This window comes from Ricinus communis, chromosome 6 (assembly GCF_019578655.1).
Source record: "Ricinus communis isolate WT05 ecotype wild-type chromosome 6, ASM1957865v1, whole genome shotgun sequence".
Lineage (NCBI taxonomy): Eukaryota > Viridiplantae > Streptophyta > Magnoliopsida > Malpighiales > Euphorbiaceae > Ricinus > Ricinus communis.
This window is the reverse complement of record NC_063261.1, coordinates 13,352,520-13,424,608: the sequence shown is the minus strand read 5'-3', so window position 1 is coordinate 13,424,608 and position 72,089 is coordinate 13,352,520. Positions and strand designations below refer to the sequence as shown.

General features: G+C 33.6%; 4 protein-coding genes and 1 long non-coding RNA gene across 9 annotated transcripts; 2 read left to right on the top strand and 3 right to left on the bottom strand.

Annotated features, from left to right (window-relative positions):
* Positions 1 to 19,036: 19,036 nt before the first annotated feature.
* On the bottom strand, positions 19,037 to 35,323 carry LOC8259313 (protein SEMI-ROLLED LEAF 2). Of its 4 annotated transcripts, none has more exons than XM_015718395.3 (19): positions 34,850 to 35,320; positions 33,773 to 33,847; positions 32,604 to 32,719; positions 31,249 to 31,363; positions 30,982 to 31,110; positions 29,676 to 29,723; positions 29,020 to 29,186; positions 28,685 to 28,881; positions 28,255 to 28,547; positions 26,582 to 26,731; positions 26,038 to 26,466; positions 25,766 to 25,912; positions 23,409 to 23,481; positions 22,418 to 22,545; positions 22,070 to 22,270; positions 21,846 to 21,980; positions 21,615 to 21,758; positions 20,474 to 20,695; positions 19,037 to 19,806 (listed from the first exon to the last, which is right to left on the bottom strand). In XM_015718395.3, exons 1-19 carry the CDS (start codon positions 34,982 to 34,984, stop codon positions 19,645 to 19,647), a joined length of 3,066 nt encoding a protein of 1,021 aa, XP_015573881.1. In that variant the 5' UTR covers positions 34,985 to 35,320; the 3' UTR covers positions 19,037 to 19,644. The 4 variants fall into 4 exon arrangements, with proteins under 4 accessions (XP_015573881.1, XP_015573882.1, XP_015573884.1 ...); XM_015718396.3 differs by having other exon boundaries at positions 21,846 to 21,977; positions 34,850 to 35,318; XM_015718398.3 differs by having other exon boundaries at positions 34,679 to 34,992.
* A 16,542-nt stretch (positions 35,324 to 51,865) lies between these two features.
* On the top strand, positions 51,866 to 59,060 carry LOC8259314. 2 transcript variants are annotated; one of them, XM_015718400.3, is made up of 13 exons: positions 51,866 to 52,025; positions 52,183 to 52,564; positions 52,946 to 53,123; positions 53,201 to 53,250; positions 53,564 to 53,656; positions 53,736 to 53,824; positions 54,335 to 54,413; positions 54,652 to 54,734; positions 55,536 to 55,614; positions 55,771 to 56,485; positions 57,283 to 57,363; positions 57,491 to 58,097; positions 58,430 to 59,060. In XM_015718400.3, exons 1-13 carry the CDS (start codon positions 51,994 to 51,996, stop codon positions 58,572 to 58,574), a joined length of 2,613 nt encoding a protein of 870 aa, XP_015573886.1. In that variant the 5' UTR covers positions 51,866 to 51,993; the 3' UTR covers positions 58,575 to 59,060. The 2 variants fall into 2 exon arrangements, with proteins under 2 accessions (XP_015573886.1, XP_048231583.1); XM_048375626.1 differs by lacking the exon at positions 51,866 to 52,025 and having other exon boundaries at positions 52,045 to 52,364; positions 52,438 to 52,564.
* Positions 59,061 to 60,836: 1,776 nt separating this feature from the next.
* LOC8259315 (DNA-directed RNA polymerases II, IV and V subunit 11) lies at positions 60,837 to 62,748 on the top strand. The gene is made up of 5 exons (XM_015718380.2): positions 60,837 to 60,997; positions 61,085 to 61,174; positions 61,291 to 61,369; positions 61,472 to 61,567; positions 62,536 to 62,748. The coding sequence occupies exons 1-5, from the start codon at positions 60,945 to 60,947 to the stop codon at positions 62,566 to 62,568; spliced, it is 351 nt and encodes a 116-aa protein (XP_015573866.1). The 5' UTR covers positions 60,837 to 60,944; the 3' UTR covers positions 62,569 to 62,748.
* Positions 62,749 to 63,537: 789 nt separating this feature from the next.
* LOC8259316 (cation/H(+) antiporter 28) lies at positions 63,538 to 66,931 on the bottom strand. The gene is made up of 4 exons (XM_002517767.3): positions 66,619 to 66,931; positions 65,203 to 66,198; positions 64,414 to 65,004; positions 63,538 to 64,284 (listed from the first exon to the last, which is right to left on the bottom strand). Exons 1-4 carry the CDS (start codon positions 66,808 to 66,810, stop codon positions 63,670 to 63,672), a joined length of 2,394 nt encoding a protein of 797 aa, XP_002517813.1. The 5' UTR covers positions 66,811 to 66,931; the 3' UTR covers positions 63,538 to 63,669.
* Positions 66,932 to 68,008: 1,077 nt separating this feature from the next.
* LOC125370443 lies at positions 68,009 to 69,374 on the bottom strand. The gene is made up of 3 exons (XR_007216416.1): positions 68,865 to 69,374; positions 68,536 to 68,750; positions 68,009 to 68,466 (listed from the first exon to the last, which is right to left on the bottom strand). It is a non-coding gene; the product is annotated as an uncharacterized LOC125370443 (long non-coding RNA).
* Positions 69,375 to 72,089: the final 2,715 nt, after the last annotated feature.

The following is a 72,089-nucleotide window of genomic DNA, read 5'->3' as shown; positions in this document are numbered from 1 at the left end:
ACCAAAACCTCACAGGGTCATCCCCATATGTCTCGCCATGTCAGTTAATTCTATGAAGCTGCTCCTCCTAGACTGAACCAAGGAGACAAACTCTAGACAGAGTTCTGAAATGTACATGCTGTTATTATACTCTTCGGTCCCCACAGCATAGGGCGCATACCTACTCAACTATACAAATTTTCCGGTGTATTCTGCCACTGACTGGTCTTCCTTAAGTAGCCTTTCAAATCTCTCTTTATACTCCTGCCTTACACTAAGAGGGATGAAATACTCTTCAAACCTGTCTCTAAACTGCCTCCACGATAATCCATCTAGAAAGGGACGGATATAGTCTCTGAACCATTAAGATGCTAACCCCTTCAAAGAAAATCTGGCCATCTTAATGATTCCTGATACTGGACCTACTAGCACGGCTTCTTGAACCCTGGGCAGCCTGCTACTGCTGGAAGACTAATAACAGCTCTAAGGCCCTCTGTATCCCAGTCATACCAGTTACAAATGCCTCCACTGGGATTCCACCAGCACCATGAACCTCTTGAGCCTCGCCCTGATCTGGTTGGGCTGCTACTCGAGGCTTACCTCGCCTCCAAGTACCATGGGCTGGGGCCGGAGGGGCCGTCTGAGCAGAAAACTCATCTTGGCCTTCTTGGGCTGATGCTGCAGCTGTAGTCGCTCAAGTTCTCGGCATGGCAAGAGCTGAAAAATGAACAACAAGCTATTAAACCCAACAGACTCTCTAACGTATAGTGCAGATACTAGAATTAACGAAACACGCAAGGACATACTCGATTTCCAAATTTCCGCGGTAGTTAAGGAAGCTAACTTAGGTCGAAGGAAAACTAAATCCAAGCTCTGATACCAATTTTGTCACGACCCAATCTGTGGGTCCGTGACCAGCACTAGGGAATGGGTAGGCTTAAGGTTACTGAATCCCGTAGTAAGCCTTACTCACCAATAATTCATATAAAATGCTAATAAAATATCATTAATCATGACTGACATGCCATAAATTATTCTAACTGGTCTTTATAACATTCCACGTCCATCATGGACCAGAATAATCACAACAAATTAAAAGTACTCTACTGAGGAAGGTCCAGATAAAAAATAACTAAAAATATAAAAGTATAGATTATTTACAATAAGTCTGATAAAGAAGAAGTTGGACTATCACAATGTAGGACGACGAAGAACTCTAATTGTCACTTGAAAAATAAAACTGAGACTGTCAGTCTCGGGAGTGAGTTGAAATCAAATAATCCTGTAACTATTGGAGTCTTCTCAGTAAAATAATATTTATTATCTCAGTATAACATGTCATTATACATCAAATACAAATCATACCATAATTTAAAAATAAAATACATTTTAAGACTCATGAGACGAGTGGCTCAGTAGAACCCTAATCCCAAATACTGGCGCCCAGTGAGCGAAGCTCGACCAGGGTTCTTACATCGTGCCTGAACACTTGATTCCTAACTAAGCCGGCGCCCAGAGAGCATTACTCGACTAGGGACCTTTCTCCAGCAATCAACTTTCACAGCCCAGAGAGTTATACTCGACCAAGGCAAAATTTTAGTGCGCACGCGGTCCTAATGTAACCCATCAGGTAGCATTTCTACTATAGCCTCATCCCAATATTACAATCAATACATATATATTAATCATAGTCTAACATAATCATTTAAAACATATCGAAATAAAAATTTAGAAATTCGAAAAAAGCAAACATGCCATTTGTATGTAGAAATAATAATAATAATAATAATTATATTAATATAACATTAAGTATGATATCAAAATAACGAAATAATATCACTGATAACAATATTAAAATTATTCTTAGTAATTAATAATTGAATGAAATTATTTATATTGCGATACTGATAATCATATTAAACATAGATTTTTAAAGCATCATATTAAATTTAGACTTGACAATATTGCAGAGATTATGTGACTTTAAATCACAGTTTTGACGCGCTCCGCAGTTCGCTCCTATGCCTCGGGTGAAGCTAGCGGGAAGGATTGATTATCTATTCACGAAAACACTCCATTAACAAACAATCTTGAATTTTTCCTAGGCCTAGACCCTTAGATTAGATTGCCTAAAATTAATTTAGACTTGAGAAATCTGTCGAAAATTCGGCAGAACTTTCTCTAAATTACGGATATTTACCCCCCTATAAAACGGGTCAAGAACTTGCCAAAGACACATCAAATAGACTATGATTAAATAACAGGAGTCGGGCCACCAGAATTGCATTATTTTTCCCGACTCCGCAACACACCACAACACAATTAATTTTTAAATTATCCATCACATGTAATTAATAGCCATAATATTTTTCTAAAATTACAACATAATTTTTAGAGTCTAAATAAAATTATACCGAGTCGAAATTGTAATATTTCGCGCGTTCGGGAAACACCGGGGTCCGAAAGCTGATCCTACCTACTGTGTTCGGATCACCAATAGGACGCCAGCAGGAGGCCGAACCGACGATGGTAGCCTTCTCCACTCTTGACAGTGCCGGTAGGAAGGAGGGAGGGGGAGAGGGAGTTGTTGGACAACGGCGGCGAGGTGGGCGGCACAGTAACTTTTGAGGAGGAAGTAGATGAGAACTATAGATGCTAATTTTCATAATGTTACCATGTTTGATATTGAGGAGGTGCCTTTTGATCAACCTCATTGTAGGGACAAGGTTTTCATACCCCATTGTAAAGGCTTCTAGATCAAGTGAAGTGCTAGACACCCTTAAGTTTTTCTTTGGTCTTTTCATATCTCTATCTCATGTTATTGATTTTCGTCTTTGTATCGCTTTGTCAAGTACTACTACTTTTTCCAGAGCTATTATGCCTAGCCTACTATTAGGGTAAAGGTATGCCTTTATAATAATTAAGGTTGGTAAAAGAGGCTCGAGTGGCACAATGCCCTTACATCCACCATTAGGTTTAAATCTTATTGATGGAGCAGACAAACACAATCGAGATTTTAAATAATACCACCTTTAATAGTTCTTTTATTATGATTTTTGTGTCACCTTTGTAACTATGTGACACTTTGTATTTTATGTGGTAGTTGGTGACGTCATGAATGCTTATGGTAGCTCCTTTAATAAGTTCGTCATTGCAAATTTTAATGAGGTCGATGCTACCTTGAAAGAGTTTATGGGGGCTATTATTTGAGCGATGGGCATGACATACTAAAAAGCTTTTGCAAAGTCCATGGATACATTTAAGACTCTTTTATTACCAAGATTGTTAATGTTCTTTCTTCAGCAATGAGGAAGCTAGCCTATTTCTTATTGCGAATGGAGCAGGTAGCAAGCTATCTTACCAAGACCTCGTCGTCTTGAAGGATGTATTTGATAGCTTCAAATATATGGTTTTGATGTTAACTACTTTACCACATTCTTAGAGGATCTAAATGTATGTCTTACTCAAAAGGCTGATTACCTCATGGCCATGCTTAAGAGGACTTGTTGATGATGGCTAGCTTAGAGTCATATTAGGGTGATTAGCTTATGGCTAGACCTTAACAACACTTTAAATCATAAATGCGAGCACTCGAAATACAAGGCAATTAGAGATATTATTATCATTTCATTGAAGTAACTTTGATAAGATCTTTTAAATCAGTATCTCTTATTATCTAGATATAAAAGGTTATCATTTTTGTCACGACCTATGATCGGCGCTAGGAAATGGGTAGGCATAAGGCCACCGAAACTCGTAGCAAGTCTGACTAATCAATAACTCAAATAAAATATAATATTATCCAACATATCAATATTTCATTCCTAATATTCAATCACACAAATATTATACAATTAAAGCGGTCCATCAGTACCATTAACTAATGCCTAATCAATAAATTTAATATGCCAAAATAAAAAAATAAGTTTAAAATCACTATAGCAGAGAATCTAGATTTTTTTAACAATCAGATATACTAATAGAATTCAATTACATTAAGCCTGAAGAAGGAGGAAGTTAGGTTGCCAAGGAAAAGAACTGCGGAAGACCTAGCTGACACCTTAAAAATTAAATTGAGACTGTCAGTATCGAGAGTGAACTAAAATCATATAGTTTGAAATAAAAATAACCATCTATATAAAATAATTATTTAAATAATATAGAATATTACAGAATAATAAAACTTGTGTCAAATTATAATTTAGAAAAATGCAATTTTAACATATACGGGACGAGTATCTTAGTAGAATCGTAAACTCTAATTCTATCACCCTTTCAGCTTTCTTATTTCAATAAGAATGGTGCCTAGAGAGCAAAGCTCGACCAGCGTCCTTAAATCCAGTTTGGTCACTTAATTACCAATACAGCCAGCGCCTATAGAGCAATTCTCGACCAAGGACCTTTCCTCCGGCAATTCAAAATTTCTATAAGCCTGGAGAGCTATGCTCGACCAGGGCACATCACTTGAATATTTTCCTATTACCTGTATCTTATTTATACGGGTGCCCACACGGTCTTGATGCAATCCATCAGGTGGCATGTTCTACCAGTGTCTCATCCCGAGCCACGTTACATATTTAGCATCAATAATATTAAAAGTAACAACATGATACACAAACAATCATAATATTCTATTTAACATTAAATACTAAAATTAAATAACAACAGTTATAACGGGTATTAAATTAATAATACAATATTTATAATAATAATAATAATAATAATAAATTTAATGGAAAAATAATAATAATAATAATATGGATAATAATGGAAATAAAATTTAATTATAATAACAATACTAATAATAATTATCATAATTATTAATTAAATAAAATTGCATTTAAATTTGAATATGACATGTGCAATTGATTATATGACTTTAACTCACAGTTTTCTCGAATTTCCTCTAGCTGCTCCTACGCCTCCGGCGGAGCTAGCTGAATCATCGGATTATCTATTCACGAAAATAACTAAATTAATAAAATATTTCATAATTAATCATAGGCCTAGATTCCTAAAATTATATTGCTAAAAATTTCGACTTGAAAATTCTACCGAAAATTCGATAAAACCTCCCCTAAAATACTGATATTACCCCCGTATAACGGTTCTAGAACCTGCTAAAAATACTTATAATATTTATCAAATATTAACAGGAGTCGGGTCACCCATAGCTCATTATCTTTTCCGACTCTATAACACAACTCAAATTACAAGTATTAAATAACAGTGCAGCATAAATATTTATTCTACAACCAATTCATAAATAATTTATTAATATTTAATTTAATTATTTATAGCTATAATTATCACCAAACCGAATAATAATTAATCACACTAATTAATTCATAATATTTATAATTAAAATATCAATTAATTAAATTAATTATTTATAATTAACAATTAATAGAGATAATATTTTCTAAAATTTTTAAATAATTTATCGAGTCCAAATATATTTTTACCGGGCAAAAAATTTAAAATTCTGCACATTCAGAAAACACCGGAACTCGAAAGGCAGCGAATGATGTTAAAATTCAGATCGGTTGAGTCCAAAAATACCAAAATAACACCCTAACTCTTGCCGAAAAATGCCAGATCATGGAGGAAAGATTTCTGCTTCGGCGAGGTATTATCACCAGTTGCCGACGAGAGAAATGGCAAGGAAGGGCTGGTTCAAGGGTTTTTGATGGTGGGGAGTTAGAATCTAGCATCGGTTTGCCTAAAGGACGCCGGCAAGGCAATGATCTGATGATGACAGCAAGGACGACAGCTCCTCCTCTAATTTCTTTCGATTTTCCGAGGAGAATGGTAGGAAAAGGGCGACGACGGCAGAAAGAAGGGAAGGGAAGGGAGGTTGGTGGTTAGGTGGAGGTAAAGGCGGTTGAAATAGAGGTAAGGGGGAGGAAGAAATGGTGCAACGAGGAAGAAGGAGAAGGAGGAGGGAGAAGGTGAGCACATGGGCATTTTTGCAATTATCTAAAGTTCCGAAAACATAAGCTTAGGCCCCCCCTTAAAAAGTCAGCTACTGTAAACCCCATATTTTTATTTTAATATATATATACGTTTAATGATATACTAAATAATTCAACCCTAGTCTAATACTTAATAAAAATCACTAATACCATTAGTAACATAAATTAGGTCCCCTTATAATTTAAGAATAAACATTCGTATCAATACCAATTAAAATAAAATTTGACTTGTTTAATATTATAAAATAATATTTTAATTTCATCAAAAAATTAATTTATTATATTATTGGATAATATTAAATTAAATGATACTCATATTATTCGATTATGAAAATAATTTTTAGATGCTTAATTTATCATGGAAATAAACTAAATTATCAAATTACTCTAAAAAATAATGAAATTAAAATTTAAAAATTACAAATATTATAATTTCTAAGCTACTTTAGGCCATCTCATGGCCGTTTTCAATATATGGAACTTCTTGAGGTACTAAAAGTTAATAAGGCTTATGACTATTCTAGCCTTTAGACTCAGCAACTTGTAATATCAATTGGCATATGCCCCTAGCACCACGGAAGGGCCCTCCTAACTTGAGGGTAAAGATACCATGCCTTGCATGCTCGATGGTCTTCAACATTATTCACCTTCTTGAAGGCTCTCCTTTTTACTAGCTTGTCGTAGGCCTTACTAAACTTTGTATTAGGCCTTACTAAACTTTGTATTATACCTATTGAACATGTCCTTGATTACATTTCTCTTCTCATTTAAGGCTTTTATATCGAAAGCTCTTACTTTGTCATGCTCACCTATATTGAATGCCATTCTTATTGAGGAAATAAAGATTTTAGTGAGCATGATAGCCTTTAATTCGTACACCAAAGAGAAAGGTTTAGTGTCTGTGGGAATTCGCCTGGTGGTCTATACCTATAAGGTGATGGAAGTGTTATATGCCAAGCTTTAGGATTATAATGGACCATTTAGCCTAGTATCTTTAATAGTAGTTTGACTTGCCTAGTTTATTTCGAAGAATATGGCTTGGACTTGCATGATGAATGTCGTAATTGTTAGGTTGAAACCTTAGGGTGAAAATCATCACTAATAAATCCAAAGTCAATCATGTATAATCACTAAGAATTAATAAATTAATATATAATGTGGAAGCGTATCTGAATTCATAGTGATTAATTGCTCTCTAGAGGTGTGTGGTTAGCCTTCCATATCAACACGTATTTCAGTAGAGAGCCCTTTAATTTTCTTTGTATTTTCTAACTGATAATGAGATTTCAGTTTAGAATAAAACCCTACGTATGACCTAAGGACCATAACCACTATATATACAGAGATAACAAAACCCTAATTTTATCTTTAGGTATTTCTATTTTAGCTTATCATAAAAATAGAAATTACCCTTAAGTCTTTATATATTAAAGGCCCACATCCTATCAGACAATTAGAGCTCAAATTACCTAAACCTTATTGATCACTTTTAATTGGGCTCAACCTTATATGACAACATGCAATACATAATTATTGACATATAAGCCCAACGTTGGATTAAGGATCCAACAGTTATAGGCTAAAAGTTGTTTATAAAGGTGTTCCTATTATTAGAGAAGATACATTTTAGGGATTCCAAACCAATACATAATTTTCTTTTATGAATTGAATGATGGTTTGAGCATTATCCTTCTTGAGCAACATCACCTCCATCCACTTAAAGAATATATTCAGTGCCGTTAAAATCTAGATGTGCCTGTTCGAAGGCAAATTAATAGGACTAATAAGATCAAGTACCCAATTATGAAATGACCATGGGGTATCAATATTTTAAAGTTGGATGAAATAAGCATATATAGCATTAGTAAACAACTAGTAAGGTATGCGATTCTTGGCGAGATCAAAGGTTAGTACTACCCTATGTCTATCAACTATTAATAGAGCTTCATTTCTCCTTTGTGTTCCTTACATAGTCTAGCATGAACGTTTTTCAAAACAGTGATGGACTCTTTTTTAGACACACTTGAAGGCTTCCCTTGAAAGGAGATTCAAAATAGCCCTATAACATTGTAGAAAAACTTGGCCAAGTTCTTCATTAGCACATTAAATCATTAGACCGCTCGAGAGAATATATTGATTAAAAAAAAGCAAAAGTAAGAGCTATGCTAATCTTCCCTTTAGTTTATAAAGTTGTGTTCAACGAGGTATAAGGGAATCCAACATTTCTCATAGTTCTTTACACCATCACTTAATCTAGTGCCATAGAAGGCTAGTAGTATCTAGCTTGTTGCAAACAACATAAGCAATGATATAAAGGTGGGGTCTCTTCATCTTACCATTGTTGGTGTCTCCCTTATTTTGAAGCTACCTTCCTCAAGTGACACATATTGCAAGAATACTCTCGATGGCCCAGTTGTATAATACCTCGTCCACCATAAGGTATTGATAAAGGATATAATTAAGGGAAGGAGGAGGGGGGTTGGCCATCTCAATCCTAATGAGACCCCTCTGATCGTATTTGGAGGCAAGCTAGTCTTTAATCATTTTATAATTATGCTTACTACTGCTGTTTAAATAATCAAGATAGTTGAGTGCTCTTTCCTCAAAAGGGAGCTTAGTAGTTAAGGTAGCAAAGGCATTAACATACTAGTTGTACTTCTTAGAGTGTGGAAAAGCTTCACTTGCTCAAACTTATAGAAGGGCTTTTGAATGTATACTCTCCATTTGCCTATTTAATCATATAAGTCTAGAATCCTAATAAAGGCCTTTGAAAAGTCCAGAATCATTATAAACATGCTCAAACTTCTCGAAGAGATTGTGAGCATACTCTCTGTTTCTGTATATAATAAGTTTGGAATCACCATGAACACAGTAGGCATTTTACAAGGTGTTTAGCCGCTATGAGACCTAACACTAATGCTTTTATCTAGCTTCATTGTTGGTACAGTTAAAGCCTAACCTATACACCAATAAGATAGGGAACTCCAATAAGAAGTCAACATTATGCCATTTCCTACCATATTGCTAATGGAGGGCCATTCAAAAGAATTTGTTGCTTCTTTTTATCTTCTCATTATGCTTTCCAATAATAAAGGACTCAAGGAAGGCCTCTCAAGGTCAGGTTCTATTGCCTCCTCCTATTGAAAAGTAAGGAATTGAGCTAAAAGGCCAGACAAAATTTGCAATTTTATCGCTTTAAGATGAACAATGGTAATCTTGAATTTTGCAAAGAGGAGGAGCCCCAATCTACAATCCTCCCTGACAAGACTGGTTTCATCAATAAGTGCTTGATGGGGTTGGATTTCATGACCAATTATATCCGATGGGCTAGGAGATAATGTTTCAACTTATGAGTCATGAAAATTAGCACCGAGCAACATCTTCAAGGGATAGGTAGCTTCAACCCTATATAAGGCATGACTAAAATAGTACATTGGTTCTCTCATTCCTATCAAATTAGTATGCGAGAAAGGCCTCCAATAAATTATTGGCAAAAAGATAAGGAACATTGATTCCCCTTTGATCGACATAGTTATAGTTGTGAGTGAATCCGATATATTTGTTTTCCACCCAAAAAGGACCTTTTTTAAGAGCATGTAAAGCAAGGTGGCCATCTTAATAAAGGCTTGTATGAGTCTCTTTATACATGGCTCATTCTTTGGGAAGTTCTTCAATGCTTTTGATTCATTAACGACAACATACTCTTATGGATTCCAATTTTAGTAGGCCTACATCAATCTAAGATCTGTGGATTAAAAATTCTAAGAACTTGCCAAGTTCCTACCCCAAATACGGTGTTTATTAGATTTATACAAAGTTTGTTCTTCCTGCACCTCTTAAAAACCTTTTCGAGATGGCTTAGATGCTCCTCCAATCCTTTAGACTTGCTACCACATCATGCACATAATCTTTTATAATATCATGTATCATTTCATGGAATAAGGCAGTTACGACTCTTTGGTTGTACCATGGAGGTTTGAATAGTCGTCTTCTTGGGATTGTCTTCTGCTATAAAGATTTGGTCGTACCTGTTGGGCCTATCGAAAATAAAAATATTACATGATATAAAGTGTCATCTATCAAGTTATTAATGTTGGGAAAAGGGGAATCATCCTTAGTGCGCTTTATTCAAAAATTCAAAAATCCATATAACTGCAAACTTGGCCATTTTCCTTTTTGATGAGGCATGTTGCCTAGCCAAGTAGAGTGTGTTGAATGAGCCATATAAAGCCTACATCTATTACCTATTAACTTCACTCTTAACTTGGGCCTTCGTTTTATGCATGCCTCTTATTAAGGTGGTGGGTGACAAGCCTAGGCCTCAATCCCTGCACCTCGTCATACGTTTAAGCGAACATGTATACATCATAAGGAGCATGATTAGGAGGGCTTTGAATTTCAGAGGTAAATTCTTGCCTATGAAGAGTGGCATAGTAGTAAACATTCCATCCATCAAGTCCATCTTTTTCAATTCTTCACCCTAAAGGCTGAGGCTTTGGTTTGTCCTTGATGATTTTGTGTGCTACTATCATCTCTTAACAATCTTGAGAAAGGGCCCGCACTCTTAGGTATCATGCATTTTAGTGGTGGATTCTAAGGCATAACTTGATGAAGAGTTATCAAAAGTATGAGGCTAGGGAAGCATCCCTCCCTAAACCTTACATATCGTGCCATCTGTGTCTGACTCTTAATCTTGAACCTTTCACCGTTCAATTGATTGCCCTTTTATTTTTTTCTGTCATTTTTTACTTCCTTAAGTGGTGCCCTTCGCCCTTTATCTTGAGCCAAAAAGGTCACCCTATAGGCTTGGCTATTTGAGTCTTCCATTCTCTTACAAACTTACCGTAAAATATGAGTGTTGCAAGGTAAGCTTATTGGACCTCAAAGTTAATCTTAGTGGCTTGTGATAGTATTCCTTTGAATACCTCTTGATATATTAGAGGAGTGACAAGGGAACCAAGTTGTACTTATGGATCCACTTCTTTCTTAGTAGAAGATGATAAGTTGTCAGGGCATGAAGGACATGGAAGGATAACAATTCCTAAAATGGACCCATCTTAAACTCAATATTGACATGTCTAAGAGTTATATGTAGGTATGGTCAATCTTCGTAATCCTAATAGGTGCGTTACAGTACAACTTTCCTTGCAGCCAGAGGCCTTAAAGGTGGAGATAAGCATAATATTAATGGAGAGACCATCATGCTTTCTACATATAATAGATGATTGTGGGTCCAATATTTGAGCTTCAGATCGCTTCGAAAAAGATAATAGTTTTCTCATTCCTCTTGCTCCTCTAGAGTTAATAGCCATGCATTTTCAATACTGGTTGTTGTAGATGCGGGTCAAAGCAAGGATTATTGCTAACTTGGCCTCTTTATCACTCCAAGCCGATCCACAAAGTTTTTAAAGTTGGATGATTTCATTAAAGAGCATGTTATAGACTTAAAAAGGGTGCTTTCATCTTTGATTGCTGAGTGATCTTCATGTCCTGGGTAAGACAAGAGGTGAAGGTTGTGCTTAAAGTATACTTGGGACCATCATATGTAACAATTTTAGCTTACTCCTTAGTAGGCTCTTGTTGCGGTAGAGTGTCAATTTCAGCTTCATCATTTTCAGATTTAAGGCCATTAACCTTCATAATCGATAGGTCATCATTGCTTGATGGTTGATCTGTTTTGCTTAATATTCCTCCAAGGCATGCCAAAGGATGGGGGCTTGGTGTAAAACACCTTGTAACCAAGCAAATCCATAACATGGGCTTCATATTGTTGTGGCTCCTTAAAAGATGGTTAAATCATATAATGCGACATCATGTTCATTTATGCATCTTGAGGATTATTTATTAGCAAGGGATTGATATGTAAGTCACCATATTACAGGATCAGTTAGCGGAATTAGATATGATCATGGAAAATTTTCTTTAAGATCTAACATTTTTTAGTAGGATGATCCACTGATCTATGATGACGATAATACATGGGATTAGCCTTCTTCACCAGTTGGAGCTTTGTCGCAAGGCACAAAAGGTAAATCATTTTCCTTAATCTATTAGTCAAGGATACACAAAGAAAAAGACAGAGAATCACCCTTGGACCTTGGCTAATTCTATCCAAGATTGGTGGCTAATCACCCTCTTGTTGGGTGGGTTGTTTCTCTCCTGGGCTACATTTGCACTTGCTTTCCCCCTTCCAACGCGACCATTTTTGTATTTTTCCCTTCTAAGATGACATTATTCATCCTTCTTACATCCTCTACTAATGCAACAAAGATAATATTCTTAAGGTCCTCCAAGTGAATTCGATATTCTTGGTACATTTCTTGGATGCATGTCTTGATCATCTTGTTTTTCTCATAATCCACTTTGAATATCTAAAATATGCACTCTGAAGCGCCCGATATACTCCATAAACCCTTCTTTACTATTTCGCCTAGCCCTGCCAAGGTAGTACATGGTCGCCAACTCTTGCGTCGAGAAGAAATTTCCGGTGTAGAGCTTACACATCTCCTATGACTTCATTAAGCCCAGATAGGGGTTAACTTACTACATATAGGCTTTCTCAGTTAAGGACTTATAAATTATAATCATTTAAGCCATACACCTCAAGTGCTTCCGCAAACCTCATGATACTCTTTGGCGTTATTGTTCTTTCTATTGAACAAGAGGAACCTAGCGCTAATATAATCACCGAGGCATAGCTTTAAGGTGATATGAGAGGGATATGGAAAATTAAGTTGTACAACAGTCTTCCAAGTCCACCTTGATGACATGGGAGGTTGAAGCATTTATGTAAAAGTATTCATGGTCCAACCGTGAGTTAAGAATAATAATATTATCATAAACCTTGATGGACTTCTTCGAAGGGTTAACCGTGGTATATGTAATAGGTTCCTTTTCCCTATCTCGCTCCCCTATCATGCTAGGAAAGAGAGGTTCAATGTTTGAGGGTCCCAAGGGCAACTTCCTCTAGTGACTAAAGCTAGCTCAGGATGAGCAACAACATCATTAAGTAGGAGCATAATGTCACGAAACTTCGGCTTAGAAGTTAGCCAAGTCGCACGGCACTTAGTTAACTTGCTTGATAAAGTCGAACTAAGTAAGCCTAGATGTGAATTGAGAGAGATTATAGGTGAGAAAACTAGGCAGCAGGGGTTTAGGACTTGGGTAGGGTAGAGAGTTGAGAGCACTTGAGCTTTGTAAATATGGAGAGCTTTATTAAGTTTCCAACCTTCCTCTTGTATCTTACAAATGATGAATGGAGGGGGTATTTATAGGCTTCCCACCTCCTCAACTTGTGGTTAGGAATCATTCATCTAGAATTCTCTACAAGCTACTTATGTACAAAGCTTCCTTTGGAAGCTACTCTATGTACAAACAAGGGAAGCTTCTAGGCAGCTCCTTGGCTTGGCACACAGCCTTGCATCCTCCAGCAATTTCTAGATCCTTTCCTTGGTTTCCTTGGGCAGCCAACTTGGGCTAGGCTGCAGCATTGGGCTGGGCATATGTTGGGCATATTTCTGCCCATGGACAAGCCTTGCCTTGCCCAAGATGAGGCGGGATGTGACACCCTCCTCCACTCAATCTCGAGACGTCCTCGTCGCGCCTTGAGCTTTATAATTTTGGATATGCTCGGGGAATTGCCATAGCAAATCTTCACATTCCCACGTAACTTCGGTGTCGGGCAGATTTTTCCACTTCACCAAGTATTCGGTATAGTTGGGAACTCCTCTTCTTCTTATCACTCTATCCGCAATGATGCATTCAATCTCCTTGTCGAACTCGGTGACAACGGCTGGGGTCTTCCTTGTCTTCGTGGTATGGCTTAAGCATACTCACATGGAAGACATTATGGATTTTTAATCTCGAGGGCAGTTGGAGCTAGTAGGCAGCAGCACCTACACGTTTCATAATTGGGAATGGGTCTTCATATCTCCTTACCAAGCCTTTATGCACTTTGCAGAGGTACTTGAACTGATTAGGCAGCAGCTTCACCATCACCAAGTCGCCAGCACTGTACTCCTTGGGGTGTTTCTTCAAGTCAGCCCACTTCTTCATGCGCTTTGCTACTTTGTCGAGGCATGCCCTTGTGATGTCTGCCTCTTCGTGCCATCCTCTCGCAAATTTGTAGACAGAAGGTTGGCTCCTCCATAGCTAGCAGCAATGGCATTCGGTGTTAATGGTTGCTGTCCCATAATGACTTCGAAGGGACTCTTACACGTGGACTCGCTTCGTTGAAGGTTGTACGAGAATTGAGCTACGTCAAGCAGTTTTGCCCAATCTCGCTGGTGAGCACTAACATAGTGCCTTAGGTAGAGTTCCAGCAAGGCATTAATCTTTTCTGTTTGGCCGTCGCTTTGCGGATGAAAGCTTGCAAAGAAGTTGAGGTCTGTGCCCAGCAACTTAAACAACTCTCGCCAAAACTTGCCGGTAAACCAAGGGTCTCTATCGCTGATTATACTCTTCGGTAAGCCCCACAGCTTCACAACATTCTTGACGAAGAGACGAGCTGCCTCGTCTACCTTGCAGTCCGTCGAGGCAGGGATAAAAGTAGCATACTTGCTAAATCTATCCACAATAACCATGATACTTCCGAACCCTTCGGATTTCGGCAGGGCCACAATGAAGTCCATTGAAACACTCTCCCACGGCCTTTTAGCGATGGGAAGAGGTTCAAGTAGGCCAACAGGCTGTTGTTATTCCACCTTGTCTTGTTGGCATACAAGGCAAGTCCGAACATAAGCCTCCACATCGTCCTTGAGTTGCGGCCAGTAGTAGTTTTACTGGACTAGCGCAAATGTGCAAGTCATGTCGGGATGTCCAGCCCACAAGGAGTCATGGCACTCCTTCAAAATTTCTCTCTGCAGATTTTCCCACTTCGGCACATAGACTCGATTGCTAACAGTGAGGAGAAGGCCATCTTTCTCCCAAAATCGTTGAGTTTTTCCCTCGATCGCCAGATTGATGATGCTCTTGGCCAAAGCGTCTTGCTGCAGTCCTTCCTTGATGCGGCTAAGGAAGTCCCTCTTTGGCATGCTAGCAGCAATAGAAGCCAACTCCGCCTTTCTACTCAACGCATCAGCGACAACGTTGGCTTTGCCTGGCTTATATTCAAGCTTGTAGTCGACTTTGGCCAAGAAATCTTGCCAGCGTGCTTGCTTAGGACTCAACTTCTTTTGAGTCTGAAAATAACTTGTAACCACATTGTCCGTTAAAATAGTGAACTTGCTGTCGAGCAAGTAATGTCTCCATGTGCGCAAGCAACGGACGACGACGGTCATTTCCTTCTCTTAGACAGTATACCGCCTCTCCGTTTCGTTGAGCTTGCGACTTTCATAGGCGATAGGGTGCCTATCTTGCTTGAGGACGCCTCCAATGGCATAATCCGAGGCATCCGTGTGCACCTCAATCGGGCAGCAACATGACAGGCTCCATTGACATGGCATCCTTCAAGGCTTCGAATGCAGCTTGGCATTCCTCACCCCAATTCCATGCCTTATTCTTCTTGAGTAATTCTGTCAGTGGGGCGGCGATATCTGAATAGCCTTTGATGAACCGCCGATAATAGTTCACCAACCCAAGAAAAGATCGCAACTCGGGCACTTTGGAAGGAGGCTACCACTCTTGGATGGCTTTGACTTTTGCTGGATCTATCATCAACTTACCATCCTTGATTCGATGGGCAAGGAACTCTACTTCTTCTTTTGCGAATGAGCATTTCTCGCGCTTCACGTACAGGTCGTGTTCGCGGAGTACTTGGAAGACTTGCTTGAGGTGTTGCACATGCTCCTCAAGACTGTTGCTGTATACAACAATATCATCCAAATAAACAACCACAAACTTATCAAGAAAGGGATGGAGTACCTTGTTCATGAGTGTGTAGAAAGTGGCAGGGGCATTGGTGAGGCCGAAAGGCATATGACCAAGAACTCGAAAGCTCCATATCGCGTTACACATGCTGTCTTCGGCACATCACCAGGTGCGATGCGGACTTGGTAGTAACCAAACTGCAAGTCTAGCTTTGAGAAGTATCGAGCCTTCCCCAATTGATCGAAAAAGTCGGCAATCAAGGGGATTGGATACTTGTTCTTAATAGTAATCTTGTTTAAAGCCCAATAGTCTATGCACATCCGTAGCGAACCGTCCTTCTTCTTTTGAAAGAGGACTGGCGCACCATATGGGGCCTTCGATGGCTGGATATAGCCGGAATGAAGTAGGTCTTGGAGTTGTTTCCTCAATTCAGCCAGCTCCGAAGGTGCCATGCGGTAGGGTGCCATGGCAGGAGGTTTCACACCAGGCTCGAGCTCAATGTGGTGATCCACATCTCGCTTTGGTGGCAATTTTTGCGGCAGCTTCGGTGGCATCACGTCCTTGTATTCGTCAAGGACTGCTTCAATAGATTGTGGTAAATGCGGGGCAGATTGCTCAATATCGTCCTCATCGTTGAGCTCCCTCATAGTTGCGATGTAACACTCCCCATTCTTGAGACCCCGCTTGAATTGCAAGGCAGAAATCACAACAGGTTTGGATTTCGCCATGCTCTTCAAGGGGATCACTCGAAGCTTGGAAGCATCGAGGATCACTAGAGAGCTCATGGAAGGGACCGGATTGGCATAGGCTTTGTAGAAGAATGCTAGACCAAAGACAGTTTTAAAATCATCCATAGGCATAACAGTAAAGTCTAGCGTACCTTGCCAATCACCAACTTGCACCTTCACATTCTCCGCGATGCCATGCACAGGCTTTGCCTCCAAATTGACAGCCTTAATCATGCCGACTCCTTTGGACAGCTTCAGGCCTAGGCGCTTCGCCTCGTGCACGTCCATGAAGTTGTACGTAGCACCCGTATCGAGCATGGGGCAGGCAGCTTTGCCCTCAATGAAAGCATTGACGTAAAGCAAGCCTCTCTCCTTGGAGACTGAGCGAGAGAGGAGCTTTGACAGTGCACCTAAGTGCTGTAAAGAACCCATGCCAGCTTGGGGTTCTTCTTGGCATTTATCTTTGTTGAATTCTGGCACGATGGCATTCATCGCCTTTCGATTTGGGCAGTCCCTCACCCAGTGTGGTCCATCACAAATGAAGCAAGGCTTGGGCGGCTTAGAGGCAGCAGGCTTTTCTTTGTGCGACGAGCCTTTGCCGTGCTTTGAGTTGTCGCCAGAGGACTTTTGGTAGCCACTCTCCTTGCCTTTGTTGAAGTCCCTCTTTTGGCCTCCCCCACTCTTGGAAGAGCTAGGCTTCTTGCCCTTATCTTGGGTAGAGCAGTCCTTGAGGTTCTCCACTGCGGCAATTGCTTCGTTAAGGGTCTGCACTCTGCATCACTCGAGTTCCATCTTCACCCAATCCTTCAGCCCATCTTTGAAATCAAAGAGGAGTTGATCGTCGGTTAGGTCTGGGATCTCTAGCATGAGAGTCATGAACTCCTTGACATACTTGGCAATGCTTCCGGTTTGCCTTAGTCTACGTAGCCTGCTTCGTACCTCATCGTTGGCGTTGTGAGGCACAAATTGCTTGCGGAGTTCAATCTTGAACTGTTCCCACGTGTTGATAATGCAAAGCCCCTTCTCCCTTTTGGAATGTTTCCTTCTCCACCAGAGTTAGGCGGAATCCCTTAGGAAGATGGCAGCATTGCTAATCTTCGAGAAGTCATCCATGACATTCATCGCATCGTAGTATTGATCAAGACTGAACAAGAAGTTTTCCACCATAGTGGCGTTGCGTATGCCATTGTACATGGCAGGCTTAGGGACTTTCAATCCGTGCGGGGCAGCGGAACTAGTAGTGGCAGCTGTGCTTGTCGATGGTGGACTACCTCGATGAAGAGCATCCATCTCCCTACGTAGCTCTTTCAGCTCATCTCGTAGGGTCTTTTACTGGTCGACGAACTCCTCCCTAGGGGAGCGTAGTTTTCCCCGAAGGGCTTTGCCAAGATCTTCGACCATGGCCTTGGCAGCCCTTGTGATCTCCAAGTTTTCGTGGATGAGGTTGTCAACCTGATCACTAAGCTCGCCAATAGTTGAAGTCATGCTAGCCAAATCTTTCTCAAGGCTAGCAACTCTGGACTCCACAGGCTCGCGCGCTGGAGCCTTGGATTTACCCCGTCTAGGCTGTGATCATTGTTCCTCACACCCGCGGGTCTACTCAGTGCGTTGCTCTTCCACCGCAGCAGCCACAATTCCTTCCTCGCTTGCCATCACTCGAATCACTTCCACCAGCGGTACCTAGGATTCAAGCCGTTGCTCTGATGCCACCTGTCACGAAACTTCGGCTTAGAGGTTAGCCAAGTCGCGCGGCACTTAGTTAACTTGCTTGACAAAGTCGAACTAAGTAAGCCTAGATGTGAATTGGAAGAGATTGTAGATGAGCAAAGTAGGCAGCAGGGGTTTAGGACTTGGGTAGGGTAGAGAGTTGAGAGCACTTAAGCTTTGTAAATATGGAGAGCTTTATTAAGTTTCCAACCTTCCTCTTGTATCTTACAAATGATGAATGTAGGGGGTATTTATAGGCTTCCCACCTCCTCAACTTGTGGCTAGGAATCATTCATCTAGAATTCTCTACAAGCTACTTATGTACAAGGTTTTCTTTGGAAGCTACTCTATGTACAAACAAGGAAAGCTTCTATGCAGCTCCTTGGCTTGGCACACAGCCTTGCATCCTCCAGCAATTTCTAGATCCTTTCCTTGGTTTCCTTAGGCAGCTAACTTGGGCTGGGCTGCAACATTGGGTTGGGCATATGTTAGGCATATTTCCGCCCATGGACAATCCTTGCCTTGCCCAAGATGAGGCGGGCTGTGACAATAAACTGTACAACATTAGAAAATGAGGGATCGCCTTTGCCCAAGGTGGTTAAGACTTTTTCGAACGCCTTGGTTTGACCTTACATAGCTACAAATGCCTTATTTATTAATTGATGATGTACAATAAAATAATAGTAAATATATACAAAAAAAATAAATGAGTAAATAAAAATAATAGCTTTTATAATTAAATTATAATTTTAAAAAATCCTATTGCATTTACAGATATATAAAAAATAGAAATTGAATAGAAAATGGACCAGCGTGTCAATGAGAATGATGAGCAGCAACTGACAGCAAAAGAGAACTTATGATAGATATCAATTACAGAAAACTCGAACCTTACAAACTTGCCTCTACTAGGTAAATGCAAAACTATACAAGCTGCTTGTAGCATTTGGAGGAACACCAAGGCACTCAAATAAATTCAATAAATATACAAGTTAAGATTTAATGGGAAGAAAGAAGAAAAAGGGAAACACTTTTCCCTTTAAAGAATGAAATAAATATGAAAGAATAAATGAATGGGGGATTCAAAAGTTCAAACCAACAACAATCAAAATTGGAAAATAAAAAAGCACATAGTATCACTAATCCACCAATGAAGGCTGATATCTATGTGCGCCTAATTCAAGTGCAGCAGGAATAAGAACTCATGATTTTGTCTCCCCAATGAGCTACTGGAGCTTCATCCTTAACCTTTTCATAGGATTGGAGCTTGAATTCTAACTGATACCAAAATGATTTGGCAATGCCGAGTTGCTGATCTGTCAATAGCTGGATCCTAAATGCTATGATTCTAAAAGGCTTTCTTATCCACATTGTGCCGTTTAAGCTTACTTCCTAACTCCACTACAGAATTTGAGCTTTGTGGGACCTACTATTCATTTTTAATGGTCTCAACAGCCAGCAGCCTTTAGAAAGTTATCATAGGGACTTGATGCTGGTAACTGAAAGAACTGATGATGCTGGTATTCAGTTGCGCAAAGCAACGGACCAGTAGTAGCAGAGGGAAGATATGCATTAGGACCAAAATTTTGATCAAGGAATGGGTTTCCTCTCTGCAGTTTCAGAAGGTTAAAAAATCAGATCAGTTCGAGGACCACACCAAGCATCTATAACTAGAATTCTGATCATGTAAGCATCCGAACAGGGAAGCAAGCAGCAGCAAAAGAATTATTAAAAAAAATCGCATGAAATGCTAGCCCAAGTATTATTGGCAAGATTAAAGATTCAGGTCGTAATTCTTTTCGTTTTTTTTTCAGTTTTTTTTTTTTAAATTCAATTAGTGATTCTGGCATAAGGAAAAATATCAAAAGAGGTCATATCTGTGGGAAAAAATTACAAAATTGACTGTGGCATCTTAGCACTGACTACAATAGTTATAAAAAGGGTGTTATGCTGGTAGAAGTAGCAAGGTGAGGTGGGATTAGCAATGTCTACGGTAGTGTACAATGAAGAGTACAATGGTGTTAAATACTGTTTCAACTAAAGCAGAATTTATCTTCCAAAAAAATTTAGAATTGAAAGAGTAAGTGGTTCACTTAAAGTTGGAAATTCTAACAAGCTAAGTGTATTTGCCACTAGTAATATTATCTTCTGCTGAAATTTTAAGTAGCTCATAACTTTCACATCTTTGTGATTCAAACTCTTCGTTAGATATATTATTAGGTAATAAGCCAGATACTTGAATATAGCAATTGTTGAAGAATAACCAGAGGGAAAAACCTGCTGAAAAGGAAAATCAGACGATGACTGCTTTTCTTGGTTGTTCTCATAAGCAGGTATTCTAATTACACCTTCTTGTCTTTGTTGAGAGCTCAATAAAGCAGACATCTTTTTATGCTTCCCCGCTGAAAGGGCCTCACAGTGGCCAGCCATTTCAATGTAAGGCAAGTCAGGCGGGGTTGAGACTGAAAATCTTCCAACTTGATTTGTTGTTTCTGAAACCTGTATACACGTTACATCTTCATCAGAAAATAAATTTTTCATTTAAAGAAGAAAACAATTCCATAAAAATAAATGTGGTCTAATTTAGATAGGCAAGTTTCAATTAGGAAACTTGGCAATGATATCTGCTTACAAGTTACACATGGAAAAATACTTGCCTACACAAGTGTATGTACATCCACCTTCACATGGACCAAGTCCCACCATATATGTAGTACATGCATATAGAATCCGTCCATTGTGAGTAGTGGTGGATGTACACAATATAGATTGAGTAATTTTCCTGCTACATCTTGTCAGAAAATGTTTGAGTTCTGTGGATTCAAATTAAGTCAATTGATTGTTTACATTCCAAACAAAAGAGTCAAAGAGCTCATTTATGTTTTTCTTTTCGTTCCCTTATAACCATGTATTTGATCTCAATGATTTATATGTAATAAAAAAATAATTTAAGAAATATTAAATATATATTTAATATTTCTTAAATTATTTTTTGTTACATATAAATCATTATTTGTTTTTCAACAAATAATTCAGTCATAATAATTGTAAAACTTTAATCATTTATAACTTATGATACGCGGGACAATTCACATATAAGACATGATTATTATTTATGTTTGTTTTTTCCTTTTCAATCATGCACTGAACTAAATCATATACACATATTTTACATGACAACAAATAATTTAAGATTAAATGACTTATGCATAATTTAAATCAAATATTTAAAATTTATTCATAATAATAATAAGTTATTTCTAATTTATGATACACAGAATATTTCATGCATAAAAAAGAGAGAATTTATCTAAATTTGAAGTAAACTCAGAATACATTTGAATGATTTTCGACAATTTTTCAAGCTATTGGTCAAAATTGTTTGGCCAGTTCAGATCAGGTAATGATGAAAACTTACTGCACTTAAAAGTTCACCAACACTCAGAAGTCCTGAAGATCCTGACGGTTCTAATTCTAGATCTAGGTCTACACCACGATCTACTTGACCTTCAGATGTATTGGGTACAATACCATCATCTAAAGTGAATAGTGGAGGATCAACCTGCATCAATGCCATTATATAAACAGGTAAAATTCAATAAAAAGAAGAAAAGGAAAAAAGAAATGAACAAAAGGAAAAAATGATTACCTTGTCAGAAAATTTCTCCTCTGATACTGCCTCAGACGTCTGTTCTGCCATTTCCATAAATAAATCAGCACCCAGTGGACATACATCATCTGGCACAAAACTTTTGAGTAACTCTTCCCTTATGGCAGATTTCTGCTGTGTAAAAATCTATATTGTCAGTATTCTCGTCAAATAATTGCACATATACTGATTCTTTGTACTAAGAAATTGTATTTGATAGTTACATCTGATGATTTTTTTAGAAACTTTGATATCATTGTAGCAAATGATTCTTTCGATTGGGCCTCTGATATTTCTATCGCTGAAAGTGACTTTAGTGCATCTTCATTATCTTCTTTGGATCCATAGCTTTTTCTTGGATGGTCTAATTGGTTGTCAACTGCCTGTAACTTGCACTCATCAACCAATTGTAGAAATGGATCAGCCTGAGAACAAGTAGAGTTACAAGTATTAGAAAGAAATATGCCTTATTTCACAAATTAAAAAGCCAATAGTTAAGTAAAAAAAGGAATTGTCAGATTTGCTATATGACAGTTTTTGCTAAAGTGAAGAAAGTATACTAGCATACGTACTGTTTTATCTGTAATTGTAGCTCTAGCACAGGGAACAAGAGGAGGAATATTGAAGGCTTTAGAAGAAAATAAAATCATTGATGTGGACAAGGTAAAAAGGGATCGGCGGCGTGACGGCTGTAATGGCCCTGAAGAAGTGAAAAAGCTTCTTCAGCTGAAAAGATAACACAGCAAGAATCATGGGCATACTAGCACACATGGTGCATATGCACATGCACACACAAAATAAAAGAAGAAAAACTAGATGTTGCAATCAGGTTCATCAAAACCAAAGAATTGATGAAACAATTATATGCAGGCTAAGAGACAACATGAATACATAAGTGATACCTGCTAATATTTATTACTCTTCATCAGGTTGGAACATAACTAAATGCTCAGCCAAAGAAGCTGCAAGCCAGCCATTAGACATTACCATCAAAGCATGTCAAACAAAATGCCTCTTGTTACTCCGATTTCTCTTATATTCCTACCATCACTCTTCAGCTCTAAAACCAACTGAGAAACCTAACCTTCATTATGATTCTCCAACTTGATATTTCAGTTCCATTACCACCTCAAATCTCTATGTGCTCATTTTATACTGTCATCTTTGCCCATTAAAGCATTTGTCAAGCATTAACTTTGTGTTAATATGACCCTACTTTATAGCTACTACTGCAATGAGGTGGTAAAAGAAGTCCATAAAGCTTCCTTACCTTCATAATGATTCTCCAACTTGATCCTAAGTTGTGATCACAAAGTCTACCTTCTCAGTTTTCACTCAATTTCGCACCAATAGTCATTTACTAGTATGTTTACAGTTGGAAGTTGCTTCACTACCAAAACAATTTTCATGGAGCAAGTACAACACACAGCTGACTGTGACTGCAATCGTCCACTCTAGATTTTCAATGAGTGAAGACTGGAGACAATGTAATGTTGGCTTAGTATGTTGCATATGTAGGCAATATTAAGATTTTAATAATTTGCGTAGACAACAATGGCCTACCTCCTCCAATGGCAAAGCTTCTCAAGGAAAATGCTAGCTGAAAACTTCGAATCAAAGTCTCATTGCTGGAATTCTGCATGAAGAAACAAAATGTTACAATAATATAAGTCAAAATGAAAACAATGGGGCAGTCCTATTAAAGAAGAAACAAAGGTAGTGATCCTAATCTAAGCATGGCAAACAAGGAAAGAGTTCTACCAAAATGCTATAAAATGCATTGACATATGGAGAATTCAGATTTCACTGCCACCAATACACAAGACCTTCCATGAGAAGGGAGAGCTGCCAACAACAGGAAATTCCCCCATCATTGGATCCCTGGCTGCATCCATAATTGAACCTCACATAACCTGTGGAAATATGCACATAGCCAATGTGCTTGCACTAATTCACTAGTATTTTCTCTCAACCGATTTATGTATTCAGGCAGATTTCTAGATATAGCTGATGCAATTTACCAAAGCAGTTGCTATTGCTTGATCTCATATGCTGCTGATGCATATCAACTTGATAAAACTTCAAGTCCAGGCTACTTCCTGGGATGCATGACTATTGGTAATGTATATTTTCCTATTCTTCAAGGTCATAATTGAATTACTGGCAGTCCCTTATATCCCAAAATCACTTCAGACTGCTCCTTCATCTTTTGCTCTACTCCTACCAAACCTTTTTTAATCCTCCGACCACTGCCCCACCCTCAAGATGTTTACATGTTTCAGCACAATTAAGAATCCATCAACAAATACATTTACATTGTTATGAAAAGAAAAGAATAAACACTGGATCTGTAGAACTTTGTTCACAAGACCAGCCTTTCTCAGGAAACAAGAAAAGAATTCATGCCATGAGAGTGGAAGTAGGTCCTACAAGTGCAAGTCAAAAGACAGTCCCATCATTCAACATTTTGAATGAAGTAGTTACTACGAGATCTCAAACCTGCAAGACAAATGCCTCGCAAGGGAAGGGAGCATAGGTACCACTTTTCAGATACATAAAGGAGAGGCTAGAAAGAGATCAAATTGACAAAGGAACTTACAAGTATATAAGTTTTTATACTCAGTGCAATCTAAATTTTATCGTCTTCCCAATCCAAGAGCTAAAACCTATAAGCAGCTTTACAAGTCTTATAAAAAATTATGGAAGACTGTTACTAGCACCGTCTGGCTCATACTAGACTTGTCTTTTATGTGTGGTAAGTGGGAGTCATGCTTAAATACTTGTAATAAGAAAAGAGAGTAAATATTGGAAGCATATGATTCATTTAAATCAATACATGAATGGAAGAAAAGTAATAACATCCTTGCTCGCAATCTCACTAGAACTAAAAAGTGACCAATGATACATATACACATATATTCCTTTGCTCAATATACCACAAAAAATGTAGTGAAAATATTGATAGACATCTATCACAAATTTGAAAAGCATGATAATCATAAAACAGATCAGAAAACATAAATTGTGAACTAAACTATAATACCACATGCCAAACTTTGAACATTAGAACTAAGCTATAATACAAGTGACCTAGAATTGTGATCCTGGGCTCGTATTTAAATACTTAGAGGAGTCTAGACTCGTTTGTTGATCTAGGATCTCAAATAGGAGAAGCTTGAAGGTCTAAAGTGGCATATAAGTGGGTCAAAACCAGACCGTAACTGGGTTTGAACAGCCCGAAAATAGAGGGGAACAGTTTTAGGGCCGTTTCCTCAGCTGGAATCCGGTTCGAGAATCGACTGTTTTATTCCAACCCGTAAAAGAAAAATAAATTCATTTTAATTAATATTTTTTTATTTTTCTTTAAATTAGTTGGTACGCGCTGGAACTAGAATCGTGAACTGAAATCGGCCCGAAATTGGCCCTTAGGTGGTTCGGCTCGATTCCTGTGCCCCGGAACCATGAACTAAAACCACCGGTTCATTGACCTTGGCCGGGCCTAGGTCTAATGCCACTTATATGGCCATCACCACTATGAGTTTAGTCCAACATTCTCTAGCCTATGAAATTTCTATACTTGGAAAATGCAAAGATTTTTTGTCATGTTAGATTGTTAGTTGTGCCAAGTCTTTTAATTATGCCATGTCTCTTAGTATTAAGTTTTTATTTACTTGGTTTTTTGTCAAAAATTTGTTATGCAAAAGGGATTATTGATCATTACATATGTACGTATTTGTCTACATTTCATTTCTTTAAAAATTTTTAACTCTCTTATTTTTATTTATTTTTATGTTTTTTTCTTTTTTGTGCCTCACATGTCTCAAGGGCGTCTGTTGAGCCTAGGCGCTAGAACCTTTTGTGCCTTAACACCTCTTGCGTGTTTAGTAACTATAACAGTAAGTTGTTTGGCAAAGGAATACCTTGGTCCGGGCAAATAGCAAAACCAAGCTGTAGGTATGAGCAATTGCTTCATAATTTGCAGGAGTATTTAGAGGAGAAAGGGATTGTGCCCAAATTGATGAAAGCAGAAGGGTAATCTGGTGACTGTTCAACCTCAGGGACATTACCTGCAATGAATTTTTTCAATGGAAATAAAAAAAACAGGGGGGGCATTTTAGATGGAGGATAATAAGTGATGAAGAGAACTGAAGCATGAAAGGGATTCTTCAGTGTTAGAAAGACTGATACATACCTGTTTTTTACCCAAGCTGCTCCTGGTTATTTCTTCTGTTGTTATAGGTGATGTATGCCTCTTCACAGTATAAGCTCGGCTGTAACTTGACTTCAATCTGTTCAGCATAGAAGGATTATTCATCACTGAATCCTCAAAGTTTATTGGTTTGTCCTTGTCTTCCAATACATTTTCTTGTGGGGAATGCTCTTCCTTTTTCAACTTCTCAAAGAGTGCAGCTGAAGATGAAAACACAGATACTGTTCTTGAAAGCATCCTTTGCATATTGGTAGCCTTACTGGAGATAAAAGAAGCAGCAACAGCAGGTCGAGGGCAAACAGAAGATGGGACTAGAACAATGGAAAATATACGGTGTGCACCCACCCTGGTTTCATGGTCTTCATAGACCATCGCGAGAAGCAATTGATGAAACAATGCTTCAGGAAAAGCCTACAGAAGTTTAAGCAACAAAGAAAAGAAGAAATTAAGAAAACTGGAAAACAAGATGAAAACTTTGAAAATTATGCAACATGATTAGAACGATTATTGAATAATGCAATCATGCCTTGTTCTGATAGGACAAATTTGGCAGAGATGCTACTATTTGAGCAGTACGGTAAACAGCTGATATTAAGGTTCTGGCCATAACAGTAATACTCGGCATGTTCTCCAACATCACAGCCATCACATCAAGAATAGGATCAGCATCTCCAACCTGCAATTTGAATGCCTCTCAGTTCTGCAAATAACATTGTATTACATGTACATTCATGCAAATGCGCCTGCACGCGCATGTACAGACACACACATATGAATATACATACATGCGTACATACATATAGGGGTGTGCAATCGGTTGGTTTGGTTTCGAACCGAACCAAAGTACAGAAATATTTTAAACCAAAACCGAACTGAACCAAATCAAAAAATTTTGGTTCGGTTTGATTTGGTTTGGTTCGGATAATCGATTATATAATTTATGTTTCTATGGTGAGAAATAGTTAGTGTCCTGGTGGGTGAGACGTGTCTACTTTACCATGTAGACCATGGTTCAATACCTGGATCCTATTTGCCATTCCTTCCTTTTTCTTATCTTTTTTATTTCTTTCTTATTTTATATATATATTTTGTATCTTTCAAAAGGTAGTTTGAAAAATTTATAATATTTTTTTATTTTAGATTCAACTACTAGCTTCTATCTTAACTTTTTCTATATCAAAATTTACATATTAGATATAATTAGATTTATAATATGATTAAATTTATTTCATAAAGTAATTAAAAGATAATGTGTTACATAATTTGTAAAAGTATTTTATTAGTGTATTTTATTTACTAGAAACTAAAAAGAAAAAACAAATAAAGGAGTTTTAGATTTCTTATTTTATATTCATATTTTGCATCTTTAAAATAAATTAATTTGAAAAATTATAGTATTTTTCTTATTTTAGATTCAACCACTAACTTCTATCTTAACTTTTTCTATATCAAATTTAACATATTAGATATACTTAGATTTATAATTTAATTAAATTTATTTCATAAAGTAATAGAAAGATAATGTGTTACATAATTTGTAAAAGTATTTTATTAGTGTATTTTATTTTTACTAGAAACGAAAAAAAAAAATAAAGGAGTTTTAGAAAAATAAAGAAATTGAAGTTTGAAAATGTACATTTCGAAATTGCAACACCAAGGTATTGAACCTAGATCCTAGGCAATAAAGCAAATAAACGTACCACCAATCTAACCAAGAAGAGCTGTTATTTCTGGTCACCAGCATATATATTTACTAATTCGGTCGGTTCAGTTTTTCAAATCTTTTTGCATAAAACCGGAACATTCAAATTTTTATCTTTTAAATTACAACTGAAAACCGAACCAAATTTTGGTTCAATTTTCCGATTTAAACTGAATAGTGCACGCCCCTACATGCATACATCATACAAACATACATAGAACATATATGTGTATGACTGTGTGCAGTAGAAGAAGAAGAAACAAGATAAAACCAAAATAGAGTATTATGAGTACACAATCACATATTTCTATGATGAACTTTTTTTGTAGTATTATGGCAGAAAATCCGTATTAAGATGCATTTTTAATTATCATTGTAAGAGTTCAAACTGTATTTTTATCATGTAAAATGCACAAGTTCTGATAATATATTCGATCAAGATTCTAATAGACACAGCATTAGAAATCCTATGATCCCAAATATTTCAGAGAAGTTACCTTGTAAGATATCTGCACAAGGCATTCATCTACAGTTGCTCGAAATTTTCGGTTCCATTCAATTATTTCAGTCCCCAGATCTGAATCATCAAGGGAACAGTGTATGCTTTTGCGCAGGTGTCTCATCATATCACTCAATGCACCAATTATAGCTACAGATGGTTGAATCCTTGTTTGTCGAGCAAGGCGGGTGGCAACTTCAACAATGTCTAGTTGCATATTGGGCTTCTTAAGAACATTCTTGTGATCAAGGTGCTTAATTAGGATGGACAACACAAAGTGTGTCTTTTGTCCTGCAAATTGAGCAAAACAAGTTATTACATAAAGAATCTGGAATTAGAATCCAGTTAATGATAAATAACATATTGGAATAAGGACTGTTAGCTCCAAAGACATCCATTTTCATTATGAAATAGACATGTTAAAGTACCTGATTTCTCTATTATTAACTGCATATCCAGCAAGACTGAAAGAGCAAGACCATGTTGAGGAGACCAAAGGTCCCCATCATCAAAATAGCGAAATAATGACTCTAGGACCCGTCGCACAGTTGTAGCTTCCTTGGCCAACTGCGCCATGTTATGCAGGCAAACTCTTGACCAAAATGTGGGGTTCTTGGATTCCTCCCTATGTGAAAAAAGAAAAAATAAGAAGAAGAAGAAGAAAGAACAAATAAGAGGAAGAAGATATAAGCAGACGTATCATGCTTCTTAGTGCAAGGCCATACAACTGCAACAAATTTAGAAATTGCGAAAAGGGAATTACATAGATACACTAACTTCTCCTTGCTCACTAACAATTCTCCTCCAAGAAGGTATCTTACTCAGGGCATCTGTTGAACAAGAATCTTCTTGAACACATTCACTCTGGAAACCATCCACGTCTGAGTTTTTAGTCTGACAACCATAATTGTCCAAAACAACCGAAACCACCTGATTTTGCAGTTACAATGAAACTGCATGAGATGATGAATAAAAAATTTTGCTGCACTAACAATAGGAAGAGACAGAAATCTTAACAAGTAAAAATCATATCATACATGCTGCTGGGATAAACAAAAAAACTTAAGATATTGAATTCTGATAGTTAGCTTCCACTACATCATTCATTTTAAGATAAAAAATGTATAAAGTATATCAGATGCACTATGATGGTGCACCATATAGAGACGCACTTATATAGACGCACTGACGGAGGGAGTGTATGAGCGAGCGAAAGCAAAGTTATTGAATTAGAATTTTCCAAGAAATACGCTTTGCCGATCTTCAACATTTATCCAACTGACAATACTAATTAGCTCCAAGCAAAAGAAGGGGTGAATGCAAAGAAACAAGGTTGAAATGTTCAAGCAATCATGAAACTGCAACAATACAATTGAAAAGACTTGAGAAAGAACGTGACAAGATGCCAGGTGAACTTACAGTATCAAAATCTGTAGAAATATGAGAGAATTCACCCATGAACCAGACCTGTGAGGAACCAAATGATGCAGGTTAGCATAGAACAAAAAGATAATTCTACTTGCAGTATCAAAACCTGTGAGAATGCCATTTGCAAAGAACAAAAGTTTAAAATCTACTATGTAGAACTAAAAGAAATGAAATGTTTATGCAAAGAGCTTTCCCACTGTAACCTATTCCATCCCAATAGACTCAATCTATGAGGAGGAAAGGATTTGTATAGGGATTTTTTAGTTAGGCTACTTTCTAGATTCTAGAAAAATAATATTTATAGACAAGAAAAGCAAACTCAGCCTCATTTAGCAAACAACTGAGATCACAAACATTAAATTGCTATAGGAGTCTCAGAAATCAAACCTTTCATAATGTTGTTTCATTTTTTAGTTTTGACTCAATGTTGTCTCATTATTTTCCTGGAAGTGAGGATTTGCAATATCAAGATGACAAACTAAATTCATATTTGCAATAACTTTTTCTAAACCGTCAATCTAGAGAAACACACATCTATTAGTCTTATTTGCAATATCCATATTTCTGGTGCGCATCTGCTCTATTTACTCAAATCTAATTTCCATACTAACTACTTATATACATATATTTGTTAGAAGTTGTAATTATCCCACATCGCTTGGTTACGTAGCTGTTATAATGTATATAAGTGGATTGGGCACCCTCTTCCTTTGAGCTCGCTTTTGGAATGAGTTCTGCCCAAGCCAATTTATCATGGTATAAGAGCCGACCTTTTGTCTGCGATGGTGGGCTTGGACCCGGCCCGTTTGCATGTCACGCTAAGCATGATGAAGGGTGTTAGAAATTGTATTATCCCACATCGCTTGGTTACTGGGCTATTATAGTGTATATAAGTGGATTGGGCACCCTCTTCCTTTGAGCTACTTTTTGGAAATGAGTTCTACCCAAGCCTATTTATCAATATTCAATAAGAAATAGTACACACATTGCATATCTTTTCTCTATTGAAATCCAGACTTATCAACGGATCATTAGCCCATGGATTTATACACCACCAAGATTTCCATATATCATTGAAGAAAAAAGTACCAAGTACTATTAGAACAGAATAACACTTGAAACTTCAGAGAGTGGCAATGACTTGGTTATACTGAGAAACTCTATCGCAGTGCATGGTATGATATACTTTACTGAAAACTTTACATACAGTATTCCAGTATGCAAAGACCAACTTTGAGAATACAACTTATCAAACAAGACATGGAAAATGCAACTTCACTAGCTTAAGATGGATTACCATTGATGATAGGGCCTGAAGTCCAGCAGTACGCAATTGTTCGACTCTTCCCTCCTCCCCTATTACCTGAACTATAATACAAAGTTTCGGAATCAAGCCGTCTAAATTGAACACATAAGTACCATCTCTCTGCATAGTCAAAAGATCTCCAGTTAGCAACTGGGTTTTGATAGGACTTAATGAATGGTTAGATATGAGTTATATTAATAGTGTAATTTTGAAGTAAACATGCATAATTGAAATAGAAAAACTACCAACAACTCCCACCTGATTATTCACAAAGTCAAAAAGAACTTGGCATCCTAATATACGTATGTCATCATGCCGTGTTTGATCCAGTAGAATGTGTATGATGCTAAGCAAGCTACTCGCGAACAATGGCCTGCCACACATGATATTGATCACAATTTATATGCAAATATATCAAAAGAAATCCAGTCCTTAACTATCAACTTCTTTAAAATTTTACAGTAGAAATTAGGCATGTTAATCATTTTATTTTCTGATGATCCATTTGTTTTAACAAATTGTGCATCCTCAAAGTTGCTTTCACCAAAAAGGTTAAAAATTATCACAGGAATTAAACATTTTTGCAGGAAATACATATAATTTGTAAGAAAATATTTTTCTAAATAAAAACTAAATGCTTAAATTGATATGATTAATTAGTAGATTTCACAAGCATGCATAATTTATTTAAAACTGAGTAAGATGCATATACACAAGCATATGTTCTTGCAAATGTTGATATGTATGTGTTTGTAAATAGAAAGAAAACCAATTATTATGGATGTAAGAGAAGACCTTATTCATATGTTCATTACACTGCTTAGAGATTTTATGATGCAAACGTTTGCTCCTTAAAATGACTCTTTATTTATTTGTTGACTTGCTAATGCCAGAAAATGAAAAGTCATAATTTCTCTGATGAACTCTTTCTTATCCAGCAATATGATGTAATCACTTAAAATATTATGAGGCACAAAAAAAAAAAAAAAAAGAGAAGCCAAGTAGCCGTAAGACTTATTACCTTTAAATGCATGAAACAGATATGCCACATCTATATAGCACTTCCAACTTTCAGAATTTTAACATTTTCGGGTCAATTAATCACCAATTCCATTTGTTTAACCAATTGACCAAGCAGATAGTTGGAACCAGACCGTGTACAAGTTATAACTTAAGAAGTGAATGTCAAATTCTTAAAATTAAAGATGATATTTCCATATCTAGATAGATGAAAGAATATAATATGTACTTTGTTTACAAGATTGAGTAAATCTTTCACAAAACTCTACATTATGTTTGCAACTGCTGTATAAATCTTCAGTTATAAAACAATTGTAATCATAATGAGTAGGAACTTATAGTTGTCAAGGAATCATTAAACAAAATCATGATATATAGGCTACTACTGCTTACAACTCCTGAAGAATCTGTTTCTGTACTCGAGTGTTGTACCATGACAACTCAAATGATTAGCATGCAATAACAACTCAACAATCCCACTTAACAAAGTTACTATTCAATTTTTCTAGTAAAGAAAAAGGATAAAGAAAAGGAATGCTTTAGGTAATGACTTCAATTAAGTACTCACACTAATGTGATGGAATTTAACTCACATTTGCTCCTTGCAAGAAATCAACAATTTCCTGTAGATACACATTACAATTTTTACTGATTGGAACTGTTCGCTTCTCAAATCCTTGTAACACCTTTGCTCAAGAGAACTTGTTATCTGTGAAATAACATTTGCTTACGTCAATGTATGAAAAATAATCAAAGAGGATGAATGTATTAAGTAATATCTTAATAGAGAAGTATGTTTATCCAATTATTCCATCGTAATTTGACCAAACCAAGAAGGTGATGCCAAACTAGATTAGACCGGTAGTTGAACTTTTTACTTTTCCTTTTAATTATGGTTCATGAATAGAGCCAAAATGCAAATAAATTTCTTTACTTGGTATCGACTTTGTAGAATAGCAAGTCCTCCAAGGGCATTCCATTAATGTTAGATTTCATCATACATAGTTCACATTTTTCCTTTTTCAAACTTTCTTTTTCTCTCTCTCATGGTACGATGTCACTCTATGAATGTTCCTTATTTTTCTTCTGTCTTATCTTCTATCCTTCCAACTATCATAACATATGTATCTCACCTCCTCTCTCCATATAAAATTTGAATGCATCAAACAATTGTATATTTAGGTTCTCTACCCTTATAACAAAAATAGATCTTCTTACGAACTTAATGAAGTAAAGAAAAACAAAAAAGGAATAATGAAAGAAACTTTTCTTGAGCAAGCTGATAACATGCATAGTAAGAACTTCAGTCCCTAATGCCACTCTTCTGCCGAAACCATCTCTCCGTATCTTTTCATAAGAATACCAATGAGCGAGTTGAATTGCAAGGAGTAGATTAGATTAATTATCTGCTGCATCAACTTGAGAAAATATTGTATGCCAAAAGAAACCATCAAAGCACTTCTCTACCCATTCAATCCCTTTAGCATACATGATAAATTAATGGATTACACTGAATAGAAGATGATCTCATGAGTAATGTAATCTTGCCATCTTCTAATACATGAAATTCTTAGATAGGCACTAGTATTTAGAATTTATACATTCATAATTCCTGATTACGCTTAATATCTTATAACAAGAACTGCTTAATCAGACACAATAGTTCGTGTATATGGTTCAACAGCTTCCTTTAGGTCCTCTTGCATAATAGTTGAATATTTAAGTAAAAGAACAGAAAATTCTGGAAAAAAAAAACTAGTACCTTTGGAATGCGGAGAGGGTTTTTAGCAGCATATTCACAGAGTTTACCAATCTTTCGATCATTCAGTTGTTCCTCCTGACAAAATAAAAGAAGAATCTCAAAATTTGAAGCCACTGAATATGATTACAACAAAAGGAAATTCAAACACTAGTATAAGGTTGCATGATTGGCAGTAAAAAGAATCCCTCAAAAGAGATATAATATAGAGTATCTGATTACTAAAATTTCATGTTGAAGGCAGAATTTGAAAATGAAAGAACAGCTTGAATGGATTGGAGTCTAATATAAAATTAGTAAGTCTACCAATTTGGTTATTAAATCAAAAAATTAGCTTCAAGTTTCAACCTGTTATTATTCTCACTATTAATAATAAAACATTTAATAAAAAAATTTACATGCCTCACACAATGATGATAAAGAGACAAACTTCAAATTAGAAGCATCTACTGAAACTAAGCTACATAGGGCGACCAGGTTGTTCTAGTTTCTCATTTCTAGAACCTAAAATTAGAAGGAAATATTTAAAACCAGAGTTCTGTTTTCCCTTCCCTGGATATTGGGCTCAATGAGTAAATAGAAAGTACCCTTGGCAAGAACAAAAGCATAATAGTCTTACTCATATAACGAAGTATCCCAAACACTCTTTAGCAACCAAACAACACGTATGCATAAACTAATCATTGGTTAAAAGATGCAAACCTAATAAACTACAACTTAACATAAATCACAAAATGCCCAAACTTCCCGCCTTGATTAAACTGAATTTCATTATCCTTTTCCCCACATTCTCTGAGAAATCAATGGAACGTCCAAAAACCTCCCATTGTTCAAACCTTAGAAACACAAAATTTCCCCTTTTCTCTCTATGATAATTTAAACACAACAAATCAAACTAATTAAGCTTACAAATGCTAATTCTCAAATCGAAAAAGCGAGAGAAACCCCATCCCTCTCTTTCCTTTTTTCGTCCCCATGCCTTTCTTTCTTTAAACCAAACACAACATTCTATCAATAAAAGAAAAAAAAAAAAAAAAAGACCCATTGCTTAAAATCAAGAAAAGGGAATAAAACCCCAACCGGAGCACGAGGGAATATATCAGCCAACAACTTCTTGTAACGCTTAATAGGCTGCCTTGATCTAGTACGCAATGCAGGACAAAAGAAACATAAAGAATCACATGCCGGCATTACTTGTGTCGAAATCACGCTCATCTTTTTAACCCTAAGATTATACTTTATGCAATGCCAACATGAAATCTCCCTTCAAAATCTTTTAAAGAAAAATAAAAATTTATAAAGAACCAAAAACTGTTACAATGGGCATGTGCCAAAAAAAAATAAAAAGAATTGAAAGAGAGAAGTGGGGGAATTGTGGATTGCCTCGGGATTTCGTGATTCAGAGAATTGAGAGATGAGAATTGAGAAATGATCACCGAGGTTTCCCCACAAATGAAAAGGGAATCTAAAAATGAGAATTGGAAATCAACCGAATTCAATTGAACTGAAATTACGGTATTTATAGTTTCTCTGTCTTCTATTATTTCTTTTTAAAAAAAAAATGAGAATTCATTTAACGGCTATATTTAGCTGGCTTAGTTGGAGAGGGAAGGAGGGAAAGGGGTTACAAACTGTGGGACCTTAGGCTTAGTAGCTAATTAGCTGCCCAAGCCCAAGTCAAATTATGAATTTGCGGACCCATTATTGCATGTTTGCCAACTAATTATTTAGTGTATTCATTAAAAAATCCTAATAAATTAGTACACTAGAGAACAAATTGTGATTGTCATTATTTTATATTATTTTATAAAATTTAAATATAAAAACATATTAAAGTATTTTTTGTCTTCAATTTAAATTTCTTCCCCTAATATTAACGTTTACTCTATGTTTCATCCTAATTGATATTTTCAATATTTCATTTAAATTAAGAAAATATTTAATAATTTTTATTATAGAGAAAAAATAGCTAAATATGACTAAATCATTATTCTATAAATATTTAAAAATTTATTACACCTTTCCGCAGATTTATAAAATTTCATAAAATTAATTATAAATAATATTAACATAACAAGAAAATATAAATAATTAATATTATATTGAATATATAGATTTCAATTATTTTATTTGAAAAGAATTAATTAATATTAAAGTAGATCTATGAGTTCAATCTATCTACAACTTAGAATTAATAGAACTCAATGAATCAAACAATTTAATAAATTTTTGTTTAATATATATATTTCTTAAAAGATGAAAAATCTATAACAACCTTTTGCTCTAAAAACAGCTTGAAAGAAGAAAAATTATCAAAGAGTTTTGTCTGCCTATTATAAAACTTGGTTAGCTGCTTCTTAATTTCAGAATTTGATATAACAGCTTCCGATTCTCTCGAAGTAGATGCTCCAACAGCTCTTAGTTGGATAGAAAATTTAAAATCATCATAATCATTATCATGTTATTTTGAAATATAGTTAATTTCTTTTATTTAGTTTGTTTTATATTATATTTACTTGTTTTGATTTTTAATTTTTCTTTTTCTTTTTCTCAAGAGTCGATTGACAAATTTAATGAAAAGACAAGAGCTAATGATAATAAGGCTATTAAAGTATTGAATAATAATTAATATTTACTATTACTTAAGATTTCCACTATACAATCATAACAATTTAAAACTTGGTTCTTTGTTGATCTATTTTTATTATAAGAATTAAATAAAGAGGGATTGTATATGTTTCTTTCTAACATTAAAAAACACAAAGTAAAAAAAATAAATATTTAGAATAGAAGAGAGAGAGAGAGAGGTGACTTAAATTAAAAAATATGAGAAGATTTGAGAAATAATTTGAGATTTAATATAACACTGAGAAATACATATTAATTATAGATTATAGTTGAAATTTACCCAAATTCTTACAGATTTGAAATGAAATGAAATTTCTCTAAACAAACATAGGAGATGTATTAGTGTCTATCCATCTTTATTTAAAACTGTTAAATCGTGAACTAAATTAGGTCTAGTGGAATTTAGTCTAGCTTGAGATTTTATAAGAGTGTATTTAGTTCAAAATTTTGTGCAGTTGGTAGTTGTTTCTCACTTAAAAATTAGCAGTTGATAGCTTATTTATTCTCAATCAACTGTTGACTGTATCAGCTCTCATACTGATATTATATTCATTGCTACTAAATAAAATAAAATTTACAATAAAAATATATTATACAAATTGAAATTTTAATTAAAAGTTACCTAATATATACATCTTATACCCAACATATAAAAGAATAAGTATATTGTATACTATTTTCTAAGATTTTATATTTTTATTTTTATAAATCTGCAATCTATATGAATTAAAATAATTGTAAATAAAAATTGTATATTTAATGTATACCATATTTTATTGAGCCTATACTATTTTCTACTATTTTTGGCTTTCTTTTAAAGGCAATATTTAAAGTATACTATAAATATATGCAACATATACTAAGATAAGTATAATGTATACTATTTTTTGGAAGTTTATGTTTTTAATTTTCTATATTTTAAATACATATACATATATATATATATATATATATATATATATATATATATATATATATATATATATATATATATATATATATGTATTAAAATATTTACATATAAAATATACTTATATTGTGTTTGGATGCAATAGATTTGGCTGGTGGATTTGAATTTGGGTCAAATCTCTTGTTCGAATATCAATTTATATTTGGATTTGGATTTGATTCAAATACTTCATTAATTTAATAGATAAAAAACATTAGATTTCAAATTGTATCTAAACACTAGTTATTTCAAATTCAAATCCCTTTTATCTTTCAACTTATTTTTTTTTCGTCATCCATGTCTATAATTTTTAAAAAAGATATAAAAAATGTACACTGAGATTGGGAGAGTGGCTCTGGTCAACTACGGTAAGGATTATGGGAAGCTAATTGTTATCGATCAAAATATGACCCTCGTTGATACTCTTGATTTAACAAGGAGCCGAATGAACTTTAAGAGATTAACAATGACTGATAAAAAGGTTGACATTAGAAGGGATCCTAAGAAGAAAACTCTTATTAAAGCTGATAACGCAATAATATATACATTATATATATATATATATATATATATATGTTACTCCTCATGTTATCTTCGTATTTTTAATCTTTTAGAGCTATTATTCGTTGTTTTCAATATTTCTCCCCTCGGGTTCGTTTTGTTTTATTTTTGTAGGAATTGACTCGAGTTGCTAGGCGTTGGTGAGGATGTTTGTAGTGTCGTTCATGGTCAAGCACGATGTCAAAGAGATACTCATGCCTAGGAGGATCTTATATCGCGAGACGAGCAAGGGAAGCTATCCTGCAGCCACTCCGCGTCTTGGCTTTCAAGGCTAGCGATAGAGCAAAGAAACAGTCCACTCCACTCCTTACTCGCGGCCTGCCCATGGCTGGATCCGCAAAACTGCATTTTGGACACCTGTCTAGTCGAATTTTTAGGGTGAAAACCTAGCCAAACTCGTGGATATCCTATAATATAAATAGATTGTGAAAGGAACCTGAAAGGGGAGCCCCCTTCCTTCTTTTCTCTTTAGTTTTAGGCTGTGTTTTTCTTTCTCAAATTGTATGTTACTTTTCTTTGTGCTTTGAAGATTTATCAAAGACCTCATCATTCAATTATCAATCCAAGTATTTCCCTTTTCCTTTTTAAGCTGTTATTAATTATGTTTTTTTTTATAATCTATTTTTTTTATTTAACTATCATGAGTGAGTAGTTTTCTAATCTAGGGTTAAGTGAACCCTAGCCATGATTGATGTATGATTTATTCCTTTAATTCTCCAAATTAGTTATTTAATTGCTCTTGCTTAATTGATTGTGCATATTCCAATACTAGATTAAGGATAATTAGTATTGTTATGATTCCGTTGTCTTTATCACAATGGGAGTTGGGTTTGACGGATTTGAATATTTCAATTAAGAACATGAAATTCTCCACGGGAGTAGGTAGAATGGATTGTTAGGAAGTCAGGGTATTGAGTTTAATGTCTTTAATTTGCATGATTCCACGGCAGTAGGTTTTGATTGCATATTAGGGAAGCCATTAATACTCGAGAGAGATCTATGGTATTTTATAGGGTTACCTTTCCTTATGAACATTTATTTAATTAGTTTGGATAGGAACTTATCTTTGCGTTAATTATACTAGTGGGAATACTTAACTCTAGGTGATTTTTATCCTTGCATATATTTTCATTATTATTAACTGCATTAATTAGACTTAGATTAATTATTCCTCAATTGTTGATTTGGTTAATTATTTAGCATTGATTAAAATTAAGATTATCTAGTTTTTACTACTTCAATCTCTAGGGATTCGACCCTTGCTTGTCCGACTATATAGTTAAAAGGTCTAGTTAGATTATTTTTAATAGGCACGCGATAACCTTGTTAAATTTTAGGAGAATAGTTTTGAGAAAGGAAGCTCATTATGTAGAAAACAAAGGCTTCACTTAACGATAAAGCTCATGTTTGCAAAGATCAAGAGAGGAGAAATCATGAGGTAGGAGATTGCAAAACTTAAAAAAGAGACTACTTAAGATTTGCTTGCTTGTTGTGAACCTTTCAAAATTTTTTAATTAATCTGATATATGCTAATTAGTTGTCAAAATCAATTTTCATGGACAAGATTGAACAGCTAATAGACTTTTTAGTTTATTTTGTTTTACTGTGTGATACTCTAGAAGGTGTTAATGAACCATGTTTTTATTCATAAAAAAATCCTCTTCTCTTTTACTGTTTATTTTCATTTGATGTGGAAGATATTGCAATTTTTATCTTATGCATTATTTTTCTTAGTGTTCTTAATCTAATATATTTAAATTTAATAATTATTTTAAAATTTTATTGCAAATTCAATCCAAAAAATAAATTTAAAATATGAGATTCCAAATTTTGTATACTATCCAAATAAGAGATTAAAAATTAATGGATTTCTAATTTTAGATTTCAAATATTGAATTTGAAATTTGAATTTAAAATTCATCCAAACATACAGTTAATATATTTCATATTTCTTCAAATGGTCTCATTTGTTTATACCCTTTTTATTACATTATGTTGTAATTGTATAAAACGTTTAATAAATTCATAAAAATATAGAATAATAAAATAATATTATAATATTAAAATAAATTTTTTAATTTCTAATAATAGTGAATATTACTATATACAAACCTTAACTAAATCAATCAATTAAAATTCATTATATCTATTACTATTGAAAATATTATTGTTGAAGCTAAGATTTATTAATTAAATAAATTAGAATTTTGATTAATGTAAACCCAACATAGATTTAACATATACTTTTTACTGTATATTTATAAAAAATATATAATATTTATGGTGATTTTTTTATATTTTTTAAAATAAAATTAATTTATATGTAAAATAAATTATATTCTTAATAAATTAGTAATAATATAATTCATTTTTGTAACTTGACATTAGATTCATAATATTTTAAAAAAAACTCTAACTTTTGTTAATATATACTATTGTAGAACCATTTTTCTAGGTTTTACATTTACTTGCAATTTTCAGTTATAATTTTTAAAATTTAACTCAAAACCCTTTAAACTACTACAACATCTTGCAATCAATTGTAACTCAATTTTGACCAAAATAATCAAGTACCTATCTAAAAAAATTGAGATTGTTGTTACTTGATCTATCTTTGAATGAAGAAAAATAAAATTCTTAGATTTTTTTTTCACTTCATGATTGATTTAGTTTCGAAATCAATACAGAAATTTATATGGGTAAGCAAATCAGAAAAAGAATGATGGGACTATAGTGTTTGGCTAACGTAAAAATGGAAAAATAAAGAAATTTTTTGAGAAAATGAAAATAGAAATATTGAGAGAGTTAGAAATGGGATTGGTAAGATGTCCATGTACTTTTGAAATAAAATTTTAACTATAGCATATAAAAATGATATATTCAACCTTTTTCCAATATTTGTGAAAAAATCCTTTGAAACTACAGTTCTTGCTTTTACAATTCAGAAATCAATTAAAACTACAACTCTAGCTTTTTTTGTTATTGACAAACATAGGTAGTTCATGTTAATATATGACCATCACATTTTAATATGAGTTATGCATATATAAGACCAACTTTGAGTCTTATACCTAGCGAACTCTTTAACAATAAAAGTGATAGGATTTGAATCTATGAGCTTTTAGTTATGGATGACTCACCCTTAGCCATTGGATTAAATCTATTAGTCAACTCTAGCTATTTAAATTTCATTAAGCTCTTGTAATTTTGCTTTTACTTTAATTAAGGACCTAAAAATCCATTGAAAGTCCTTAAAATAAAAATAAAAGTATAGGGGCTCAATAGAAGAAATAAAATTGTAAGCAGTCCTTAATTAAGTAAAAATCAAAGTATTAAAACTCAATATAACAAAATAAACATTTCAAGGGCTCTTAAAATTGAAATGTTGTCTCACAATCCAAAATGTAATATTAAATTTCTTCAATCCATTTTCGGAAGAAAATTTACACAATGTTAAAGAGACTTAAAAAAGGTTAGATATATGAAGCTTAATTTGTTACAAGAAATTCTATTTCGTTTTATTTTAATTTTTGAACTATTGGGTTAGTCTTTTATGATTTATTTGGAAAAGAATCATAATGAAGCCTTTTAACTTTATTGTTTTTTGGTAATTAAAGTTCTCATATTTAAAACGGTAGAATTGAATCCTCTTACCTTATAATTTGGTGGTACCAAGCCCTTAAGTTAACAAACGCTTGCCCACATTTTATAAGTTGATAAAATCACATGTAAACACTTCTATAATAATAAAATAATAAAAATAGGATTGCAAAAGGCATAATTAGACTCTTGGATTTTAATTTTCTTTTTGTAATTAAACTCCTCATGTTTGAAACGATGGAAGTGGACCCTCTTACTTATAATTTGGTGTTATAATGCAATACATTTTTTTATTCAATTCCAAATACTTAATAAAAATCTTTGCTTTTACTTTTATCTTCTCCATTTGCCGTTCATGTCTTTTTTTTTTCTTCTTCTCACACAATCAATTAAACAAACAAACAACAACAACAATACAAACTCACTAATAATGCAAACCCATTAGCAAAAACACCTTCAATCCCTAAGAAAAAAGAAAGAAATTTTTAAGATTTTTTTATTTTGCACTGATTTGTTAGGGAGATTTTAGAAGAAATCTTTTCTTCCCTTAATCAATTTTGAAAATAACCCTACACCTAAAATTTAAATCTTTCTTTTACCTAAATATTTCTTTCCCTTTCTTTTTCTATTACAAAAAAATATATATTTTTTATTATTCAACTTAACATCATGAAATGAAAGAACAATGTTTTTAGAACTGTTTAATTAGGGGGCTCGTGACACTAGATAACAAAGTCAATGTGCTTCTTTCCACCATTTTGAATATGAGAGGCCTAGATACGAAAAAATGATATGTTTAAAGGCCCAATTATGCTTTTTGCCATTTATTTGTCATTTTCAGTTACATTTTATTGTTTGTAAGGAAAAGAAAAGAAGATATAAATCTATAATGCCATTTTATTATATTTTGATTTACAATATATGTAACTAGCGTTGACATTATTATCGAAAAGCAAAAAAGCTGGTTTGAGTGAAAAAAAAAAACAATTTTAAAAAGTATTTGGTTAGAATACAAAATTGAGTTTTGATAATCTCAAACCATGGTTTGGGAAAAGCACCTAAACACCGAGCTATTCTCAAAACTCAGTTTTGGTTTTAATAGACAATTATTTTATTGAATAAATATGGATAAAAATAACCTTAATGATTTAAAGATATTATATTGTTGCTAATATATAAACTATAAACCATGTTTTTCTCCTCACCTATCTCCTCCACACACACCATCAATTTTACGTTCTCACAAGGTTATTGATCAACACGAGACTCGCCACCCACCCCAACCATGAGACTCTCTAGCTGCCCTTGCCACCACCACTTTCAATGGTTGAATAGCTTATAGTTTAATATCAGGTTGGAATTAATTGTATTGAATAACTCACATTTCTTATTAAATAACGAACGTGTTGAAATAACAACTATTGAGGAAACAATTAAATTAGCAATTGCAATGGGAGTCACTAACTTTTGCATTTTGTTTAATTGCTCGAATGTTGTTGATTGGTTGAAGGCTATAATGCTTGACATTTCATTGTTGGAAATTAGTTTTCTTAATTATTTCAATTTGATTAGGCTTTCTAATGTAATTATTGATTTTGAATTGGTTAGACATGAAAGTAATTTTGCAACTTACAAGGCTATTATTAATGCTCTTAATTATGGCGAGTCATTTGTTTATTTTGATCAATGCTTAATGTGGCTTGCTTTTATAATCTCGGATGGGATATCCTTTTAACTTTTCAATGAATATTATTTTTATTTTAAAAACACACTGTTAATTTTGATAATTTTAGTTATAATAACACTTCAAACAGTTTTTTGAATTAAATATTTATAAATAACTTTTTCACTTAAGAAATTTCTATTTTAATCCTAAATGCTTAAACAACTTTTCTAGACATAATTCAAAAACAAAGCTAGACAAGCTAATTTTAAGTCTTTGCTCGCTATTTCTTTTTTCCTTTTTTCTCTAGTAATTTTTTTTTTCAGTTATAATAAATAACCAAACTTATTTGTATAAGTTAGCTTAGAATCTATAGATTTTGATAGCAAAATCTCTCATACTTCTTTAGTAGTGGATTTGAGAAAACATATGGAAAATAGAAGATGCTCAACATTCAGAGATAAGTCAAGGCTTTCTAACAATGAAGTTGAATTTATTTTATGTTAGATTTACTTTTCTTAGTTTGTAAATTTTGTTAATGAAATATTATAAGTCTTTTATTTCATCTTCCTTTATAAGAGTTTGTTTGTCTTGTGTTACGAGAAGTTAAGATAAGTTCGAGTATCATATTCAAAAGATTAGACTCGTTTGAATACTCATCAAACGATAAATAAGTTGATTTGTGTCTCAGTATAACCACTAAGCTGAATGTGTTTTTTTCTTTATAATAACACAATCAAAGTGTTGTATACATTTATTCCATTAGCTCATCTTTATAATATGATTAGTTTATATTTTTTAAATATAGTCAAATTTATTTATCTATTTCAAATTGTACTTATTAAATATTATAAACGAAAGACTCTTTTTATTTTAAAAACGAAAATGCCAAACAAGCCTATAATCATGAGAACCCACTTTTTAGATTTCCTGATTAATCTTCTGTATTGATTTCTTTATGTAAAAATAATATTAAAATATTTAGTAAAAAGTCTTTCAAAAAATAAACATGATAACTATTCTTTTTAATTACAAGCCAAAAGAAAGGATTTGAACATGATAACTATTAAATAATTAAAAGTATTATTAATTTAATAAATCCAATCTTACTTTTATTGAATAATAAAACAAAAATAGTAATATCTTGAATTGCTATTATACTTCAAGTTTTTTTTATTGGATTTAATAAGTTATACTGTATAAAATATTAATAAATTAAACTTTTAATAAATCATATTAGTTATTGTTGTTAATATATTAAGTGACTATTGAGAGATTAATTTATATATATATATATATATATATATATATATTTATTTATTTATTTTAATAATATTATTTTAAATTAAAAATATTAATTTCTTTATTTATTATTAAAAATATTTATGAAAATTAATATAAAAATTTAAATATAAATTTAAATACTACCAATAAAAAAATTAATTTTAAATGCCACAACTATAAATATTATAATTACTTGTATTTTAGATATAGTTGCAAAATAATAATTATTTATGATAAATTATAAAAATTAATTATATAAGATTAAATTTAAAATAAATATTTCTTAATAAAGATACCTAAACCTTTAAATCAAATAATTTCTTAATTTCTGAGCTATTAGGTTAACTGATTTATTTACCTCTTTCTCGTGAGATTGTACTTGTTTGCAAAAAGATAAAGAAAAGAAAAGAAAAGACTATATAACTCTATGGTGCATTTTATTAAACTTTAACATGCAAGATATATAATCATGGAACCACTTTCTAGATGTCCTGATTAATCTTATATACACTTCTAATTTTATTTTTTTAAATAATATCTTGTGCATAATAAATTATCAAATTTGAAAAGAAAATAAAACAATTAAGTATAATAGCAATAAAAAAATGTTATAATATTTTTTATTATGATATTTTAACAAAACAATTATGTTTTATTAAATTAATAATAATTCTAGTAATATAATAGTCTCGATTTTTCTAATACTTTATTACTTAATATTTTTTAAATGAATTTTCCTAAAGAATATTTTAATTTAGTTGGGAAGAGACACGCTTGAACAATCCTCCCTGCTATCTCTTCTATCTTTGTAATCTTTTCTCTTTGTAAAAGTTTTCTCAATAAAATTTCATAAAATTTACTTACTTAATTCTCTTATTATTTCTCTATTATTTGATCCTGCTCCGCACTTGGTATCAGAGCCATAGTTACTAAATTTGTAATTTAGTGTTTAAGATAGCGTTGGTCAGCCTGATTTTCCGTTGGTCAGCCCGTCTTCCCAATAATCGGTCAGGGTGGTCCCAGTAGGTGGTCCCACTATTCTAAACATTATTTACTTGTTTATTGTCTTTGGTTATGACATCATTGTTTCGTAGTTTCAGTAGTAGAGAAATAGCTTCTTATTCTTCTCTTTCTGAATTAAATACTGAAGAATTTACTGTTCAAGATTCTAATATTCCTGAAATAGAAAATCAGTTACATAATTGGTCCATCCCTAAACAAAATATTAATAGTGTTTATCGTATTGGAACTTTTGATTTTGCACAAAATTATTCTATTAAACAAACTGAACAAACTATTGCTTTAAATAAATCACATGAAATAGAAAGAGAGTAAGTAAGTAAATAGAAAGAGAGTAAGTATGTAAATAGTATAAAATTTTATTGAAGAAAAAATTTTACAAAGAGAAAGATTACAAAGATAGAAGAGATAGCAGGGAGCTAATTCAAGCGTGCTTCCTCTTTGTAGTTAATTTCCTCTTTGAAGGTCAGCCTGGTTCTCTTCAATAAAATTTTCAGATGAAATTAAAGACAAAAATCAACTACAAAGAGGAAGCACGCTTGAATTAGCTCCCTGCTATCTCTTCTATCTTTGTAATATTTCTCTTTGTAAAATTTTCTCTTCAATAAAATTTTATACTATTTACATACTTACTCTCTTTCTATTTACTTACTTACTCTCTTTCTATTTCATGTGATTTATTTAAAGCAATAGTTTGTTCAGTTTGTTTAATAGAATAATTTTGTGCAAAATCAAAAGTTTCAATACGATAAATACTATTAATATTTTGTTTAGGGATGGACCAATTATGTAACTGATTTTCTATTTCAGGAATATTAGAATCTTGAACAGTAAATTTTTCAGTATTTAATTCAGAAAGAGAAGAAGAAGAAGCTATTTCTCTACTAACAAATTACAAACAATGATGCCATAACCAAAGACAATAAATGTAAATAATGTTTAGGATAGTGGGACCACTGACCACCACCGATTATCGAAGACTGACCAACTAAAACCAGTCGACTATCTAAACACTAAATTACAAATTTAGTGACTATGGCTCTGATACCAAGTGCGGAGCAGGATCAAATAATACAGAAATAGAAAGAGAGTAAGTAAGTAAATAGAAAGAGAGTAAGCATGTAAATAGTATAAAATTTTATTGAAGAGAAAATTTTACAAAGAGAAAGATTGCAAAGATAGAAGAGATAGCAGGGAGCTAATTCAAGCGTGCTTCCTCTAAACTAAAACACACCTATTTATAATAGATAACAGAATACTATCCGGACTTCAAATAGACTTGAGTCCGAGATATAATTATTATAAAAGACAACAAAGGTAAATAATTGAGTTATTTTGTCAAAAAGGAAAAGATACTTGTCTGCCACTTTGTCTATCAATATCTTCTCACATTATTGTAAAAAGGATAAGGTGCCATTTTGTCAAAAGATTTTTGTCCTTTTACATCATTGTCTTCTTTTGTTGGCCATAATGTCCATTTAGTCAAAAAGCACAACATAGTTATCAAGACGTAGCAATCGTCTTCATTTTGTGGAGTGTAATTAGGTCCACCAGTGCTTCCAGAGTCTTCGTCATCGCTATCTCTAGAGACTTGTGATAGTGCCTATTCCAGGGCTACTTTAAATTCTTTCTTTGTAGTATTTTCAGATAATATTACTAAGATTTTGCTTTTATCAGACAAGAAGTTGAATTGTCCCATAGATTGACTTGTTCCTGATAGCATAGGATTCTTTCCAGAGAAATGTTTCAGAACCGTTTCTTTGTTGGCCTGAATATCTTTACAGTTGGACCACCATTTAACACTATATTCATGGGTTAAACAGGCGATAAAATTTACATTAGGAGAAGGTTTGAATGGTTTTACTTTGAACTGCCAGGAGAAAATCCAAGGTAGGTTAAAGGTTTCAGAAAAGATAATCAATTTATCATGCTTAAGGATAGGTAACTTTTCTTTAAAGATAGTGAATCCTTCTATAATCTTAGCAGGTAAAATTTTGGGGCAAAGTCTAAAATATGTCCACCAATCTGAGAACCAATTTGGAAAATGTTTTGAATTGGTTTTATGAAACATGAAGAACCAAGAGTGATTCCAATTTCGAAGGTAAAAGGTATTGTACTAGGCTTTTTGGTAATCAAAGTAATTGTAACAGGGAGGTGTAAAAGTAACAGAAAATTTCTTTGCAGTGTATGGGTTTTGGTTCCAATCTGACAAAGTAAGGACTTTCAAGATTCTACATTTTGAATAGGAAATTTTTTTAGGCATGTCACAATCATAGGATTGTTCAATTTCTATGGAGTTGGTATCTAAAAGGATAAGTTCATAAAATTTTTTCAATTTGTAGGGACTTTCGGGAATGAAGAATTATTCAGAAGGAAAAATATGTTGAAATATTTGCTGGTAATTGGGATTTTCCATGTTTCCATTGAATATTTCATTTTCAAGAATGGTGACGATTTGTTGTTGTGGTTTTGTAAAGTATTTTGGTGGTTCTGGTTTAGAAGAACCGGGTTTGGTAACAGCTTTGTAAAAAGTTTGAAGGTTTTGTAGGGGTAGAAGGTAAAGGAGTTTTGTCAAGAATTTCAAACCTATTTGTAGAAATCAATGATGAAGAATGTCCAGATTTGTTAGCCACAAAGTCGGCTGACGATAACTTCTTCTTTATAGGAGTGCCCATAAAGATTAGCTTGATTTCTTTCCCTATAAGAACTCTCTTGTTAAAAAATCAGGTAAAGAATTTGAAGAACCTTTTTTATATTCAATATCGAAATCAAATATTCCCAAAAGTGCTTTCCATCTGGCAAAAACTTGTTTTGAAACAAAATTTTTAACTTATTTTTCCAAAATATTTTTAGCAGCACTACAATCAATACGGAGTAAAAAATATTTTCCAACTAAATCATCTTTAAATTTTGTAATACATAAAACAATTGATAAAAGTTCTTTTTTAATAGTAGAATATTTAGATTGAGTTTCATTCCATGCTCCAGAGTGGTATCTGACCAATGACTCTGCATTTTGACCAGGTAACTTTTGTTTAAGAATACCCCCAAAGCCTAAATCAGAGGCATCTATTTCAACTATAAGAAAGGCATCTGGATGAGGAATAGACAGACATGGTAAATGATGAACTTTTTGTTTGATGGTTTGTACAACACGATTGAATAAAGGCTTATAGAGAATTCTAATATCTTTGAAAAAATCAGACACATAATTAAGACATCCCAAAAATCTTTGTAGTTGATTTTTGTCTTTACTTTCATCTGGAAATTTAGAAGTAAATTCTAAAACTCTTGAAATTGGTAAAACATTATTTTCAAAAATTTCATGTCCAATAAATCTGATTTTTGTTTGACACAATTTCATTTTTGGTGCAGAAACGACTAAACCATTTTGTTTAATTATATTATAAAACTTATGCAAATGAGAAAAATGTTGTGCTAATGAATTTGAAAAAACTAAAATATCATCAAAGTAAATAATGGTAAATGATTAATGATCATGGAAAATATCATTCATAATTCTTTGGAATTCTGATGGAGTATTTTTTAGTCCAAACGGCATAACATTCCATTCATAATGACCAAAAGGAACATTGAAACCAGTTTTGTAACGATCTTTTTCTTTAATTTGAATTTGCCAAAAACCAGACTTCATGTCAAACTTTGAATAAATTTTTGAATTGTAAAGTTTTTTCAATAAATCTCTTTTATTAGGTATAGGGTATCTGATCCATTCTAAAACTTTATTTAAGGGTTTATAATTTATAACAAGTTTGGGTACACCTCGTTCTCTTTCAGCTGCGTTATAAACATAAAAAGCAAAGCAGCTCCAAGGAGAACTAGATTTACGAATTAATCCTTTTTGTAATAATTCATCAATTTCTTTTCTGCAGTGGTTTTCAAGTTCTGCGTTCATATGTATAGCATGTGATCTTGTCGGTATGTTATCTTCAGAGAAATCTTTAACATAAGGTAAAGAGATTACATGTTTTTTCCTATTCCAAAAAGCATTTGGAACAGGTGCACATGAGTCATTAGTAAAAAGATTTTCAATATTTTTTATTTTAACTTTTGTCACATCAAGGTCTAATTCTTCTTTAATTTTTAAAGATAAAATTTTTTTATTTAAAAAAGTAATTTATTTTTTCTTTAAAACATTTATATCTTTTTCTTGTTCAGAAAAAATAAATTTAAAACAAATTTCTTTTCCTAATAATCTAGTCTTAATACCGTGAGTGTCAACTGAAAAAGGATAAAGCAAGGCTAAAAACGGAGTTCTAAGAATAACAGTGGCTGAAAGATTTTTAATCAAAATAAAAGAAGTGTAGAAACATAATCCATCATTACAGATTTTAACTTTGGAGAGCTTGTAATTTATTTGCATTCTTGAACCGTCTGCAGTATGTAATTTTTCAGTTGTTTTTTCAAAAAACTGTGTAGGTACAATTCCTTCTTGAATACAATTTTGATCGGCTCCAAAATCAACTAAAGCGATCGTCTCAATTTTAAAATCATTTATAAGAATTCTAATAAAAATAAACCATTTATGAAAATTTACTCTGGTAATATGTGCTAAAAATTCATTAACATGAGAATCATTAGTGTTTTCAGTAAATTCAACAATTTCTTTATTTTTCCCATTTAGTTTTAATTTTAAGATCCTTTCTTTGAAATCTAAATTTTCATTTTTCAAATCATTAATTTCTTGTTTTATATTTTTAATTTCTTTTTGTAAATCCTGAATATTTGGTGTAGAATTTCTAGAAGATTTTGGTTCAAATCTTTAAAAAATTTCTTTTAAATTGTAAGGTACAGGTTCAGATTTTTGGGTCTCGTTATGTAAAATAATATCCCTTAATTTTTAAAAATATTTTTCTTTATCTGTAGGATCATTTATTTTGTCAATTAATTCAAAAAGATCTGAAAGAGTTTCTTTTGATAAAACATTTAAGATATAGTTGCAAAATAATAATTATTTACGATAAATTATAAAAATTAATTATATAAGATTAAATTTAAAATAAATATTTTTTAATATTTCTTAATAAAGATACACTAAACCTTTAAATCAAATAATTTCTTAATTTCTGAGCTATTAGGTTAACTGATTTATTTACCTCTTTCTCATGAGATTGTACTTGTTTGCAAAAAGATAAAGAAAAGAAAAGAAAAGACTATATAACTCTATGGTGCATTTTATTAAACTTTAACATGCAAGATATATAATCATGGGAACCACTTTCTAGATGTCCTGATTAATCTTATATACACTTCTAATTTTTTTTTAAAATAATATCAATAAAGTTAAAATATTCTTTAGGAAAATTCATTTTAAAAATATTAAGTAATAAAGTATTAGAAAAATAGCGACTATTAGATTACTAGAATTATTATTAATTTAATAAAACATAATTGTTTTGTTAAAATATTATAATAAAAAATATTATAATATTTTTTTATTGCTATTATATTTAATTGTTTTATTTTCTTTTCAAATTTGATAATTTATTATGCACAAGATATTAATCTTTTTTAATACTGCAAATTTGAATAGAATAAGAATTTTGAAAAGACTTATATATTATATAGATAAATTTAATTAATAAATGATTATATTAATTATATATAGCACATAATTAGAAAGATTGGTAAAAATTGATTCGTTGAGCTTTTATATTTTATTTATATTTTTATTAAAATTATAATTTTTTAGAAAAAATGTAAATATTTAATAAAATAAAATTAGATATTTGAAAAGGTTGATAATGGATTGGAGTAAAAGAAATTTGAAGTATAGCAACAATTGACAATATTACTTTTTTATTTTAATATTTTAGTAAAAATAAAATAATATTTATCAAATTAAAATAACTTTAACGATTATGCTTTATCATCTAACTTAAAAAGACCTTTGCATAAAAGAATATTTTAATTTTAGTAATATCATTTTTAAAATCACGTGAAAATTAATATATAAAAATATAAAAAAGTAACCTCAGGAAAAATTAAGTAGAAATAAATCATTGCAAGAGGTCGTCCAACAGAATTGCAAAATGAGATGGCGGGTTAAGTTTAAAAACTGATACCAACGTGGCAAAACGCAATTGGCAAAATCTATAAGCTTGAGCATACGGAATCGTATCCCGCTCACGTTAAAACGAAACCAGGAAGACAAAAGCCAAACACTCCCTTATAAATCCTTAATAAGCCATCCACCATCCAAGGAACATAAGATGATATAGATATAGGATCCACAGCACTTCGCAGCGCGGCCTCCTATTTTCCCTTCCTTTTAAAAAAAGAAAAGAAAAAGAGAAAGCAAAATAAATAAATAAAAATTTTCACCTTCGCCTTTTAAAATTAAAACCCCTCCCGCACCGCACCCTCTCTTTTCTCTTTAATTTTAAATTTAATTATTAATTAAAAAGAAAAAGAGCGATCTCGAAAATTCTAAATCCCCTCTTTCTAAATTTTATTTTTAAATTTTTATTTCTTTTTTTTCCAAAATCCCCATTCACTATGGCCTTTCACGTAGCTTGCCCAATTACATGGTTAGTGTTGTTATTGTATTTCTATTACTCATTTAACATTTACAAGAGAGAGCACTCTTTCTCTCGTTCTCTTCCCTGTGTGTATACAGATACATATCTCTCTCTCGCGCTCTGCTAATTTTTAATTTTTTTTTTTGGTGTGTTTGTTTGGTCGCAGCCGTCGGATTTGCTACTGCGCGCTAGGGTTTCCGAGAGATCTCCAGAACGCGAAATCGAAGGCGGAGTTTCTGTTAGAAGTTTCGAGAATCGAGGAGTTCTTGAAAGATCCTTTTCGAATTAGGGATTTTGACGATTCCTCTTCCACTGTTCAGGTTCTTGTTCCTAAGGTTTTACCGGTTCCGGCGCCGCCGCCGCCTGCTCCGTCGTTGTCGTCGTCGCTCGCTGCTGTTCCTGCCGTAGGAGAAGATGGCGGCGGCGGCGGGGGGTTGGGAGAGGAGGCGTCGGCTCATACTAAGCGCGTTGCGCTTCAGAAAAAGGCTGCGGCTGCTATGGTTGCTGCTGAGGATTATGCCAGACGGTTTGAGTCTGGTGATATGGCGGTGAGATTCATGGTTTTTGTTTGATTTGAGTTTTGGTAAATTTGATATTGTTTATGTTTTGTGTTTAATTTTAATATGTGGCATTGTCTGGCAGCTTGATGTTTATATGTTTGATTAATTGCAAGTATGTAAAATGAAATTTGGTGGTTAATTGTGGTTCATTTGATAATTATTCTGTATTTGGACCTCAGCTCTGTTTTATTTTGTTAAGTTAAATTTATACTGATGAATTTTTTAAGTTCATGTTCAAATTAGATTATGCAGGGAGGTCTTGATTGTTGACTAGTTGTTTGTATTGTTTGTTGTGTGCTACTGCTACAGATTCAGCAGATATATATTTTTTTAAAAATTTCTTTTGCTAAATTTTAAAATTATTTTCAGGTTGCCACAAAAGATGTTGCTGGACATGAGCAAGGTCTGTCCAATGCGAATGTAATGTGCCGAATGTGCTTTTTGGGTGAAGCAGAAGGAAGTGAGAGGGCAAGGAGGATGCTTTCATGCAAAAGTTGTGGCAAGAAGTATCACAGGAGCTGTTTGAAATCTTGGGCTCAACATAGAGGTAAAAAGAAATTAATGATTGATAGTTTTCCAAGTTGCAATATGTTTGGCTTATAATGTATGTGGGATTGATTGCAGATTTATTTCACTGGAGTTCATGGACATGTCCTTCTTGCCGAATATGTGAGGTACTTTAGGATTTGCTTCTATAATTAATTACATGTTTTTCTGTTCTGATAAAAAGATCTATAACTATGCATGTCAATTTATGTGTTCCTGTCCATCTGCTTATTGTTTCTGTTCAAAGCTTCAGTTAATCAACTTTGCTATTCATAAAATCTGCCCATTTTCAATATTCCATTTATTATTCTGCGAGATTGCACTTACAACAGGTGGTATATGATTTCAACATTTTTTGCTTGCTTTGGTGACTAATCATTATTAGGTTGTTATTTAATGGGATTTGATCTTGAACTTTTATATGCCTCTTGTTTTCTTTAGATATGCCGAAGAACGGGAGATCCAAATAAATTCATGTTCTGCAAAAGGTGTGATGGTGCATACCATTGTTATTGCCAGCATCCTCCACACAAGGTGAGGTGTTGAGTGATTTGTCCTGGGTATCATATCTAGATTAAAATAGCATTATTAACATTTGTCTTGGATGTTTCAGAATGTGAGTTCTGGACCATACTTGTGCCCGAAACATACAAGGTGTCATAGTTGTGGGTCTTCTGTACCAGGAAATGGCCTAAGTGTGAGGTATTGATCTCCAATGGATAGCCTTTGCTCATAAACTTGGTCTTTTTTATGTGTTTATGTTTGGATAATTATTTTTTTCTCTTTGAGTACTCGTCAAATTGGGACCATATTTACATTACAGTTATCATGTTAATAGGAAAAATTACTTTTATTGATTTCTCTTGATAGTATAATGTCTTTTCCAGTCATAAGCTGATTCATGCTTTAGGACTTCATCATTAGTTTGTGATACCTATTTAAGCAGTTTATACATATAGCATGTAAAGAAACATGTTACATTCATGGATTGTGATTATCTAGAAGAGTTTATATAGTCAGCGATGGAGCACTTTTACTTGCGGGTTTAATGATCCCTGAGTTCAGTTTATTCAATTGTTTTTAAGACCTTCCCATTGATCTGTAGGGAAGTGAACCAAATTTGTGTTTGTAGTTCTTGTTCCTCTAGCAGTAAACAAACTATTGTCTTTTTTACTCTAATGTTAATTTATCATTTGCTTTAAAAACTCTCAGGTGGTTTCTGGGATACACTTGCTGTGATGCCTGTGGAAGATTGTTTGTGAAGGGAAATTATTGCCCTGTGTGTCTGAAGGTACTGTAAACTAACACTTCTGTCAAATATAAGATTCGTTTGCTAATGTTTTCTATATTGATGATTACATTTGAAGACTTTAAATGATCTTTTACCAGTTTAGTATCATACTCTTTTTCTCACTGATAGTTGTTGGACATCCACTTGTGCTATGTTTCCTTGTGTAAGGATGTGCTTGCTTTGTACAACCTTCGCTTTATACATTTTTTAACTGAATGGAATTGGGTCAACTTGGTAGGTTTACAGAGATTCAGAATCGACACCAATGGTTTGTTGTGATATTTGCCAGCGGTGGGTGCACTGTAGTTGTGATGGCATCAGGTTTGTTGCTGCCCTGTTTCTTAAATAGAATCATCGATGATACTGTTTCCAGCTGCTAGTTTATGAAGATTGTTGATGCACTTGTTTGTTCGAGTCATATGTGCTTGATTCAATTATGCTGTATGCTAGCTGACATTGTATAGGCTTGCCTTGTTTTAAAGTGGCTGAATAATTGCATTTGATATACGCTAAATTCTAGTTAATAAAAAGTTCAGTCTTATTCAGTTGTGGTTATACAAATGACAATGGATAGATTTGAGCAACTATCAGTTGTATAAGCGCATGGAAGAAACATTTATGAATAATAGTAGATTGAATGATCAACTTTGCTAATAATTTGCTTCCAAATGTTATTATGTCTTTGCTGTGATGTAGTTCAGAGGAATGTTGGACAAAAATATGATAGATTGTGATGCATTTTGATACAAATTTTAACTTCCTTGTTGGCTGAACTTGTAATGGAGGACTCCTGTTTATATAATGGAAAGGCTTAGTGTACTTAAACTGAGTCAAAGAATGCAACTTATTAAAGCAAGTACACCTGAATGAAATTGGTAGAGGATTGGTACAAATATCAGGCTTTTAAGTCTTATGAGTTTCTTTTCTTTTGTGCATGTTGAACAATGTAATATGTCTGAGCTATTTCTTTATCAGCGGCTGCCACTCCTGCATGATAGGTTTTTTTTGGTTGCTTATACTTTATTGCTAGCGCTACTTCGCTCCTAAATCCTTTTTTGTCTTAAGTTATTGGATTTTGTGGTGCGAGTATTAGGTCGCTTATCTTAAACAAATCTTTTGCAGTGATGAAAAATATTTACAGTTTCAAGTGGATGGAAATCTGCAGTACAAATGTGCCACATGCCGTGGAGAGTGCTACCAGGTTTGTTAAGTTTTGAACCTCTTAATATCTCGTCTCTTGGTAGTGATTGTGTGTGCAGAGGTGATTTCTTGCTAGTGCTTTCTTGTTCTTTCATTTCTTTTGATTGCTTTGTATGTTTGTTCTTTAAATAATTGGATTATTTTTATATATATCCAGGTAAAGGATCATGAAGATGCTGTTCAAGAGCTCTGGAGGAGACGAGATGAAGCTGATAGAGGTTTAATTGCAAGCTTGAGGGCTGCTGCTGGGTTGCCAACTCAGGAAGATATTTTTTCTATTTCACCCTACTCTGATGACGAAGAAAATGGTCCCATGATGCTCAAGAATGAATTTGGACGTTCTTTAAAGCTCTCTCTCAAAGGGTTAGTTGACAAGTCTCCAAAGAAGAACAAGGAATATGTAAAAAAACCTTCATATAAGAAATTTGCTAACAGAAAAGGATTAAATAGGACAGAGTCACATCAGCATGAGATTCAATCTTTAGGACACAGTTCGGATGATAACAAAAATGACAATTTGGAGTCTCATGATAAAGGAAGACCAGGTGTATATTCTTCTTCTATTGCAGGAGTTGTGAACCATGCTGAAGGAAACTGTTCTGTTAATCAGACTGGGGTTTTGAAACACAAATATGTTGACGAGGTGATGGTGAGTGATGGGGAACGGACATCTAGGATTGTTAGACTGAAGAATAAGAAGCCTCATGATTTGGATAGCGGGGATGATGCTGAAAAACATGCTATCAAATTTAAATCTGTGAAGGCCAAGAAGCTGGTTATTAATCTAGGTGCTCGAAAAATAAATGTAACCAATTCTCATAGATCTGATGCATCCAGCTGCCAAAGAGATCAAGATATGACAACTCCCAATGGTACCGTAGTCTTCTTTACTGCTATTGCCTTCATCATTTTTATTATAATCATTGGTGCTAAACTTTTCTCATAATTTATAGTGCTAGTGATTTGTACGAAACTATATACTAGGAATATGTGAATTAGTTAGCGCTCTTCTGTTTGTCTTGTTGTTCCATTTCTTATACTTTGAGCTCTATTCTGCCTGGCATGCTAATAGAATTACCAAGTAAATTGTGGGATCCTAGTGCTTTGATAGTGAATGAACTAAATGACAAGGGGTGCTTTAGTATTAATGCTCTGTAAATTGAAATGCAGATTTCCCTTTTTGTGGGTGTATTCTATTACAACCTATATATCAAACTTGTTGATTACATTGGAGCTATCTTTTTATTCTCTCATTTGGTGATTTACATGTTTGTGAGGTAGTATAAGATGGGGCAGTCTTGCTTTTGTTTAGAGAGATTCATTTAGGCTTGATAATAAGAATGTAAGAGAAGAGGCAAGTGTTCATGCAATTATATGCAGGTGATGGTCATTTAAAATTTCCATGGTGCTTCCTTTACAAACTCATTATATATTATGAAGACCTTGTACTATTGCTCTATTCTTTGTTTCAGCATTCGGTTGAGTATCTTTATGAAGTAATGTGTTAGGTTAGCTTCTATGCGCTTCTAACATGTCTTGCTATTTGTCAAAGAACTCCATCTTGTATGTCTCTGACATTAGTTTGGTGTTGCCTTCATACGAAAAGTAAAACTTTTAGCATCCAAAAATGATTGGATTGTGAACAATCTCTGCTTCTTTTCTTGAGCAGGCAGTGAAGATACAGGCCAACATCTAATGAGTGACAGGTTCGTGGGGGATAGACATGAAGGCAATGCTAGATTTGGTGATGGTAATGTGCTGCTGTTCCAGTTTATTTGCTGATAAAATTTAGTCCTCATGTTGACGATAATCGGTGTCTGTGAATGGGGGATCTTCTACTTATAGTTTTTATTAATACTATGTTTTACAACTTGCAGGAGATACAGTTGATCACTCTGTCCAAATAAGAAGTTTGAAGTTTCCTCGGAGGGAAGGAAATTTTATCAAGTTCGGAAAAGTGAAAAATGAAACTTCTAACTTAAATCCCAAATTTCAGACAGGGAGTGATGCTGATGGTGAAAAAATGGTTTCGGTTTCATCAAGTAAAAGAAGCATTGATGGATGTGGGACAGCTGTTGGGCCTGTAGATGAAGTCCCCACATTAAGAAGTGATAAGGTGTCTATAGGGAAGCAACTAGAAGTCAGGTCTGAGACACATGCTGAAAGCAATGATGATTCTGGTGATGCATCTTTGCCAAAAGACTCCAAAATTTCACTGAAGTTAAAGATTAAAAATCCTAATCTTTTAAACCAATATTCTCGAAAGCCTCCACCTGAGGAAGAAAAGAGTTCCATAAGGGGCCAAAGGTCAAAAAGAAAGAGACCGTCAAGCTTTATGGACAAATCACTTTTTAATGAAAATGAAGATATCACTCAAGCACACCAAGATAGTGAGATGCTGGAAGCTAGTTGGATATTGAAAAAGTTGGGTAAAGATGCAATTGGAAAGAGAGTTGAAGTTCACCAGCCATCTGACAATTCATGGTGAGTTATCCTTTTCATCCCTTTGCTTTGCAGGGGAGGGTGTGGAGTTATGGGAAAGGTAGAACATAGGAAGAAGTAGATTGCTGAGCAGACCATATTCTCCGTGGTCTGAACAATATTCTGCATGGGTCAATTTATGATGCACTCGGCCCCTGCGTCTGCATAATGTATGAACCATTCTTACATTTAAGATAAAAGGAAAAAGTCTTTGCTGTTGCATTGAGATGGAAACGAGTTTTAGAACCCTTCCTGTCCTAATGGGACTGTTGGAAAATTTGACTATGTTTTTGGTTTCTCTCTTATTGGCTGTTGATTATGACTTCCTAATCCAGGCATAAGGGAGTGGTCTCTGACACTGTTGAAGGCACATCGATGATATCAGTCACTCTGGATGACAGTAGAGTAAAAACCTTACAACTTGGGAAGCAAGCGGTCCGCTTTGTTCCTCAAAAGCAAAAGAGGTCACGTGAAGGTTGAAGCTGTTTCCCCGGTTGCTGATTATCATCACATCTGGAGACTTCTTCCATATTAGAGGTGAAGCAGCAGTCTCCATGTACAAGGACCGAAGATATTAAAGTATGTTCGGTTGTTGCTTGTAAATTGTAACGCTGCTGTTTTTTCGAAAAGCATTGTCTATTGGGGCTGGTCGCTAATTTATATGAAGAAATGATCCTGGTAAACCAGGGATTACTTTGAAGGGAGCATTCGTTCTTTATTCTTCTTTCTTTTTCATCCTTCCCATTCTCCACAACATGTATTTGGATACACATTTGATTTAGACATATAGGTGTAGTTTTTTTTTGTTTCTTTTCTTAGTATTTGCTTGGCTGTATTGAGGCATCTAGGTAAATATGCATGCCTTAGTGTTGAGGATCAGTGAATAGCAAGTGGCATTTGCCTTGTTAATTGTAGTTAGAAACTTACTTAATTGAGTCAATTGGGGCTAGGCCTCTGTTTTCCAAATTTAATTCGTCAAGGATTTGCTTGATTTCCATTGAGGTGGAAATTCTTCTGCATCAGGTAATGTTATAGACCACTCAAAATAACATTTGCAGGGGCCATATTTCATGTTTTATGGTTTGCATGTGCAATCTGAAAACGAGCAGTTCTTGAAAGGAAAATTCAGCTGGAAACTACCAGATTGTTGAGTGTTGTTATGCGGTGGAAAATGTTGGATCTTTATATATTATAGAGCTCTATGAGGATTCTCTGTTTCAATAGGACTTGGGTTTAGCCGACTTCTCAAATTTTGTATATAAGAATGAGAACCATGGTCCATGGGCAAATCCACAGCACATTTTTCCCAAATTCTTAACTACAGTGCTGTTGTTGATTAATTCATCTAACGGCAATGTGAAAACAAATGACACCCGACCCACTTGAAAGGCGGTGATACCCCTCGTCGCCTCTGTACCAGAAACAGATGCGCTACCCAGCGCGTATAACAGTTAAAATATAACTATCAATCCAGACTTGAGGCATTTCGAATTGTTTGTTGACACGGACAAAATCAAGGAAAACCTCTGAAAACCTCTGAAATTATTCCCGTCTACTCTTCCAATGCCAAACGACCTGTCATTTCTCCTCTGTTAGCAGCGGAAGAAAGCAATATTATCCGAACCGATTCAAGCATCGAAGCATCAATATTTGGAGGAAATAATTTAAAGTTCAACCGGTTTAACTGTTGGTTTTTTAATAATAATAATAATAATAATAATAATTAATAGATAATTAATGATAATAATAATAAAAATAATTTTAAAAAGAAAATTTATATTCATGATGTTGATATACATTTAAACTATAAAATTTAAAATTATTTTGCTTTATATAATTTTAGATTAATAAATAGCTAGCATTATTTTAATTTTTATTATTTATTCTATTGAAGACTAATATATTATTTATTTATTAATTTAAAATATTTTAAATTCAAATTTTAAGTTATTTTAATTTTAATGTTATGACTCATTTGGTTCATTACTACTTATGCGGTTTTCACGGTTTGCAATAAGTCTTATAATTTTTATCAAATTTCAACAATTCTTTTGTTGGTTTTTTAATAAAACTGATATTTTCTTCTTATGGTTTTCGGTTTCAACAGGTTCAATCGGCATGTCAGTTTGGTTCTAATAACATTGCAAGAAAGTCTTCCAATAAACGATATGTGTAGCGTGGGAGCATTGTATTTTATAGAAGGAAATTTTCTAACTGAGGCAGACAATTCTAAAATGGATAAAGAGCCAATTGCTTTTGAATTTATATGTATGGGTCAAATATTTATCTAATTTAAATTATTTTAATAAATAATATCTTGAATTTATATTCAATGGTTAAATACGTCCATTTTATTTTTTTCAGTAAATAACTTCTTCAACTTGTATCCAGAGATTTTTTAAAAAATGAAATTACATTAGATTTTTAAGCCTTAATTGAATTATAAAAATTAAAAAGAATATTTATTTTATTTTACTAATATAATATCTAGTGACACGTTATAAAAAAAATATATTTAGTAAAATTTAACATTTAAGGATTATTAATAAAAATAAATATTATTTTTAATTTTTATAATTAAATATTATTTTACTTTTTTAAAAAATTTAAATTAAATACATTTAACCTTTCAATACAAGTTCAGATGCTATTTATTAAAAGATTTAAATTAAATATATTTTATTCTTAATTATAAATTTAGGTCGTTATTTATTAAAAATATTAAATTAAATAAATATTTAACGCTTCGTACATAAGTTGGGGGGCGAATTGCCCTTTGTCCCTTCTAAAATTCAGAGAACACATAACAATAACAATAGCATAACCAAGCTAAAGCTAGAGAGAGAAAGCATGAATGCGCCAGACCGATACGAGCGATTCGTTGTTCCAGAAGGCACCAAAAAGTAAAGTTTTTCGCATTTCTCATTTCTCCTTTCTCTTATATTTATCTCTTTCATCGTTTTCTTTATCTTACTGTCTTCCTTTGTTAGGGTTTCATACGAAAGAGACACCAAGATTATCAATGCGGCGTCGTTTACTGTAGAGCGAGAAGACCACACTATCGGCAACATTCTTCGCATGTACTCATTATCTCTCCTTCCCTTCTTTTTTCTTATGATATTTGTAATTGTAGCTGAATTTAAAAGAAAAAATCGCTAATTTGAATTGTTGTAAACAAAAAAAAAAAAAAAAACAGGCAGCTACACAGAGATGAAAATGTGCTCTTTGCTGGTTACAGGCTACCTCATCCTCTCCAGTACAAAATCATTGTTAGGGTTAGTATCTTTTATCCACCGTGTAATTTCTTCTTTTCTTTAGCATGAAATGTGGGAGTGTACTCTTAAATTCAGGGTTTTAAATTCACTTTGCTTTTATAGATTCATACAACTAGCCAGTCTTCGCCAATGCAAGCGTATAACCAGGCTATCAATGATCTCGATAAGGAACTTGACCATTTGAAGAGTGCATTCGAGGTAACCACATTATCTCCTACTCTCACAGTAATAACGATGGTATTATTTATGTATATATGTCTATGTGCACAATGGAGTTTCTGTTGCTGACGTAAATCATATAGTTTGCATTATCATAAGCTTGATTTCAATTATGCTGTATCAAGCAAATTGTTAATTTACAAAGCTCAAGTCCTTGCAGTTTCAAAAATAAAGAAATTGTTCCATATAAAATTATATGTTGAAAAATCTATTATTTGACAAACTAAGCGATTAAAGTCCTGCGTAATAGAATAATTCAAGGACTAAAAAATAAACAATTGTTACAAAATTTCGATTGAAGTGTATTATAATCAAAGTGTGAGGGACTCAAGTGCAGTGCCAGTCATATATTTTTATGATTGAAGGACTAAAGTGTTGAGTTGTTAACAAAACTCAGGACTAAATGCGGTATTTTTTGAAAATAGCAGGACAGAAGTGTTTTAGGTGTTAAACCTCTGGTGGTTATTTGTTTTTTTCCCTTGTTTTTATCTAGGTGAGTTAAGTGCCTATGCCACTTTTTAGTGCCAAAGGTTGCCTTCTTTGCATTTTTAGGAGTGTCTTAGGCCTAAAGGTACTAAAAAGGGATCCTGGTACACCAGTAGTTGGAGGTGTAGTAGAGTTCTTACTTCTTATTGCGTCTGAGCATGTTTGTTGGTTCCTATCTTAAAATGAGGTCGGTGTCATAGACATGTTACACTTTTCATTTGGGTGCAAAGTTTGTTGGTAGTCAGACTTGTATATTTGCTTGCTGCTTTCCGCTCTAGTTTCTGGAATGCTTGCTTCTTTATGTTTGGGTGACAAAGTTTGTTGGGTTCTCGTTTGCTTGCTTTTCACTCTAGTTTTTTTATTTTATTTTGAGGAGGGCCAGGAAAAGTATTATCATTGTCGAGCATATTTGTTTCTTTTGTTTAAAACCTTGATGGTTGTTCTTCTAAAATAATTTGTAGGGTGAGTTGGCCAAGTTTTCAAGGGATTATTAAGCATGCGGGTGTTCAAGGAAGGCACTGTGGGTGTCAGTTGACAATGTTGTTTGATGGAAGTTAGTTAAAGGGTGATCTTGATTAAAGTTTGATATCACTGGATGTAATTAATGAAGGACTTGTAGCTGAACTTTGATTGTGGTAAATGATATTCAAGAGATAGCATGCTGATTCTGTTAATGGTTTAAGGTGTTAAATGTGAATGTCTGAGCACTTAAGGATTCTTGTTAACAAGACATGCCTAGTCCAAATGAGAGCAATTATCAGTAGTTTTTATGTAATGGTTGCAATGATGTTTTATCGAGACTTTAAGTAGATATAAATCTAATAATTGGAGCATAAATTTCATTTGATTTTATATCATCAGTTATAGAAAATTTGTAAACTCGCTATTTGTTAATTTGGTTAGTTAGCTACACTTGTATTTTGAAAAAATAAGAAAGAAAGAGAGAAAGAAGAAAATACAATATTGTTTTATATTTTGTAATAATAAAAAGAACAAAATTTCAAAAGAATTCAAACTTATTTTATTAGAAAGTGAAAAACCAATCAGGTTCTGTTTGTTTTGAGGTGATGCTGAAACACATTGGAGAGAAACTGGAGAACTTTTCTTTCGGCAAAATGCATTTTTAAGCTTTTGAATTTTTTAGTTTTATTTTATTGAACTCTTTAATTTTTAATTTGTTTCATTTAGTATAATTAAAGCAAAAATAAAAATATAAGAGCTCAATAAAATAAATAAATGTCTATGAAACATGTGTACATTTTTTTAATAAAATAAAAAATAAAAGTATAAGGTTTAATATAAAAAAATAAAAATCTTGGAGCTCAATAAAATAAAATTATAGCATTTAGAGGCTTAATAATGGATTTTGCCTTTCTTTTTCTTTAAGTAATGTTTTGGTAGGAAGCATAACGGTTGAAGAAACGTTAAAGATATGTATGGCATAAAAGAATCTGTTGCTACTTGTTAGGTCAAATTTTAGCTGCAATTACATTATCTATTTGAAACACAGTGAAGTTTTTCCATTCTACTAACTATAATTTACAATTAATTCTGGTTCTTTTCTATCTAACAATTCCAACTATCTCATTAGACATTTACATGATAGAGAAATCGTCGTCCACTCCCTTGAGTTCTCCTCTAAGGTGGTGTTGTTGGACGATTAAGACTGAGGTCTTCTGTGAGAAACTAGAACCGGATAGCACATCCCCTATGGGACCTAATTCTGGACACTGCTGCCAATCATTCATCCCAACTGTCAGTATTGAGTTCACCCTTCCTCCTCGTCCCACTATGATCAGTGCATACTGCCCTTCCAATGATTTCAGAGTTGCATAGGTCTCAGCTGAATTCGCAAGATGCTTCTCCATATAGGATACATGCCCTCCTGCGACATATCTTTCGTAGAAGTGAGCGAAACACTCGTCGTCAAGCTTCATCTCTGCTTCCTGCTCAGCTTGATTTATTCTGAAACCGCCAGCTCTTCTTGAGATTTGATCTGAGTTGTCATCCAGTAGAAATCTTATCACTGTCAACTTCACTCCTGGATGTCTAGCAACACGACCTGCATATGCCAATGCTTCTCTGTCGTCTTTGCCACCAATGAAGATGACTGCTACATGGAATGACCTTGGCATAGTTGATATCTTCTCTGCCAATCCAAGACCTCTATCTACAAGAATCCCTACTGAACATGGGGCATTTCTAAGAATCTGTTCCAAACCAGAAGAATCGTTAATAACATATTTGTGATTACATTGGAACTGTTACAGAGTATTTCGCGAATAAGTTAGAAAGATGAAGAATTTTGAACAAAGAGCTTACTGAATTTGCAATTTTACCTTGCGGTTTACGTAACGGAAACCAGGATGACCACCGTCTAATGTTCCATCAGAGCGTTGACTCTTGTGGAAAGGCAATATGATCAAGGAGATCATTAAGTCCTCCGCTAAAATGCAGATATCTTGTGCCATGGAATTAAAAGTTGAAAGAGCAAGCATTCTTCTGAGAGTGATACCATCACCATTTTCATCCACATAAGCTTGGATTGACTGAGTTATTTGATCTCTCATGTCTGTGACTTGCTTATCAGTTACTGTCACAGTGTCCACCCCATTACTCTGCACCAATGTGGCAGCTATTTGCTCTGTGAGTTCAACCATGTCAGTTGCATAAACCAGAATTCCAGGGTCAGATGTCCCTCTAGAAATCTCCATGAAGTTGATAGTTGAAGGCACATTATGCTGTCCATGAATGCATAGCAGGATCCGAAGCTCAGTTGAGGGATCAAGCCATTGAAGTGCCCTCCGATGAGTTGGTGCACGTTTCCTCGCTCTTTGGATGATTTCCATCACAATTGATGGAGTGTGTACGACAGTAAAGAATATCACAATAACCATCATACAGGAGACTGAAGTACTTGTAACTCCAAACTGGCATCAGTTAAACAACACAAAGGTTAGGTTTTCACTACTAAAACTGCCTGTTTGCATGCGTAAAGAATATTATTCCAGATTCTGCAAATTTAGTTGATAAATTTTGATCTCCTAGTCTTATGGTAGTACCTAGGCACCTATTTCATATGGAAGTTTTAACACGAAGGGCATATGATGAGAAGCAACCATACTCACAGTGCTCAAGAGAATAGCCAAGAATACATGGAAATGACCCTTTGCAGTCAAGAGCAATCCGAGTTCAGCAGATTCACGCCAATGATAACCTAACATTGCTCCACAAATGACTGTTCCGACCATTTTTCCAAATAATGCTATTACTGTAAGGACAGCGAATCTTCCCCATGTTGCCAATTGTCCAGGTTCAAATTTATGGAGATTAGCATGATAACCCATCCAAAAGAAGAAAAGTGGGAAGAAAATGGTTGTTAACAGATAATTGATTTTACCAACTGCCCATTTTGAGACTCTTCCCTCACTTGGTAGAAAGATTCCTGCCATGAATGCACTGAGAATAGGGCTGTATCCATAAATTGGCGAGGCAGTACAAACCATGACCATGAAAGCAATTGAGAGTACTAAATGTGAACCTTTCATAGGTTTCCCTTCAGGGTTTTCATTGTTTACCCAGTTCAGAAAAACAGGTGAGACTTTGGCTGCAAAAATTGTTTGAAGCAGCAGGGCAGAACTCATAGTTAAGGCTTTCGTGAATTGGGCAGAAATATCAGCAACTCTTGATGATGGAGGAATAAAAACATATCCAATGCAGATGAGAAGCATGGATATCATATCAGAATGCACTCCTGCTGCAATCACAAGCTTTCCTATATCCGATTTGCCTATTTTGAGATTGGTTATGATCCGAGTTAGGATGTGCGAGCCACTGCCGGAGAGGGTGATTGAGAGAGAAAGGGTAAAGCCTATATCTGCTTGTTTAGAATACTGCAGAAATGGGGTTATACTGCAAGCCAAAATGAATGTGGATACCATCCCTGCATAGGCTATTATTGCAGGCTGAGTTGGTGGTTTAAAGATCACATATGGATCCATTTCCATCCCTAACACAAACATATAGCAAATCATTCCAAATTCTGCCACAAAATTTAGTGTCGTTATAAACTTTTCGTCGAAAGAGTCCCGTACCCATGGTATGTTTCCAATTAGCAGTCCTATCTGCACAGAATCAAGATTAAACAGAACAGTATCACCTCAATAAGTTTTAAGATACATTTGAGAAAAAAGATAAATAATCATTTCCATATGTTCTAAATATGCCAATTTCCTGACATTCTATCCCTTGAGAAGTTTCTGAAGTATCAAAAAAATAAAAAAGAATTACTACATTAGTTTCTGGCTTTCTTAACTTGGTAGATTATGCAGACTTCTCTCTTTTTTTTTTTTGGGATTTCATTCTGATATGTTCCTTTGACATAAAGGATGAGTCTTGGTGCAGCAATTTTAATGTTCAAATGACAGAAACAACATTCTTGTAATAAAAGAAAAGTTGCATTCGTTAACCCTATCTGCACAGAATCAAGATAAAAAAGAACAGTATCAGAAACAGAATAAAAGAAAAGAAGAAAGAGCACTTACAACAATATCAGAAGCTATGCGAGGTTGAGAAAGAGGCCTAAGCAGATGGTGTAAAAGATGACTTAAAATAAACGTCAGGATGAGTCCAACAATTTTGCCAGGTCCATTTCTAACAGTATATGTTATAAAATTCTGACAAGTTGATTCCTGTGCTGGTGATTTAGGATTCATATTAGCCTTCTGGGCTGCCATTGTCCTTCTCTTTCCTTTCTTTCTTTTTCTTTCAAACCAGCACAATTCTTTTGCTTATAAAACTTCTCTTCTATTTTTGTTTTCTGTTTCATTGCAAGAAACCAATGTCAGCATTTTCTTTTTCTTTTCTCTTTCCCATTTGGTTTCTTTACCAGATGAGCTGAGTGGTTGAAATTGATTCACGTATTACAAGGAGAAACTGAAGCAGAGAGTTGAGGAAATTAAGCCATGTAAGTGACTCTTGAGGCTTACAGGATTGTGTTTGTAACTAAAAACATGCATTATAATGGACAAGGAAAAGAAGTGAAGAAGCTATCCACATGTCAAGAAATCTGTCTCAGAAATTCTTATACATACATTATTGGCAGAGTCATTGGCCAGTTGGTCCAATTTAGTTTAGATAACAGCTAATTTTACAGAATAATGAAGTTGTATATAATTTTCTTTTTTGAGAAATATATGCATGGAGACAAAATCTTTTTGAGAAAATAAATTATGTATATGATATCTATAATTAAAATTGTAACAAAAAAATATCTATATATGAAATGATATTTATGGGAGAAGATAACAAATAACAAAACAAATGCACACAATTCAAATTACTGTATGAGACAAATGAAATCAATACATAGATAAACAAATTAGTAAACACTACATCATTGGAAAAGTATACTTCCTTGAAGTTTAAGGGCATTAATAAATAATTTATGAATGTAGGTAATTAAGACTTTTTAAGTAGAAAAATTAAAATTTATAAATTTTCTTTTAATATTATTAGTAAGATTGAATTTATTGGTGAAGGTGTTAATTAGAAAGAAAGATAGAGAGGAAGGTTAGGATTTGCAATTTGAGAATCTCAGCAGAGTTGAACTCAAATAAAATGTCAGCAAGAACATATTTAGAATTAAAACTAAAATTAAATAAATTAAGATTTAATGTATTCACTGTATTCACTATATTATTTGCAAGTCATATAGAATGCTGATTGAGCCAAGAGAAGTGATGATTAAGTCATTGGCTGTGATTATAGCAATACCATTGCTATTTTGTTATTTATTTTGAAGGATTGAAAAATATTTATAATACTTTAAAAGTATATATTAGGAGGCCATTGCCCCTCAATGTCTTGAAGAAGATCTGCCACTGGATGTTTGCTTATGTGTTTACATGTTAGAAAACAATCAAATAACTCAGATGTGTCTTGGCTTCTTTCTTTAGCAAAGTGACTACTTTTCACATATAAGAAAATGCCATAGAAGTAAAAAAGAAAACATAAACCAAAAATCCAAATAGGCTCCTTACATGCCCTGCTTGGCTTACATTAAAATTAACAGTAGGTTCCATCTTCATAACTTGTAGAGACACTTCTTACTGCTTGACTTTTCCTGCAATCGTGTAAGTTTTGAAGGCAGTTCTGATGACACCAGAACCACCCCAAGTAATCTCAAACCCCTCAACAACATTTTCAAACAACAAATCCACACCTTGATCTTTAGCAGTATTGATAGCTGAACCTGATCTCAACAGCACCAGCATTCCCTTGAATGATATCTCTTTCGGCACGTCTAATGTTCTTGGCTGCCCACACCGACACTCGCAGAAGGAAATGGAAGTGTCTTTGTGACAATGAAAAGCATATTTTGCCTTTGGATCCTGGAAAGAAACCGATATCTCTTAGAAACACACCATATGAGGATCATAGTGTCCAAACAGCAATTATACCTCCTGGCTTTCACAGAAGATGCTTGACCTTAAGAGTAGGGTCTATCCAGATCACACCAATGTCAAGCTACTGATAGTCTGTACTGTCATCAATTGAATTTTAAGGTCCAATTAAGGATTGATGATGGAGTGAAACTCAAGGATTGTAGACAACATGGTTTATCTGCCCTTCACTCATGTCAGTTGCAATTACTTGGATCATAATCTTTGGTAATCTGCAGGGAAAACATAGTGACATTATAAACATGCACATTTACTCAATCAAAGGCCATCTAAACTGATCAATGAACCATCACTATAGCTCTTCACTTTAATTAATTGGAGTATACCTTGGTATCTGGGCAAATGCCATTGCTTTCATTTAGTGGCTGCAATCGACTCAATCTGTAGAGGGGAATGAAACTTTCAAAAGTTGTACCTATCATCATATAAAGGAGGAAAAAGAAGTAAATAGCATCGGTTGATTCTCCCCTCGGCTTATGCCACATCAATAGAAATAACTTACTCAGCTAGCGAGTCCCATTCCCTAACTTTCCCCAAATTAAATCCTAATTAAACCCTAATTGAACCCTAAAATCCCCAAATTGAACTTTCCTATTGAAGCTAAAGCACCGTTGCACAACTGTTACCCTCAATCTCTCCTTCTCATCTTGTCTTTTCTTCGAAAAATTAAATATTTGTCCTTGAACTTCATTACCTGTGATTTGAGTTGCACATTATTGACAAGGTATCGCACAATGTCTCTTGGATGGGGGTAAAAGGAAGAAAGCGAAAGACAACCGTGTACTATATTAATTTTATTGATTATTATTTTATAGATGTGTTTGGGCAAATAATCTGTATTGAAGACATTGAAGAAACAAATAATGCAGGGAGGATTGCAAACAAATGTTGCATTTAGATAAAAAAATTTGATGTAATTCTATTCCAATGTAAATTTATAAATTTAGTTATTCTAATACTGTATTGCTTTATGTTATATGTCTATTAATATGTTTCATAGTAATGATAAATTGGGTATTATTACTGTTTGGGACAAAATGACGGTCAAATTCTATGAAAATGAGGTTTTTCAATGGGAATCTAATGGACCTGTAGTTGTATTTTCCTATCGATCATAATAAAAGAATTTAATGGTAATGTTATTATATTTTCATTTCTCATTGGAAGTGGTATGGCTAATAATTTATTTTATATATTTTGATGTTAACAGCTCTTTAACAACAAAGGTTCTTGAACCTAGATATTCCTAATGTCAATGATTTCAAACTAAGGTAAAACTAATATTACTATTTGTTTCTTTAATTAATATAAAAATTATCTTTACACATTTATTTTTGAAATAAACTTTATACTTTTACAAATTGGCTGACTCCAGCAAAAAAATTGTAAAATTGCAAATTGAAAATCGTCCTATCCACAATATTGAAGCTGAAAAGAATGCTAATAGAAAAATAATTGTTGAGTTAATGTCTTTAAATATTACTATTGATAAGGTATTGATTGCAAGATGCATCTCTAATTTTGTAAGCAAATTATTAAATAATTAACTGTGTGTAATTTTAATTATTTACATATGATTTTAGGATATAAAATTCACGTGTAAGGAAACTATAAAAAATATCGATGTGATAAGTGATTGGTGGTATCGAGCATGTCTACGGTGCACAAATAGTGTTTAAAATTATAATGCCCGAGTTCAGTGTAATAATTGTAGAGAATTAAAAGATCTTCTAGTCTATTGACATGTATACTATTTTGATACATAATATTTAAATTAAATTAAAATATTTTGATAGGTACAAGTTGGTGACTATTGTAAAAGATAGTACTGGATTGGTAAAGTTTCTTATCTTCAATCATGCAACAACCGAGCTCATCGGCTTACCGGCATCAAATATGCTCAAGGCTGCAAAGATAAATTTTCAGTGTCTCTGTTAATGACAAGAATATTTGGAACGGAATTTTTTTTCCAAATTATGGTTATTACTAGAGCAGAAGACTCTTATGATTTTCATTTAAAGTCACTTATATTTTTAAGGACAATGATGAATCATGATTAACCGACTGAGTAGCACAACAAGCACTCCTACGGATTCGATGCTACTTCAAAGACCGATAGGAACTGAAGTTAGACAAAGTGTGAAAAGGGTACTTAATATTTCAGATGTTGGTGATAGCTCTTCAAAAGAAAAATCAAAATCCAATCAAGAAACTGATACTCAATCCATTAATGAGTTGCATTTGGATCTCTTATATGATAACACACCCGCTAAAAGAAATGCATTGACTAAATATTATAAACTTGCTAACTTTATAAATTCATTTACTGCTATATATATGCAGAGCTACCTCTTTATTATCACCTATAGATGATGAGTTACATTTGGGTCTCTTCGTAGATGATGCACCTAACAAAAAAATATGCATTGAGTAAATATTATAAACCAGTTAATATTATAAATTTATTTATTATTTGATTGTTACTGATTATATATATATTTAAATATGTAAATCAATCTGCGTAGATGACGACTGATGTGTTTAAATTAGTATTCGCAAGTGTACGAACCGAATGATAGTTCGAACAATCTCACCACGAGATTGATCTCACAAAGAATTGTAGAGCATATATTATAAAACTAACTATCACACAAAATATACTGAAAATAAATATAAACACTCTAAGCCAATGTTTTGATAATGATCTTAAGTTTAATAAAAGAAATTAAATAACCAAAAAATAAATATGCAACTAGAATAATTAATATGAAGTATATGGTAAAATAATATTTAGTCTAACTTTTACTTAGTAATCCTCTTAATTCTCTTAAGCCCAAATCTAACAAATGAGATGGTGATGCGCCTTTTTTCCTAATTCATTCAAGCTAATGATGCAACTTAGGTTTTTTATACCAACATAGAATAAAGTAAAGATGATATTTCTAATACTTTTAACCTAATGATTTTCATAACAAATATTACTACTAGATTGATATGATGGTCAATTAATAATAGTAGATGAAACTAATGAATATATGAAGGTAAAGAAATCATTCATTACACTCAATATATATAAGGATCATACATATGTAAAAGCCAAACTAAACACTTATAGAACTTAGTCTAACATACTTAATCCAATGATCATTGTAATTAAATAGAAAGATTTAAGATATATAAAACAAAAAAACTAAAACTCTCTCAAAGTTCAAAGACCTTTCAAGAAATGAAGAAAATTGGTCATATCTCTCCACGTCTTCAAAAAGCTTCTTTGATTCTTCGAAGAATGATGCCAGTAAAACTAGCTAGATGTAGAAAATGATGAACTATAGAAATTTCTGTAGAGAATAGTAGAAACCTTCTCTAGAGAGAATCGTAGTAGCCAAAAAACTCTCTGTTTTAATTAACCTCTACTCCTTATAGAGATCCCCTTGTTAGAGTTCTTTTCTCCGCACATAACTACTATAGTTATCCCTTACTGTCTTAAACAAAGTAAACAACTTAAAAGATAATTATCCACTAATTACAATATAATTACTTAAATTTCCCTT

Coding starts and splice junctions, on each gene's coding strand:
- LOC8259313 (XM_015718395.3), bottom strand. CDS start 34,984: ATGAGCGTGATTTCGACACAAGTAATGCCGGCATGTGATTCTTTATGT. Junction 31,111..31,248: donor TTGACTTTGTGAATAATCAG/GTGGGAGTTGTT, acceptor TTGACTATGCAG/AGAGATGGTACTTATGTGTT. Junction 22,546..23,408: donor AAGCTTTGCCATTGGAGGAG/GTAGGCCATTGT, acceptor TCACTTCTTCAG/GGCCATTACAGCCGTCACGC.
- LOC8259314 (XM_015718400.3), top strand. CDS start 51,994: ATGGCCTTTCACGTAGCTTGCCCAATTACATG. Junction 52,565..52,945: donor TTGAGTCTGGTGATATGGCG/GTGAGATTCATG, acceptor AATTATTTTCAG/GTTGCCACAAAAGATGTTGC. Junction 55,615..55,770: donor GCCGTGGAGAGTGCTACCAG/GTTTGTTAAGTT, acceptor ATATATATCCAG/GTAAAGGATCATGAAGATGC.
- LOC8259315 (XM_015718380.2), top strand. CDS start 60,945: ATGAATGCGCCAGACCGATACGAGCGATTCGTTGTTCCAGAAGGCACC. Junction 61,175..61,290: donor ATCGGCAACATTCTTCGCAT/GTACTCATTATC, acceptor AAAAAAAAACAG/GCAGCTACACAGAGATGAAA. Junction 61,370..61,471: donor AGTACAAAATCATTGTTAGG/GTTAGTATCTTT, acceptor TTGCTTTTATAG/ATTCATACAACTAGCCAGTC.
- LOC8259316 (XM_002517767.3), bottom strand. CDS start 66,810: ATGGCAGCCCAGAAGGCTAATATGAATCCTAAATCACCAGCACAGGAA. Junction 66,199..66,618: donor GCATAGCTTCTGATATTGTT/GTAAGTGCTCTT, acceptor GATTCTGTGCAG/ATAGGACTGCTAATTGGAAA. Junction 64,285..64,413: donor TCCGTTACGTAAACCGCAAG/GTAAAATTGCAA, acceptor GGTTTGGAACAG/ATTCTTAGAAATGCCCCATG.